This window comes from Sinohyriopsis cumingii, unplaced genomic scaffold (genome assembly GCF_028554795.1).
Source record: "Sinohyriopsis cumingii isolate HCF-2022 unplaced genomic scaffold, ASM2855479v2 utg000624l, whole genome shotgun sequence".
In the NCBI taxonomy this organism is placed as follows: domain Eukaryota; kingdom Metazoa; phylum Mollusca; class Bivalvia; order Unionida; family Unionidae; genus Sinohyriopsis; species Sinohyriopsis cumingii.
In genome coordinates this window covers 3689959-3762047 of record NW_028315919.1, presented here as the reverse complement: position 1 = coordinate 3762047, position 72089 = coordinate 3689959, and the positions used below count along the sequence as shown (strand labels likewise).

Genomic DNA, 72089 nt, shown 5'->3' with positions numbered 1-72089 from the left:
ATTTCAATGATTTTGTTTTGTTTGGTAACAGCCAGCTCTCATTGTTGTCAGAAGAAAAATTTAATCAGTTGAAAATAAAGTTTTTAGCTGTAAACTGCAGAAATTGACATTATTTTTAAATGGGTGTCTGGAGCCCATTTACATTGTCATTGCTGTCTGTTTTCAGCAATTGGGACCTTTAAAAGTTCACTGCATTGCCATCTGGTATGTCATTTTATTTGGATCTGTATAGAACTTTGTTCCTTCCTATTTCTAGAAAATTTTGTCCCAGTTTTTCTTCAAGCCACTCGTTGAGCTTTAAATTTGGATATGGCTACATTTTGGGTTGCTGGACATGGATGTGATGTAAATTAATTTTTGTTGGACTTTATCAGGGATAGTATGCTGCAAGAGATGTAATTTGACCTCACCAATTGTAGTGAGGCCTGACCTCACCAATTATTGTACAACTTGACCTCACCAATTGTAGTGAGGCCTGACCTCACCAATTATTGTACAACTTGACCTCACCAATTGTAGTGAGGCCTGACCTCACCAATTATTGTACAACTTGACCTCACCAATTGTAGTGAGGCCTGACCTCACCAATTATTGTACAACTTGACCTCTCCTAATAGAGTAAGACCTGACCACACCTTATAGAGAAATGTCTGAACTCACCTAGTAGAGTAAGGCTTGATATATACAATAAGGTTTGACCTCACCTAGGCTTGACCTCATCTATATAATAAGTTTTGACCTCACCTAATAGAGTAAGGCTTGACCTCACCTAATATAATAAGTTTTGACCTCACCTAATAGAGTAAGGCTTGACCTCACCTAATAGAGTAAGGCTTGACCTCACCTAATATAATAAGGTTTGACCTCACCTAATAGAGTAAGGCTTGACCTCACCTAATAGAGTAAGGCTTGACCTCGCCTAATATAATAAGGTATGACCTCACCTAATATAGTAAGGCTTGACCTCACCTAATAAAATAAGGTTTGACCCCACCTAATATAGTAAGGCTTGACCTCACCTAATATAGTAAGGCTTGACCTCGCCTATAGTTCAAGTCACACTGGTCATGTAGGCATTCAGCACCGACTATTTCAGTAATGGGTGTCATTTTTTATAATCTGATTCTGCAAACCTTTAAGTGGCAAGTATTCACTTATTTGGATTCTTGTACATCCATATTCCTTTGGAAGGTCATTATTTAGACACCCCCATAGGTGCATATGGCAAAATCAATGTTAAAGTACATAGACATTTTTGAATGAAAAGAACCTAAAGGTGTGATCTAGTACAATCCTACAATCCTGATTGAATGTCACACGCTTTGATGTCACAATGAAAGCTATGCATATTGATAAACAAATTCTAACTACCCTCGATTGTGATGATTCCACTTGACATGCTCTTATTTTTATCCAAGTTTAGTATATGGTCACTATTGTAAAAGTCCGAAGTGTTAGATAATTTTCATCTGGAAGGTTTTTGGTGACAGGTTAAGACACAGAGCATTCAACCATCAGAATTGAATAGACTTTGGTTAAAGAAAATTAGTGCTAAATTTTAAATGAACAATTTATATTTAATTTAAATTGAGTAAATGTGCACACATGGTCTATGTGACTGTTACCATAATAGAGTAAGGCTTGACCTTACCTAATATAGTAAAGATTCCTATTCTAGATACTCTATATCTCATTTGGACATCGAGTTATACCTCAGAATTAGGTCATACAATAAATACAGACAGGCTGTAAGTTAAGATGCTCATATCATAAACTTATAATAGAGACTGGTTGGCATAAGAACATGACAACATATCAACAAGTATATCCGTTGAGTGATAGTGACCTAATTGAAGATGAATACTTTTCGGGTATGTGATGATTTGAGACTTTTACAAAGTCAGTGTGTCATGCATACATGTTATGAAAAGTTTTACTAATTACTACAGTTCAAAGTCCCACACATTCTTTGTAATCATGGAATATTTATGTATCAAGCATTTATTAGAATGGAATCTTTGTTATTAAAATATAAGTGCATTGTAAGGATGTAGACCATGATATCATGCAGTATTTGTTCATATGTCAAAGTTTGCTATAAAATTTAGGATAAATTATGTATATATACTATGAATTCTGGACCAATGCCTTTGAATAAGTAAATAAGCATATTTGTCATTGGCGCTTTTTTCAACCCTTAAGGACACAGAAAATAATTCACTGCTTTGCCATTTGGTACATCATTTTATATGGATCTTTCTGTTGATCTTTTCCTGTGTTTCCTCCTGTTTTGACGGTATTTTATCCCAGTATCATTTAAAGTTCATATATCATGCTAGACTTGGGCTAATTTTGCTAAAGATTTTATTAGGTTGGACAGATTTTTTGTACTAAAGTAGTGATCAAGGTAGAACACTACAGTGATACTGTATTTATATCTAAGATGACTTGTTTAATTTAATTTGTACATCTGATGTGTGTCATGCATGCTGGTTTTTTTAAAACATAAACATTCAGCAGCATCATAGAGTAACATCACATATGCCACAAGTCACATTAGTAACTTTACATAGCACAGTTCTCAGTTATGGCCCATAGTCAGTGATTATAATGACTAATGAAAAGTATCACTGATTTCAATTTTCATATTTAAATATGTAGACGAATGTTTTGTCCAAATGATTAAAAATATCATGAAGTAAATCTGCAATAGAGGTTAATAATCAACAAACAGAAATAAAATCACTGAGTCTTAAAATTTAAATCTTTAATTTATTACTATAAATTAATCCAAATGAAGCAGTGGAAAGTATTCTTATTGTTTGCTTGACACAAATCTCTAGAGTAAAAGTTTTGTTAAACTGTATAATTAAGGAGCCTGAAAACTGTTTCATTTACTATATACTTATACTGTGGGGTGATCATGTTGATGAAGGCCTTGAAAAGCATTGCTGATCAGCTCTATGTTTACTGTAATTGTTTGTTCCCTAAGGCTGATAAATTAATCCCAATTGTGAGTATTGGACGTTGATATGATTTATTTTCAAATCCAGCTATATGATATTTAAGACTACTAAGGTGATTTGTACTTATTAAAAGAAAGCAATTAAAATTATCTTTTGCGATAAGAAGCACAATGTTCAATGCATACAAGTACATTCATTGCTTTGCCAGCGATAATATTAATATCACATCCCAACAACTTTATTAAATGATCTCAGCAACTTTGACCTTTAGCCTCTTTTTGTGCCTACTGCTTTCAGTTAGATGTTTTATCTCATACATAAAAAAGATATAAACCAAAGTCAATAACAATATGTTTATCTAACTTATGAAAACATCAATAATTTTTACAAAACACTTTGAGAAATTCACCCTGTGACCTTCACCTTTTACTCTTTTTATTTGTAATCCGCAGGAATGCTCCATATTTTTGCTCATGAGTTTGGTGTACAATCTTATTTTGTCTGGTAGACATATGGTCTGATATTTTAAAAAGTTCTTATTGTAAACAAACAACAACTATGACGGGTTATACTGCCAGGCCAGATGAGTGAAATAGTTGTCATGCTTCATAAAATTTAACTTCAGCAAGCCAGTGTAGCAAACTTGATATTGCCTTGCCATGAATAACCCACCACCATTTCTGACTGATATTCTTACAAGGTTTTAAGTTTAAATAAAGCATATTTAATATAGATGTATAACATTATAGACATGCCTTGAAATCAACGTTGTGTGCTAAAATTACATATAGTTGCTTCTGATGGTTTCAGATATGCAGTTTGCCACCAACCATACAAATATAAAATTCTAGAAAGGGAAAACTAACTTTTTTAACCCCAAAACCAGATGGTGTATTGTTATAGAAGTTTTAAGACTAAAAAATATGAAGGTCTTTTTGAATTTGTCCATATATCACTTGTAAACATAATGGAATGAGATAATTTGCCTTCAACAAGATTCTAGTCGCCTATTTTCAAGAAGAGTTGTCTGTGTTTGAGGATTGCACATTAACACTGTTAGTTATGCTGCAGTTTATTAGATATAAGAACGTTTTTTGTTTTCATAAATTGTGTTAAAAAAGTATTTTGTATACTTCATTCAAATTTTAATTTCAGAGACAGAAAAATACCAACAGCTGATGAAGTTATTTTGTCATTACAAAATTTAACCTATAACTCTTTGCGTAATGGATGTTAATAAATTTGTCACAGCAAGAGATCAGTGCAAAACTCTTGCATACATTTAGAGCTAGGTTACCATAAACCACATGTCTGGTGTTTTTTGGGGGGTGATATTGGTACTCTGATAAAGTTTCAGGTTGACAGTTTACCAAGCGACTTCTGTCAAGTTTGCAGCATTTCCTTTTACTGTCAACAAATAGAATATGGAATATTGTGCTCTCTTACAAATTATTTCCAATAAGATACTATCTTCATACAAAAGTGCAACCATGAATAGATGTAGAAATTAATTTATTAATATGCTGATTATTTCATGACAATTCCGATGAGCATTGGCATCATGTTATGCAGTTTTGGCTGCATATTCATGGAATATAATATTATTTCATAATTTCTTTAAGATCTTCTGTTTACATTCACATCTTGCATGTATATACATTGTTATTAATTTTTTAAAAATTTATTATGTATTTTCAGGTAGTGGTTATCATAGTTATTTGCATTATTTCTGTACTGTTTGTGTACATGCTGTTTTTGTTGTGCCTGGATCCTCTCATCACACGCCGACCGACCCATTACCAAGAACACACAAATGAGGAGGTGAATTTGGTAACATTTAGTGGCTTGGGCAGCTGCTGCTTTAATATTACTGCCACAGTACTAATATGTATAACAATCAGTAGTAATTTATTGGAGAAAAAGATCAAAATAAAACAGGACATTTCATTGAAAGTGTTATTTAAAGGTGAATTTTGATTTTATTGAACTTTTTTATGAGAAATTTACAGATTGTAGTATGTAGATGACGTACTGTTCTATTTGAAATTTTGCAGACTACAATATAAGATTTTTATTATACACCTATAAATTATACATTTTTCAGCCATCTCATATTGACATATGCATCACCTACTAATATTTTCTGATTCGATATCACCAATGTTGGAAAGATTGTGGCTGCATTATGATGTTAAATGAATGTCCAGTAATCTTATTGGCATTGTTTCAAAGCATACTGAACTACCCGTCATGCAGATCACAGATAATTTTTTTAATTCACATCATTTGCTTGTAGTTTGTATGCTAAATTTAGTAAAGCTTTAGTGTGCTAAACTAAAAAAAATTAACATTCAACACTTGAGTTTGTGTGCCGCACAATTCATATCTGCAACTAGAAAAACAAGTGCTTTTTGAGCTTGAACAAATTAATGAACCTGAATTACCTTTCAGACATGAAAATTATGTTTTGTTTCAAAAATCTGACTCAGTGCTATGCTTGTTTGGAAAAATGTGTTCTTTACTGCCTTGACATCAGTGATAAACCTGCTGTGATGTGTTACTGAATCAGACTTCCTTTGTGGTCAGATGGGGTCAAATAGTTTACTGAATTAAACAGTTTAATTTACTACAACATATTTGGTCATCCCAATACCACTGTTCTCTTAAGTAGCTAATATGCCCAGCCAATAAATATGAAGGAAAGATGAATTTATGAAAAGGGTGGATGGTGGGGGTGGTTTACTTTAGAGTGAATCAAATCTTGTAAGCTTCGATTCAAGAGCAAGTTTGGTGTATAATAAAATGAGTGTAAATACTGGATATATTTCATCTTGTTTTACAAAAGAAGTTAGCCACTTGTTAAAATATCACATTTTTTGTGCCACATGATGAAATATATTTGGTATTAATGAAAAGAAAATATCCTCCAGTTAGTCTTTCAAGGTACCACATATACATATATACTCACTTATAAGTCCATGCAAACTGCATAGATCCAGATCTGCTGTTGCATAATGCACTGGCAGGTCTGGGTCTATAAAGTGTGTGAGGAGTAATCAGTAGAACAAACTTTGTTGAACCTGATCTGCCTGTGCATTATTCCACAACAAATCAGGGTCTATGCTAATTTCATTTGGACTCTTATAAACTCATGTATGTGTTGTATATTAGCAACATATTCTGTATAGTACAAGAAAGGTGTGTTGTCTCTCATGAGTTTACATTGTAAATTGAATGTAAATATCCCTGCCCATGTTGAAGTATAATTAATTGGGATTTCTATCTTTCCTTGTAAATTTATTGTAAATACCCCTGCCCTTGTGAAGTATAATTCATTGGGATTTTAGTCTTTCCTTGTAAATTGAATGGAATACCCCTGCCCGTGTTGAAATATAATTCATTGGGATTTTGATCTGCCATGTAAATTGAATGGAATACCCTTGCCCATGTTTAAGTTATTGGGTTTCAGTCTTTCTTTGTGAATTGAATGGACTACCTCTGCCCATGTTGAAGTATAATTATTTGGGATTTTGATCTTCCAAGTGAATTGAATGGAATACCCCTGCCCATGTTAAGTATAACTATTTGGGATTTGAATCTTTCCATGTGAATTGAATGGAATATCTCATCTTATATCTCAGCTTGCAAACGTTTAGTCTAGATATTTGGATTCTGATCTGCCTTTGCATAATGTGCCAGCAGTTTAGGGTCTGTTCTGTTTGTTCTTCTTTTTACTCCTAACAAATTGCATGAACCCATATCTGTCATTACATTGTTCAGTGGCAGATCTGGGACTATGCAGTTTGCCATTGGACTCGACTTATAAGCAAGTATAGATGGTACTCTATTTTGCATGGAAAGTCTACTTGTACTTGCCTGTCATTGTGTAAGAACATTTACAGTTGGCCAGATTTTTCCTTCTGGTACATTCCCCATCACATTTACGTTAAGAATTAAACTCATCTACCCCCTGAATCCAGCCCTCCAAGAAGACTAAAATCATGTTTTCCATCTATATCAGTAATTCTTGTATGTTACCTTCCCTTGCATCCACCAGTTGGTGCGTAATTTAATCTTTTGCTCCAATACATGCCACAAATATTGAAGGCCTTCCAAAATTTCTGTGATTGTCTTCATGGTTTTTAATCATCAATCTGTAATTTAGGTATTCTGATGTGTATTAAGGAATCTACATGGTATACATTATTTTCTTTATTATCAATATTTGTGTGAATTTTGATGCAGGTGTGGACATTATTATTCTTACCTTGTGCTCTAATGCATTATCGCTGATGCATGGTGTTGTTTATGTTTTTACACACATTGCATGTTTTCCTTCACTTGTTTGGTAATTGTGTTGCATTTGCAGCATATTAACATGTTTGGGATGTTAATTATTGTTGTTATTCTTGTAATTTCATTTAAACCATTCGACAGAATGTGCCAAATGCAAAATGTTTAAGGACACCAAGGACATGCATGATATGTTCCTTGCATGCACCAAATATGCATAGTCTGGAATATGCAGTGACTGCCCACTTTCATCAGAGTATATTTGGTCCACACTCATGTGTTAAGAACAAGGAGAAATGGGTCAAGTCTTGCACTTAGTGGTCTGACATATTTGAGTATCAGCCCCAAGATGTAACCATTTGCAGGTTGTTGGGTCACCTCACCCACCGAAAACGAGACATAGGATACCAACTGCTACTATAACTTCAGCTGATTTGGAAGAGCAAGGAGCTTTAGTTTTGGCGTCCTTACAACCTCATCCTTCTTGTCAGTCATTAGAGTTACAGATGCATCGCCTGGTGCAGGATGTGAAAACAGTTACTGAATATAAGTCTCATTATAAAATTTTGACCTGATGGGGGAGTTTTCCCATTTCTAGACAACCATTGTGCATGTCCAAGCATAGCGTTTGGTCATAAAATCCAGGCACATATGGTTTGTACTGGATCTTCATGTCCCATTCCATCATATGGTAATGACCTACAATGCCATCTTGGCTGCCACCTAGCCCATCCAGCCATCAAGTCAACTGTACTAAGTGCCCAATGCCCTTAGTTTGGTAACTTCAACAATCCTTCCCACATACAGGTCTATGGGGATCATTCGGACAGATCCATCCATTATATCACACCTTCAGCATAACTGTTACAAGAATCAACCATACCCCTATCCACATATTCAACACCTGTACAAATCTTTCATCTCACAAGCAGCTGTCCATACAGATCTGTCTTATGCATCTGGCCAGCCATGTGTTCACAACATTCACATTGCCACAGTACCATAACATATACAGGGATGACAGAAATGCATCTGGGCATGTTTTACATGGACATGAAAGTAGAGTCTGACATAGTGAGTGTTAGGATAAACTTAAATAATTAGCAATTTTTTTTTGTCATTATGTTTTTTTGGCTTGCTGAAAAATCAGGTAGGGGTTATGCCTGGGAGTCAACAATTTTCACATTGCTAAAGTCATCAACAGATCAGCACATTATTAAATGCCAAATGCTTTGACTGCCAACTTGTATTTGGTGCAACAAATTGCATAACTTCATGCAACATTACTCAAGCTGCCAAATGTCCTGACACTGAAGACAATGCCTTTTGGGGTAAAATTGAAGACGTGTTGAGACTGACAGTTCAGGTACTGCCCTTCCAGCTGTTACTTCAGTCTCCACAGTGGAGCAAGCCCAATCAGTCTCAACCCCAATGAAAGAAGATTGGAGACAAAGAGATATACACTGTTCAATCACAGAATCATTCTTGGTCCCAATCAGATGACAGAAGACAACAAGCAGCCACCCAATTTAGAGGACAACCATGCAGAAGGAGCCAGAAATTGGGTTTCTCATTCCAGAACCAACGAAATCACCATCACTCATGTCAGGGGAGCCGTTTGAAGGAAATAATTTCAGCCTTAAGTTGTAGAGAGAATATCACAAGCAAGAAGACTCTCCACTTTGAGGATTGTATGGGGAAGTGGTTTGTATTCAGGAACTGTTTCACAGAGTCAACAACTTTGTTCCTTTGAGTGCCTCATTTACACAACTAACTGAATTTTTTTATCTGGCTATTTGAGTTACCATCAAAGGTTACTGCTTCATGATATTTGACATGTTTAGACATTGTGGCAGAGGGAATGTTGATCATGATAAAGATCCCTTAGATCTTACTGGCCAATTTGACCTGAACAGACCAAAATCTTTCACCCAATTTCCAAAGTAGACTCTCTGTTGAGTTCTGATAAAGCTCAGTTTAGACAATTTAGAGCCATTGGCCAGAACATTGCTGAAGCTGCTATCATATGAAACATGTTTCTGATAGCTGTAGCTTTGGCATGCATGGTGAGCGAGTTACATGCACTCTCAATGGACCTAAACAACCAATTGTTAAGATCAGATGGTTCCATGGCCCTAATGACACATCCAGGTTGCCAGCAATGTACTTGTGAAGAAAAAAGCTGTTGGCTAGCTTACACTGTCAGCCTTCTCAAGTTTTATCTCAGGGGTTTAGCTTCATGGAGACAATGTTAAATCTGGTAGGTTCAGTAAATGTTAAGCAAATGACTACCACACCCAATTGAAGTCGGCTCACCCTACTCATAGGCATTTTTACTGTTTTTGCAGGATTTGCCTGGATAACTAATTGGTAAGAAGAGTTCATTAATTTCTTCTTAACCATAGTCATTCATGTATCCAGTCTTATTTCCCCTGATTTCCCCCTGGCAAATTTCCTAAATAAATGACCTGTGTGTAATGGTCACCTGCTTTCTGTGGTCAGCAGCCAGATGTTTCCTAAACATTGTATTCTCCTTGCCTAAACCAGGCACTGGAGCATATCACCTGTGACTACTTCACGTGTATAAATTAAACTTTTGCTTGATGAGCAAGGCATTGTGTAGATAAAGACATATGACTTGATGTGTAAAATCACTGAGAAAGACGGAAAATTGGGAGGAATGGAGGAAGATGGTTGTTTGGTCTTATGCGGTGCCCAATGGTCTACCAGACTGCAGGACTGATGATGATGATGATGTGTAAACATTTAATTTCTTGCATGTACTTGCCATACTCCAATCACACTGTAAGTCTGACTCAAAGGTGTCAGCATGTTGAGTTTGAAAGTGAGGTGGATTTTGTCCATATTTTTGTCAATAAATTCATTTGTTGGTTTGTGGGAAAAAGTAGCTGTGTTATCACGGCCGGAACAGAAGTCACTTTTTGCCCATGTGATAGGTATAATTTGATATCTTCATCTATTTATGGGTGAATTAAAGCTGTCTTAAGATGAAAAGGTTAATCTTTAAAAACAGATAAGAGTTATATCCCTTGTCATACTGGTCAGGGGTCATTCAGTATTTAAAACTCATCAGTGAAGGCAGGTGAAGGTTCATTTCATTTGTCACAAAAATGGCCATATACTGCTTCATTTGCTTCCCTATTCATCACATCCTGTCTTATAAGCCAACTGTCTTTCAATCTTCATGAATTGGGCAACTGTTATATATGGATATTGTTTGAGAAGCCTGAACAGCTGTTTCCAAGCTTAATTTATACAAACAGGCCTTCCAAAGAGTCAGTCATCTGTTTTGGATTCATATGTTTAGCTGTAAAGAGTAGTGAAATTATGTTTTGTCATGGCATATAAAATAAACTAAGATAAATGTTTATTTTAAGTTGGTGATGATTTAATTTATAGGATGGACATAGAACAATTTCAGATCTATGCAACTGATGTTGATCTGCCATCAAATATGGTAGCAGTTACTAAATAAAATAAAATTTTTACAGTTTTATCTCAGAAATGTGCTAAACAGAATTTGACCAACTTTGACACAAAGCATCTTCTCATAAGGACCCTGCAGTATTGAACAAAAAATGTTGATATGCCATGAAATATGACTGAAGATGTAAAAAAAAGAGAAACCTTGAAACAGTTGTTTTCATGATGTATGTAATCAACAATCAACAGCATTGGAATTTATTTAAAAAGAGAACATCCTACTGACCAGGAATTCTTGACCAGTTGCTCATGCATTTGGTGGTTATGCAGATGTCAGTCATATGAGTTATCTCAAGGAACTATTTTGGAATTTAGATAGAAAAAGAATAAATTATGTTGTATTTTCTGAAAACAGTTAAATTTTAGAATTTGAAAAAAACTATAATTTTTAATAGTTAGTATTTTAATTAAACAACTGGCATTTTCAGTAGAAATGACCTTGGAACTAGCTAAATCACACCTATAGGCTTTGTTATACACAGAAAGCCAAGAGGCATAACTCGATAAACATTTAATTTTGTTCAAGCTCCAAAGCAGCTTTATTTTGAATGCAAGTAACATTCTTCACTGATAAGCAATTTCCAGGAAAATCACTGAAGAAAAAATATTAATGAGTTTCTTGTGTACTGGTTGGAGAAATTTTTGTAGAGATGTCTATAAACTGTGTGAATTAATATCATTAGAGTCAAAATATCTCTAAAGACCACAAAGCTAACTTAAGCAGTCACCTTTTGGAGTTGAAGTAAATGGCCTTAAACAGAATGTGAAAATTGCAAGCAAAGAATGAACAGCATAGATTTCTTTTTGTAACAAAAATGGTGTGAGACAGCTTGCAACCTATAACAGCAAAATCTGTTTTGATACTACCTCTTCTGCCAACAAAATGTTGTTTCTTAAAACAGGTGGTCTTGCATTAGAGGCTATCACACCATATGAAAAATTTGATAGATGCATTAAAGATATTGTCTTTAACGCAGATGGCCCTCGAAAACCATGGTGATTCATGTTTTACTGTATGTTGTAATGACAGTACATCATCTTAAAGAGGAGAGAAAAGTCAAATATTGCAGATCAAATTTTAGGGGAATAATATCTTCTTGCCAGTTCTTGTAAAATATTTTGCATCATCATTAACCAATCTGTGACAAGATTGCCACACTTGTCCATTTTTCCCAGTACACACTGATCTTCACTGATGGTGATTCATGTTTTACTATATGTTGTAATGACAGTACATCATATTAAAGAGGAGAGAAAAGTCAAATATTGCAGATCAAATTTTAGGGGAATAATATCTTCTTGCCAGTTCTTGTAAAACATTTTGCATCATCAATAACCAATCTGTGACAAGATTGCCACACTTGTCCATTTTTCCCAGTACACACTGATCTTCATTGATCCATCATAAATGACAAATCTGTGACAAAAGTGCCACATTTGCTCCTTTTTCTAAGTACACACCAACATTCAGTGCTTCATTATCAGTGACCAGTCTGAGACAAGAGTACCACACCCAACCCTCCACTCCAATACACACAGATTACACAGATGGCAACACCAGCCCCTCCACCCAGCACACCAATAATACAGATGGCAACACCACCCCCGCCACCCCAGTGCATACCAATAGTACAGATGGCAACCCCAGCCCCTCCTCTCCAGTACACACCAATAATACAGATGGTAAGACCAGCCCCTCCTCCCCTGTGCACACCAATAATACAGATGGCAACACCAGCCCCTCCTTCCCTATGCACACCAATGGTACAGATGGCAACACCTCCCTCTCCTCCCCAACACATTAACAATACAGATGGCAACACCAGCCCCTTCTCTCCAAAACACCAATAATACAGATGGCAACACCAGACCCTCATCCCCAGTATACAGTGATTCTCATTGTTCCATCAGCAGTGACCTATCTGTGACAATAGTGCCACACCTGCCCCTTCTCCCCAGTATGCACCAAGCTTCTGTGTTCCATCATCAGTGACAAATCGGTGACAAAATGACACATTCACTCCTTCTCCCAAGCATTCACTACTCTTCATTGTTCCATCATCAGTGACCAATCTTTGACAATTGCCACATTCATGCCTTCTGATCTTCATTGCTCCATATCATGGATGATAAATCTGTGACAAGTTCCACACCTGCCCCTCCTCCCTGGTACACAGCAGTCATACAGATGTCTCTGTCTGCCTGTGGAAGATAAACATTCCAGCAGCATGCAGGCAGAGTCTTGGGTACTGCAAGACACACACCTTTGCCTGCTAATGATCCTAAGTCATATTAGTATTCTATCCAGTTCTTTCATATCTCAGATTTGCCTATTTATCGATCATTATTTGCTCAACTTGGTAAATGAAATTAACTGCCATGAAAAGTTATATTATGAACATAAGAAAGCATTAATTTTTTTAACCAGCTGGATAATATGATTTTAAAACGATATGAATCTAATTGATATCATGGACTTGTAATAACAGATCAGTGAAGTCTCACGTCAAGAATATTTTGGAAGAAAAGCAAAATTGTCATTATGCTTTTAAAGATGAAGTCCTAAATAATGCCTCTTTAAGTGTAAATAAGCTGGTTTATATCCATGTTATTCACTGCTTACATACCTTGGCATTACAGGACCCTTGTCTTAAGCAGGTCATGGAATCCATTTACTGTATGTTACATACTGAGGCAGTCTGCAAGTTTTATAACAAATGACTATTAGTTGTAACAAAGAATGCACATCTAAAACTAAATGGCCTTGGCCTCCTTACTATCCAGTAATGATGTAATCAGAACTTCTGTACAGTGCTATTCAGTTTTGATGTAATCAGAACTTCTGTATAGTGCTATTCAGTTTTGATGTAATCAGAACTTCTGTACAGTGCTATTCAGTTTTGATGTAATCAGAACTGCTGTACAATGCTATTCAGTTTTGATGTAATCAGAACTTCTGGACAATGCTATTCAGTTTTGATGTAATCAGAACTTCTGTACAATGCTATTCAGAATTACTTGGAGTATAGCACTGACAAGTCCATCCAGAAAACTAAGAGATAAACCATTGCCAGACTATTCAGAGAGTGTGAAAGTTTAACTTTCTATAAAGAAGCATAACAAAACAACTCTAACTCTTATACTGTGCAAAACATCTTGACACATTAAGTTTTTGTACAAATGTTCTTATAGTGGAACCATCTTAGTGAGATTTTTGTCTACACACTGACTGTGGAGGACTTCAGTGATGCCCACACAATGTTTTGTTGAAGTAGCCATAGCACTCCACCAAAGTTCTCATCCCACCATTTGGCTGTAATTAAAAACTACAAATATGGATACTGATGAAACTTATTCAAAATATTTGTGAATTATATACCCTACACTTCTCCATGTAGATCACCACATATTACATATCCTTGTATCGAAACTCTTTCAACTTTTGGATAAAAGGTTGCTTAGTTAAATTTAATCATGAATAATTTACAAATAATTTTGGGGCAGCATCGTTCTTATACTTAAATTTTTGTTTGAAATTATGTATCTTTAAATTGTTTCAGGATGACCAGTCTGTAACAAGAATACCACTTTCTGGTGGACGTCAGCGTTCGATCATCAATCGTGTCACAGATGAACAGAAGAAGTGGAAGGGCGTTGTTCAAGAGCAAAGAAGGAACATTTATGACAAACATTCCATGCTAAACTAGACTTTATTCACATGCTTTTGCTCTCCAGTCTATTAACTGGATTATCAAAACCTCTTTTGACAGTTATCCAACAAAATATTTTTATGTTATTACCCCTTATGGTATTTGAACTTTGCCCTTCAATGGCATTATATTGAAAAGGGCTTCAGCATCTGATGGACACGTTTCTGGTTTGCATTAACATGAGTGATGACTTTCTTCACAGGACATTTATATCAGTATGTATTTCAGCAGTGTTACATAAAACATCTGAACAAGAAAGTAGATCACAATGGCCTTGGTATTCAGACTATTGTCAGTAATATTAATCCAACCACTACATTTAAAAACTGGATTAAACAGCAGTTGAATTTACAAAATTTCACTTTTTCTCACATGAAAATACCCATTCTTGTCATGTTATAGTAGTTGCCAAGTCCAACACAAAATGACATTGTAAGCAGTTGAATACAGTAACATATTCTAGACTGAACTCAGGACCCTAATTTCAGAATAAAAAAGAACAGATATAAATAATTCATAGGTTTTCTGATAGCAGATTTAGATCACTGTGCACCAACCCTTTCTTTGACTCATGATTAAAAAGCCTTTCATAAATTAATGAAATTGTCAACTTCATTACAAACTGTGGCCAGCAGGATGTATCAGGAAAGATGTTGGAAGTCTAAAAGCAACCAAGATATATAAAATCATATATCAGTCTCAGTTATTGATCTCTTTGGCTGTCAAAATATTTCACAATCATCAAGAGTGTGAAAAGTGTTCTTCTGGATGCATTTATAAATCATTCCATACATGAGAGAAATGAGGTATAAAGTTGTTTGCTTGTAACTTTGTAGTGTATTTGCTTGTAAATGATTCTGTTATGTTGGAGTAATGATGTTTTTCTTGTGATTGTGTGTGCATGTATTATTTTAGATGAGATTTAGTGATAAAGGTAAAGAAAAAAACCTCTAATTTGACCAATGCCATGGTGTTGATGGTCTTATGTGCAATATATTGCCAATGCTTATGGTTATACACCTTAAATCAGTGTTCTCAAAAGTCAGTAGCCAGTGAAATTCCCTGTTTATTATGTTGTCTGCTTGTTTTTCTTCAAATTTTATATTTTAAGTTTGACAGTTATTTTCCGCAGTCAGTTTGAGATATATGGACACCTATTCAGTATCTTCTAAACATGCAGCTGATAGGTGGGTCATTTATCTTTGTAACATTTAGTTTTGAGGAACTTCTTGCATTTAATTTCATGAGATTTATCATAATGAAAACAATAAGAATAATAATTATGAATCACAAAAGTAAATAACTGTTATAAACATTATTGACAGATATTGTCAACTTGCATTAGAAGGGCATATTGAGTAGTACTTTATGGATGTATGAACCTGGTTTCATGCATCATAGGACACAGTTTTAATGAGACCAAGTACTTGTGGGAATGGCTTGGTAAAAATTTGCAATAAATATGGTTTAAATGGCGTCTCACCATTTAATCACAGAGAGGCACAGGCACTGGCATTTTCAGTCATTTATAAATAATGTGATAGTTATCTGTATATAATTAAATTATTTAACTGGATTTATTTATTTGTATATATTCAGCTGTATAACTATGTAGACTTGAGTTGAATCATATTCTATAATGTACATTTTCAATTTATTTTCTGTAAGATCTGTTGTGGTATTATTGTCACTGATATGATTGCTTTCCTTAGCTATATTGTCTGTGTTTGTGTGTCTTTGTCTTAGAAAGAGAGAGATCAGCAGGAAAATTGTAATTTGGCTTAAAAAACATTTAAAAAATGTTGCCATACATGAAAATTGAACTATAATACAGTACAATTTTCATGTATGGACTTTACACATTTTACACATTTGCAAGTTTATATAAAGGTCTGGTGCAGTTGGAGCATATGAAATGTTTATATATGAACTTGTTTATTGTACCCATGACAATGCTTACATCATGCATTGTTGGTTGTGTAACATGGTTTATTCATTGTGCATCCATCAATATTTACTTTTTCAACTTCTCAAAAGCCACTAGACTAGTTTTAACCAAATTTGGTGAGAGGCATTCTTGCATGAAGGTCTTTGAAGTTCATCCAGTCCATAAACAATGGATACTGTACAAAAATTAAAAACAAACCTTTAAAGCTTGTCTACAAAAATGGCTCAGCAGAATTTGATCAGATTTTGACATGAAGCATCTTGGCACAAAGACCTTTCCAGTTGATTGACTATCAAAGTTGTCCACTGCTTCTGAAAATAAGGAATCCTTTCAGCAACAACTTTTCAAGAACTGTGGAACAGAATTTGACTAAATTGGACAGGAAGCACATTCCATACAGATCTTTCAATTTGTTTCAAACAATGCTAATCTACCATTAAAAATAACATCCAAGATTAAACTAGAAAAACCTTTCAATCGCTTTTCAAAAATTGCTGAACAGAACTTGAATAAAATGTGACAGAAAACGTAAAACAAAAAATGCTGTTCTCCTATCCAATATGGTCTTATCCCCAGCATTTATGATGCAGATTTGCATTCCAATATGGCTCTAAGTCCTAAACAAATAAAAACTTATAAACAACTTTATGTCAAAAACTGCTCATGACAGCTTGTTCATATTTTGCAGAAAAAGCATCCTGGTTTAAAGACCATTAAAGTTTGTGCAAATGAGAATGATCTGTTATCAAATATATTAGAAGATATTAGAGAAGTTTTGAACAACTTTTTCACAATGAACAGACTTTGATGACATTTTGACAGAAAGCACCCTGCTATCCCAAATACCCATGCAAACAGCATTGTTGCCTCTGACCTTCTCCAGTATGTAAAAAAAAAAACAACAGTTAACAGAAAAGTGTTGGTATTAGACCATATAATAGCCAGGTTTTAAAATGTAAGCCATTCAGATATGACTTTCAAAACTGAAATATGTTTTTTGGTTTTCATTTTTATGAAGGATGTACAGTTTAGATCTGTCCCTAGCATTAAAAGGCCATATTTAATGAAAATATCAAATTTATTCTCATATTATAAAATATTTTAAGATATTTGAAAACTTTTCCCATTTAAGCTCTCCTTTCATGCTATATCAATTATCAAAAACATTAGTTAGGAAGTAAAATCATGTCATGTTTAATGTCTTCAGTTTGTTCATTGCATAACAAGTCTGAAATGACCTTTGTGCTTGGGACAGCTCAAATATGACTTCAAGTTAGATTTTAGGGATCTTGTCATACAAATGCTTGTGACAAGGAAAGAAACAATTAAAGAACAAAACAACAGGTGAACCTTGGCTTGTATGACCTTGGTATAAACTGAGATAAGTGTTTCATATGTTTAAGAAAAAAACAGCACCTAGCCACAAGCATTATGGACACAGATCTGCTGTCATGTATGTCTGTGCTGTTTGCTAATAAACTATGTGATGGCAGATCGTGGTTTATGCTTTAAGCAAATTAAATCCAGTTTTGTTTTTGACCCCATTTATGGAAACTTGACTTAATTATTACTTTGTCACTTGTTTGATTGTATATCTAGCCACACTCAAAATCAACCTCAGTGTTAAAGTTTATTTTAAATCTTATTTTCATTACTTTCATGGCTTCTTGCTGTTGTGTACTTGTATATTTCTAAATGTACTCTTAAAGAGTGTATATGTCTGTAGTAAAATAAAAGTCATAAAATACATTTATTGAAACTTTTTTGAGTTCAATTTTACCATAACTTGATGATTTTGTCAGTTCTTAATATTGCTAATTGAGTAAAGTACATTCAGTACTCTGTATGATAACTGTCAATAGCCATTGACCGGTATATTTTTCTTACAAAGTGATGAAGGATGAATACCTGATATATACAGATTATCTGATATCACATTTAGCTGTGAATATTTTCCATGTGGGATGCTGATTTTCATGAATTTGTTTGGTTGCTATTATAAAATGTCTTTGGCATTAATGCCATTTCTGTCTAATGCTACAAACCAATTAGAAAATGTCCTTGGTGTTATTGCCATTTCATCTAATGATACAAACGTATCATGAAATGTCTTTGTTGTTGTTGTTGTGGGGTTTACGCCATTTTTCAGCACACGATAGGCTATACATGGCGGCCAGTATTAATGGTGGAGGAAGAACCGGAAAGAACCAATGACCCACTAAAAGCTACTGGCAAGCTTTCTCACATACTCACATTGGCTGAATCTGAGACTTGAACCGGCACAGAGGTGAGATGACAGTAATCCATAACAGAGTGCTTTAGACCACTCAGTCACTTGGTGAAATGTCTTTGGTGTTATTGCCATTTCCTCTAATGGTACAAACTTATCATGAAATGTCCTTGGTGTTAATACCATTTCTGTTGAATGGCACTGAGTTAAAGAAGCAGCAACAAATTCATTTTTGATACAACTTATGCTACAAGTCAAAACTAAATGAATTCATGGTAACTTAGGAGAAAAGGGATGAGGAACATGTGTCATAATCATCATACTCATCAAATAATCAACAATAAACCTGCTGTGATGCATTGCTGAATCAGACTTTTATTGTTTTTAGATAGTGTCAAATAGTTTATAAAATGTCACAAATGTAATTTACAGTGACAGATTAGGTCAACCCAATCCTACCACTTTCTTAAATCACATATATTTATATGATCAGCCTAGGGGGAGGGGTGAGGATGTTGTGCTGTAGAGTAAGTTTAATCTTCTAAACTTCTCTTCTGGAGCAAGTTTGATGTTGAATAAAAAGATAATTTCTTTCCCTATTTTAATTCCAGATATATTCCATCTTGTGATACCAAAAACAATATATTTTAAGTTGTGGCTTTGCCACTTGTTAAAATATCACGTTTTTTTTTTAAATATCAAATAATGAAATCTATAAGATATTAATGTAGGAAAAGAAAATATCTTCTATCTACTGTTGAAGAGGTTTGGAACATAAAGAGTAGGTTCTGAAGAAATGTGATCTTTTTGTCTTGTATCTGTGTTATCACTATATTACATACTCAAAATTTGTCCCATAAGAGGTAACTCAGCAATATTTTCCCATACATAATCATCAAGCAGTATACATCACCTGTGGGCATTTGCATCACAATTTTATGATGATGTAGGACATTTAACATTATGATGTCATCCAGCTCACCCATTGTATTAAGAGGAGCATACATTACAGGGACAAAAGAGAAAGTACATGATCACCTATTTTACTCATGGAATTTGGTCTCAAAATTTTGTTGTTGTTTTTCTATGAACCCCTTTTTCTGCAATCGTTTCAAATATTTATGTATTGTAGATGACAATAATCCTGTAATTTTAGATATTTTTCTACCACTAAAATCTTTCTCTGCTGATTTAATCATCAACTTGTAACTGCTTGTCCATTCCTTTCAATAAGGCACCATACATTACTTATATATCGCTAGGAAGGTCTGAAAATAATGCTTGTCCATTCCTTTCAATAAGGCACCATACATTACTTATATATCACTAAGAAGGTCTGAAAATAACAATGCTTGTCCATCCCTTTCAATAAGGCACCATACGTTACTTACATATCGCTAGGAAGGTCTGAAAAGAACAATGCTTGTCCATTCCTTTCAATAAGGCACCATACATTACTTATATATCACTAGGAAGGTCTGAAAATAACAATGCTTGTCCATTCCTTTCAATAAGGCACCATACATTACTTATATATCACTAGGAAGGTCTGAAAATAACAATGAGTACAAACTTACAATTTCAAGTTTCACTTGATATTTTAACTACTGTACACAAATAAAATTCAGCATACCAAATTATTCTTCCTGTAGTGATCTGTGATGTGGTATTTCACTAAATGACGTAGACTTTAATACTTTAATGGCTACTGACTTTTGATCGGTAATATTTACATGTTAACTATAATGGTCCTGGCAGGGCCATCACATGTTTGAGCTGGATGATTCAGCATGTAATTATGCTTGTCATAAATGAAACTACACTGTGTACAAGTTTGGTAGAGAATAAAAAGAGCATATTTATATGAATATTTGTTAACTTTTCTTAAAAGTAATATAAATATGAGATCAGATAAATGATGCAAATGAAAAAATGTGTATGTTAAACTGATTATTTCATGTGTACTGTTGAAATCTCAAATGCACATGCTGCTTGGCTGACTCAGATGTATACAGGTATCAAAAATAAACATGTTACTTGGACATGGCTGACTAACATGTACTGTCTGATATTTCAGATGGACATGTTGCTTGGCTGAGTCATATGTGTACAGGTATCTCCATTGGACTTGTTACTTGGACAGGCTGACTTGCATGTGCACTGTCTGATATCTCTGATGAACATGTTACTTGAACATGGCTGACTCACATTTGTAGTGTAATATCTCAAATGTACGTGTTGACATGGTTGACTTGCATGTGTACTGTCTCATATCTCAGATGGAAATGTTACTTGGACATGGCTGACTCCTATTTGCAGTATGATATCTCAAATGGACGTGTTACTTGGACACGGTTGACTTGCATGTGTACTGTCTGATATTTCAGATGGACATGTTACTTGGACATGGTTGACTAACGTGTACTCTCTGATATTTCAGATGGACATACTTGGCTGAATCACAATTGTACAGGTATCTCAAATGGACATGTTACTTGGACATGGCTGACTTACATGTGTACTGTCTGATATCTCAGATGGACATGTTACTTGGACATGGTTGACTAACGTGTACTGTCTGATATTTCAGATGGACATGTTACTTGGACATGGCTGATTCATAGTAATATCTCAAATGGATATGTTACGTGGACATAGCTGACTTGCAAGCTGTTTTGCAACATGACAAAACTTGCCCACCTAATATATCAAGCAGTAGATAGATACAATCACCCACCAGTATCTATCTCACTTTTTTTTTTAAATTAGGAAAAAATAAATATCAGTGACTCACTGCATCTCGTGGATAAGACAGACAGACAGCCAGCCATAAATGGCAGGGCAGATATTAATATACAGTTTACAAATGAAATCCAGATTTATCAATAAACAAATCAAGGTTTGATAGATGATAAAAAAACAGAAGAAATATCAATTCATGTGCTGTTTCATCTGTTTGTGAATTATAAACAAAATGACATTCATTGAAAGTATATAAAGTAAATTATTTATTTCTTGAATTATTAATAATTGAAATATTACATGTATAAATAAACATGTACTATGAAAACAAAGTTGCTATAATATTGTGCTGTAAAATAATGTTCAAAATGATGCATAAAGGTGTTCTTGTACAAGTCCAGTTCAGTTGCAAACAGAGACCCTAATCTGATGTCACATAACAATCAGGGTACAGACTTCTTTATGCTACTTATTACTCCTAACTGTCTAGACCCAGATTTGATGGCATAAAATGTACCATCAGACCTAGGTCTGTGCAGTTTTAAGGTGGACTCCACTTGTAAGGCAATACATACAATATTTTGACCATTGTATCAACAAAAAAACCTTTTGTTCATTAAATCATCACTTTCTCATTTAGAAAATCCCACTCAAATAAAACATGTTGCAAAAGTTAGGTAATAAATGGAGAAATTTTAATTTTTAAACTTGTATGATAAATGTAAGTCTTAATTACAAGCCGAGTGGTCTAAAGCGCTCTTCGTTACAGATCACTACCATCTCACCTCTGTCTGCGTGGGTTCGAGTCTTGGATTCAGCTAATATGGATGTGTGAGAAAGCTTGCCAGTAGCTTCCCGTGGGTCGGTGGTTCTTTCCGGGGTTTTCCCAGGTTCTTTCTCCACCATTAATACTGACCGCCATGTATAGCCTATTGTGTGCTGAAAAATGGCATTAAACCCAACAACAACAACAACAACAGCTTAATTACAATCATTCTTACAGTTTTGTTAGTGTACTTCATACAAAATAAAGTTTTTTTTACATAAAACTAACTGAGCATGATTTGTATGCATGGATGCATGGTACACATTATCAGACTAAACTTTACCAAAACAAAACCTATCATTACTGTCTAGCTCTGTCATTTGAAGGCATGGGAGTATTTTAGTGTTGCATTGCTTCTTTTTTTAGACGACTACCCACTAAAATGCAACTACTTTTCTAACCTAATAAAGAAGACAGTACTTTTCACATGTTGGCATGAAAAAGTTTTCTGTAAAATTGCTTTATTGTGTGAAAGATTGTAGATCTAAATTATAAACAAAACTATCAGGAATTTTCAAACTAATTTAGATATCTCTGATATAAGTATCTTGCTGGCGCTTTGATAAATGGATACTCTTCAAAATTATCATTTGAAATATAAAGATAATGCAACTCTACTACACACACTTACAAAAACATAGTTAAGAAATATATCCCATATGTATTGGCAAGTCCATCAACATACACGGGTATAATTCATGCACATGAGTGCAACATGCCCAGAGACCACAAATAAGGAATATAGCCATCATCCATTAAAGTCTGACATTGTTCTGGCTGATGCGTGTAAGCAAACACTAAGACGTATATGACAATGGGTTCATCCATCATTAAGTCTATGCAGTATAAAAAGAGGTCATGGATATGCTTGCTTATGCGACTTCAGGGACCGGCCATTTGTGTAATTTTTATTTTTCAGTTCCTCAAATGACTTGAAAGATTGTCTTGCTCTGAGAGAAAACTAAACCTATTGTTTATATTCATTATATTAGCTGAAACCCAAAACAGTATCTTGAAGGAAACAAATTATCATGGCTACAAAGAGAATCCCAAGTTACCCACTTTCCACTCCTCAAACATTGAATTGGTAGGTACATAAAGACGTATACATGGACATCACCAGACAATACACAATACATGTGTGTGTGTGTGTGTGTGTATATATATATATATATATATATATATATATATATATATATATATATATATTGTACACACATCCTAAATATAGATTTACAGATCACATTTAAGAGCACACTCATCCATATAATATTTTTCAGTTGCCATAATGGTCCACATTGACTATCCAATTGCTTTATACGAACACTTTCAAGCCATATTTTTTAATATATATACACTTAAGTTATAACAATTCACATTGCAAACAAAAATAATACTAAGTTACTATGTAAGTAATAAACGAATTTGGGGAGCTGTGGATAACTGTGTTCATTCACATAGAACTTTCCATATCAACCCCTGGACAATCCTATTCCCATTCCAAAAGTTCAGTGCAAATTAACATCAAGTTACAAAGTATAACATAGAGCAATTTCCATCCCACTCGTGGTAAATGATTCAGCATCAATAATTGGACATCTCTGGAGTCATTGTCATGTCTAAATGTATATTGTCAAAATTGACAAAAAGTACTTTTTTTAAAAATAAAAAAAAAATTAAAAATGAGATAAAAATTGAAACTTATTTAATATTTGTTATCAGGATGTTCATTTCTAAATTGATTCCTCTCTTCTGTCAGAAAGCTGTACAGCACGTCATGCTGATACATTTTTTTAACTTTAAGGTCAATATTGTTTGCTGACCTTAAAATGGCTTGTTCAGCAAAATTACAGTTTCTTTTAACAAAAATAATCAAGAAATGGAGATGCCATCTATATTCTTTATTTGTCTAACTATGTTAGTTAATCAGTGTAATGAATTTGGGGAACTGGCAACTAACCTATGCTTACATACTGAAGATAACTATATAACTGGCAACTAACCTATGCTTACATACTGAAGATAACTATATAACTGGCAACTAACCTATGCTTACATACTGAAGATAACTATATAACTGGCAACTAACCTATGCTTACATACTGAAGATAACTATATAACTGGCAACGATTTATTAACAAATAGAGATAAACAGTTTTAGTAATATTAGTATTATGTATAATACACGCTTATTAGAAGAAAAGAAAATAAATTACAAAAAAAAAAAAAAAAAAAAAAAAAAAAAATTACAAAGATAAATGTAATCAACATATATACTAGTATAATCATTATAGCTGTTAAAGTGGTTATCAGAACTCAATTTATTTAATAAAAATATGATAAAAATATGGTGTGCATTACGGTTACTATCAAATATTTTATAAATAATTAATCAAGTATTTTATAAATAATTAATCATATTATATTGATAATTAATTAAAAATTCAATTTCATTTTTTAAAGAATTAGTAAACTTATTTTTATGTTATTAGATTATACTTTTACCAATTAAGATTTTCTGCAAAGTAAAATAATATGAAATATTCATATCTAATTGTAAACAGGGGACATAATTCAGAAAAAATAAAAAAAAAAATAAAAAAATAAAAAAAAAAAAAAAAATTAATAAAAAATTACTAAATGTCATATAGTGTTTTAGAATTTAGACCTTTTGGATATACCGTGTTAAGACGGTGAATCCAATAGGTTTCCTTTAGTAGACGTTCCATTTCAGAATCAGCTTTAACAATAGGTTGGAAGGAGAAATCTTGCAATGTATGGGAATTTTTGTTAAAATGTGCGGCAACATGAGATGAAAATGGTTGATCGATATAATTTTTTATATCTGATCTATGTTGGTTCATACGTTTAGATATTTGTTGACTGGTTTATCCAACATATATAACTGGCAACTAACCTATGCTTACGTACTGAAGATAACTATAAGCTTGTTTGGAATAGCTTGTTTAATTAAAAATTAAATCTCTGGTTATAGCATCTGTATACGGAGGCTCTGCACAACAAATGTTCATTTGATATTAATATTGTAAGGTTACAATGTGTACATGACATTTATTATGTGAATGTAGCCAGGGAAACTAAAATTCATTGTTGGTTTGAAAACAAAACCAATTTTTGCTTAGAAAAAATATCAAATTTTGAGACAGTTCTCCTCACATTCCCCATCCATTCTAGTAGTTTGCCCCAAACATCATAAATCAGATTAATCTGTACTCGTGATTAAACTTTCAGTGACTAACTTTACTCCTCTTTTATTACAAGGTGAAAAAAATTACAAGACAAAGGAGAGTGTCTAAGTGATTTGGATTTTTGCTGTGGCTCAAACCCCGGCCAAGTCATACAAAAGACATAAAATTGGTACTAACAGCTTCCTCGCTAGGCGTTCAGCATTAAGAGGTTAGTGTTAGGACTGGTCGGCCTGGTTTCAGGATAATGTGACTATGTGAGACATCATGCTGCATGTCTGCGGCATGATGGCCCAGTGCTAGACATCACTATAAACTGCCACACAGCAGACATCGTAGCGATATGACTGATTTTTTTTAAAAAGCAATGTTAAAAATCCAAATCACATGCACTCTCAATCACCGGACCTTCTTGAGTGCTGTTTGACCCTATTCCAAATGTAAATGTAAAGTTTACTATATTTTAAACCATATCCAAGTGAAACCATCATTGTATTCATCATAAATAATTAAGTAATATTAAACTAGTTTTATTTGTTTAGACATTTGACTTTGATAGTGAACAAAAGCCTTCTAGCCTGTCATTTATGTATTAGAAATATCTCAAATTTTCATGACATTCCAAGAATACTTTTGAGAAATTTTGTTGTAACCAAATTCAAGAACTTTTAGGTGAGATGAAAAGCAAGGCCCAAGTAAACCAAATGTTTTCACCTACAGAACAATGGGGGTCTGGCCCAGTTTAGCTCCATTGTTGAAATAATGAACATGCCTACAACAATCTACGGTAATTCAAGTTCTGTTGATATAAAGTTGATTGAGCAGCAAAAGAGGTTTTAGAAAATAGAATTTCCATAAAAAATGTATAATGCTGCTGATGATAATGAAGGCAGTGGTGGTGGTGGTGGCAGTGGTGATTGTGATGATGATGACAGGGATTTATGAGAAGAAAGGTGCATTTAGGATGCAACACAAATGGGAAAATATATTTATCAAGAGTTTTCAGAACAAAAGTCTCAAATTGATTGAAATTGGTGTTGTTCATTTATCCTAGGCCGTGAATTACTGGATTTTCCAACTCAAATAATTTGTATTATTCCCTGGGGTGGAATACCAGTAATTCTTGTTCACTGCCCCATCAATATACATTGATAACATTATGGCCAAGAAATTTGAGTTAATTTTAGACACCCACTTTTTCTAGTGACAAGTATGGCTGCCTCCCATGATGACAAACCTGGATCAAATCCTACATTGTATATGTACTTTTTTTCTTCCTTTCTTTTTTGTGCTGTTTTATACTGAAAAGTAAAGATAATGCTCTTGCTACTCTTATTTTCTGTGCAAATATACGCAAAACACAGCAAAACTAAAATGGCAAACTGCCGACATTGTATGTTGCGAGGAATTCAGTAAAAAAATATCTGCTAATTTAGTCTGTTTTAATATTGATAGCCAATATGTTTAAGTATAAAATAAAAAGAAAATTTCCTTTCTCTGAGTGGATAACATATTTCTTAATGTGGGTGAAAAACTCTAGCATTTGCTCTCGTGGTTTTTTTAGTTTTTCACCCACTTGATGAAATATATCCAATATTCACTCATTTCAAGCACACATCCTCCTGTGAAAGTTGGAGGCAAATCTGTGTAAATTTGGTTGGATTGTTTTGAGATAATTATTCATCAAGAATGCATACAACAAAGTCTAGTAAATATGAACAATTTAAAAGACAATGAAAACAACTTTTCATTTTCAGTACAGTATTGCAATATATAGCACTTTGACAGAAATGTATTGATGTATTACACTTTAATAAACAAGACCTAATTTATATATGCAAAAAACAAATTGGTACTGGATGAGACAGTAAATAAGAAAATTGCCGCCTTCTGGTGGTGAACACATGCGCTATTTTCTGAACATCATGCATTCAGACTACATGTGCACACAGGGTGACATAATATTTCACAAGATTACATAGCAGTTGAATGTCACTGTTTTTTAATATGTCTTTGCTAAAAGGATATACAAGCATTACTTGAGCATGTGAGAATACAATATGATTTCAAATGCTATTTTGATGTCTCTTCAGTTTTCTTACTCCAAGTACTACATTTTTCTGCTAAAAAAAACAACACATTTACTTATCAATGACATATCTTTTCTCTATGTCCACCCAGCCATTGCCCTCCCTTCACTTGTCCATATTTTCCTTATCATTGAAAAAGTCTATTGATTAAATTCTGAAGAAAAGAATTGTTTCTCATCACTTGCCCGTTGTTTTTGTTTGTTTTTGAATGATTTTATCGATATAATTTATATTGGTACTTTATCTCGTGAATTAAAATGTCTCCTTTTTGTTGAATACACTGTCCATTGCTTATCTGTGTTGTTATTTATACAATTTAAAGTTGGTCAACTGTTGTCTCGGTTAAATAAAATGTATATTAGAAAACAAGTGTCATATAAAATAAAGTAGATCCATTTAATTTCAGTTGAAACGAATGTACGAGGATTTATAATTCCCAGAAATAATATATTAACATTGCTTGAAGTGGCAGCTAATATTTTTTATAATGAATCCTTACATAGCCAAGATCAAGTGAATAATTATATAATATTCTGAGCAATCAATTTGGCCAATGACATGAATACCTTTTCCATCTGTCTACCATAGTATCTGTTTATTCAGCAGTCCCTTCCTATTGTCTGTCCATTTTAATGTTTTAAATTAACCAACAATCTAAATATTGGATAGAAAACAAACTCTGTATAAGAACATTTGCTGTTTATTTGATATCCTTTTGATTCATACCAGTATACATTTTAATTTCTGAAACCTTGTTTTCTTAAACTTGTACGTTTTCTTGACACAGTTCAAACTTCATCAAGACTTTTCTTGACACAGTTCAAACTTCATCAAGACTTTTCTTGACACAGTTCAAACTTCATCAAGACTTTTCTTGACACAGTTCAAACTTCATCAAGACTTTTCTTGACACAGTTCAAACTTCATCAAGACTTTTCTGATATTACCCATTCTTTGGAACATTCAGTGTCATATAATAAACAATTATTGACTTTTGGTTTACACTGACACAAATTTATTGACCTATGACAAAATTACAAATACAAGAAAAACAAATTATATACTGCTATACCTCAGCTTGTGGCCTCGGTGAATAGTTTTTCTTAACTTGATATATCCAATGATAACTGCATACAAGTAAATGATGTTATAATACAGTTGTCACATATTTTGGGACAGTAGACCAAATTTTCAAAATATCTTCCGTAAGACCAAAGTTTAATACTAAACTAAATCAGGGTTGGACTGGAACACTGGGATACCGGACAATTTAGAGTGCCACTGTGTCAATCAAACAAATTATTCTCATGCTAATGATCATGAGCAAATTTTAGAATATTCAATATATAAGTGATTCAAAGAATCTCCAGAAACTGTTAAAAGATAACTCAAGGGTCAATGGAGTTTGTCAGCAGTTGATATTATATACATGTACATGTAAATTTCCATTGAATAAAATGTACAATGAAGCTGTGTGGAAAAATCTTGAAGGGGACCATATAGAAGTGTCCTTATATGCAGTTGGTGTGTCTATGTGTGTGTGTGTGATTGTGTGTGTGTGTGTGTGTGTGTGTGTGTGTGTGTGTACATACATACATAGACACATATGAATTAGCAGTGATTTAATGCGAAACTTTAACTCAGTTATGAAGATTTTTCATGGGACCTCAATGACATGGTCTTTATTACATGTGGTCTTTATTACAAGTGGTCTTTATTGTAGAAATACGGTCAAACTGTCTAATGATGCAACCACTTGTTTTAAAAAGAGAAAGTGGCTTTGAAGACACCTGGTTGTTGAGTAGATGTTTGTCTTTATGAAGAAATTTATTTAAGGGATCTGGGAAAAAAATGTCCATCAAAAACAAGGGATTGCATAATACAGATGACCCTCAAGGCAGACTGGACTGTACAGTTACTTTGCATGGATTCATGTATACAAAACAAGGTTTTTACACAATTGGTCCTTATCTATTTGTGGTGGGCATAGCAGGTTTTACTGTATATATTATTACATATCTTTATTTACTGTAATAGGCAACCTGTGGAGAACAATATGGCAATATAATGCTGAAACATAACTGTCTGCAACACAATTGTAATATTATGTCATTAATGATACCAGTACATTGTACTGTACATTTAAAGTCAATTATGATCAGCAGCATATAATGCAGGCCTTAAAAATTAAATTTTGACAATATAACAATAAGAAGAATGCATGTTAAATATAAACTATAAACTTATCACATTAGTGCTCTAAAAAATCAGACTAAAGCAAACTTTCTCAATGCAACCCTCTATGAGGATGTACCTTAAATCTCTCATGAGAAGTTTCATTTCTCATTGATACTCCCATCCCCCATTGTTAGAAACTTGCAGCAAATTACAATCATAGAAGAAACAATGCAATGATAAAACCTCCCATCCACTCACCCAAACCCCCATATGCAAACTTCATTATGTGTACCCCTGGCTTATCATAGAAGTAGGTCTTGTTGGTAAACACTCATTCCAGAAATTGCTGCTAAAATATCAACAAAAAAAGCAGGTAACACACACACACACACACACAGAGCTGTTGTAAGCTAAAAGGTGAATACACCAGAAGTGGCTTCCTCTTGTTGGGTACAATTTATCACAGAAAAAAGAAAACACAACAAAGTGTGTCCATAGACAATCCATGAAATTAGCCTTATTTATGTTCATTTAAAACAGTTTCTGCACAGTCAGCAATAGTCTGATATTAAAAAATGTGATTATTTCTAAAATACCACTTATACTTGTTTATATGTTGATTAAATCTTCAAACAATGTAGACCCTGGTCTGCCATCACATTACATGCCAGAAGATGAGGTTCTTTATAGTTTGTTCTACTGATTTCTGATAACAAATGAAATAGACCCTAATTTGCTGCCACATTTCATGATGGCATATCTAGGTCTGTTCAGTTTATAGTTGGTCTTGACTTATAAGCAAGTACATACATTGAATTCGCATCTATGTTGTAAGCATAGTACTGAATGTAGAAATTATTTCTCAATGCTTGAATCTGATCTCTTAACCCTATGAAAAGAATACAGCATGTGAAATTGATAAACACTGGCAGTTTATTTCACTCTTACAGAGTATTCCAAAGTGGATCAACTTCAGTTTTACTAGTATTGGAACAGAACCCAACTTCCAGTTTTACTCCTGTCACTAGCATCAGAACCGACCCCAACTTCCAGTTTTACTCCTGTCACTAGCATCAGACCTGAACCCAACTTCCAGTTTTACTCCTGTCACTAGCATCAGACCTGAACCCAACTTCCAGTTTTACTCCTCTCACTAGCATCAGACCTGACCCCAACTTCCAGTTTTACTCCTGTCACTAGCATCAGAACCGACCCCAGCTTCCAGTTTTACTCCTGTTACTAACATCAGAACTGACCTCGACTTTACTCAGACTTCCAGTTTTACTCCTGTTACTAGTATTGGACCTGACCCCAACTTCCAGTTTTACTCTTGTTACTAGTATCAAACCTGACCCAAACTTCCAGTTTTACTCCTGTTACTAGTATTGGACCTGACCCCAACTTCCAGTTTTACTCCTGTTACTAGCATCACAATTGACCCCAACTTCCAGTTTTACTCCTGTTACTAGTATTGGACCTGACCTCAACTTTCAGTTTTACACCTGTTACTAGCATCACAGCTGACCCCAACTTCCAGTTTTACTCCTGTTACTAGCATCAGAACTGACCCCAACTTCCAGTTTTACTCCTGTTACTAGCATCACAATTGACCCCAACTTCCAGTTTTACTCCTGTTACTAGTATTGGACCTGACCTCAACTTTCAGTTTTACACCTGTTACTAGCATCACAGCTGACCCCAACTTCCAGTTTTACTCCTGGTACTAGCATCGGAACTGACCTCGACTTTACCACAACTTCCAGTTTTACTCCTGTTTCTAGCATCAAACTGACCCCAACTTCCAGTTTTACTCACGTTACTAGCATCAGAACTGACCCCAACTTCCAGTTTTACTCATGTTACTAGCATCAGAACTGACCCCAACTTCCAGGTTTACTCACGTTACTAGCATCAGAACTGGCCCCAACTTCCAGTTTTACTCATGTTACTAGCATCACACTGACCCCAACTTCCAGTTTTACTCGTGTTACTAGCATCACACTGACCCCAACTTCCAGTTTTACTACTGTTACTAGCATCAGAACTGAACCAAACTTCCAGTTTTACTCCTGATACTAGCATCAGAACTGACGCTAACTTCCAGTTTTACTCCTGATACTAGTATTGGACCTGACCCCAACTTCCAGTTTTACTCTTGTTACTAGTATCAGATCTGACCTCAACCTCCAGTTTTACTCCTGTTACTAGTATCAGAACTGACCCCAACTTCCAGTTTTACTCATGTTACTAGCATCACACTGACCCCAACTTCCAGTTTTACTCCTGTTACTAGCATCAGAACTGAACCAAACTTCCAGTTTTACTCCTGTTACTAGCATCACAGCTGACCCCAACTTCCAGTTTAACTCCTGTTACTAGCATCAGAACTGACCCCAACTTCCAGTTTAACTCCTGTTACTAGCATCAGAACTGACCCCAACTTCCAGTTTAACTCCTGTTACTAGCATCAGAACTGACCCTAACTTCCAGTTTTACTCCTGATACTAGTATTGGACCTGACCCCAACTTCCAGTTTTACTCCTGTTACTAGCATCACAGCTGACCCCAACTTCCAGTTTAACTCCTGTTACTAGCATCAGAACTGACCCCAACTTCCAGTTTAACTCCTGTTACTAGCATCAGAACTGACCCCAACTTCCAGTTTAACTCCTGTTACTAGCATCAGAACTGACCCTAACTTCCAGTTTTACTCCTGATACTAGTATTGGACCTGACCCCAACTTCCATTTTTACTCCTATTACTAGTATTGGACCTGACCCCAACTTCCAGTTTTACTCCTGTTACTAGAGTCAAACCTAACCCGAACTTCCAGTTTTACTCCTGTTACTAGTATCAGATCTGACCTCAACCTCCAGTTTTACTCCTGTTACTAGTATCAGAACTGACCCCAATTTCCAGTTTTACTCCTGTTACTAGAGTCAGACCTAAACCCAACTTCCAGTGTTACTCCTTTTACTAGCATCAGACATGACCCCAGCTGTAGTAAACCACCTCTCATCTAGTGTGTTATGTGCCTCTAAATGATGGATTTGCTTCTGAAGCTCAGTCATATTTTAGAACTTTGACCAAAAATGTTAAGTAAATCAATTAAACTTAATCAAAACCAATTAAACTTAAGACAACATCAATTAAAATTAAATTATTACTATGCAAAGCTAATTTTGAGCTTCAGCAAAATATTGTATTTTAAGATGAAACACATTTTACTTTAAATTAAGTAAAGCTAAATTAGCTAAAACATGATAGCTACAACATAATATAATAGTTTAACAGTGTTGTAAAAATTCAAGTTTCAGTACAATGGACATTTAGTATGAATAATATTCAGTTTTTGTTTAAACTAAAATTCTGTTTAAGAGCAGAAATGCATACTACTACTACTACTACTACTACTAATAATAATAATATAATAATGCATATTCTTTATGCTGATATCATTATTTTGGATGGATTATGTGGTTGGTGCAAAAAGACCCAGCATACAGTGATCCTTCTATCAAAACAAAACCCAATTTCAAATCCCAAAATGTATCATTACTAAGAAGAATGGGATCCTTTGCATTTTCAAAAATCCAACTTTCTCAAGCACATAAAATTCATCCTAAAATTCATAAACTTCAATGACAAGTAAAAGTTTGCAACTAAAAGAGATATTACTCTTCAAATTTTAATTATTTTAATTTGATTGTCTTAAAAAGCCATATTTTGTTTCCTTTCTAGTGATGTGAATTGTTTGGCTCAAAACATGAAAATTATTATTATTCCCTATGCCATTAAAATAGACCTATTTTAATAAGAAAAACATTACTATTGTCTATGCCACTAATACAGACCTATTTGAATTAAAAACCATTACTTTTCTCTATGCCATTAAAAACAGACCTATTTGAATAAAAAAAACAATTACTATTCTCTATGCCATTAAAACAGACCTATTTGAATAAATACCATTACTATTGTCTATGCCATTAAAACAGACTTATTTGAATAAACACCATTACTATTGTCTATGCCATTATAAACAGACCTATTCGAATAAAAAACATTACTACTGTCTATGCCATTAAAAATTAAGAATTTACTGGTATATATTTACATTAATATTTTGCAAGAGTTGGTATGCTTTTGTTTTAATGGTATAGATTTACATTGATAACAACTTGTAACAGTTTCAATGCTTTTGTTTTAATGGAAAGAATGAAAATTATCAAATTAATTGGCATTATGACTTATTATTAACAACTGTACATAACAAATATTTGAATGTAATTAAATTTCATTCATTTAGGTTTTTTGTGATGATAAATTTTGATTGTGATGATAAATTTTGAAACTACCTGTCACAATTTTAGTATAAACTTTTAGTTTGAATGTAGCTTTGCAATTCTGGTCACTATTTTGTGTTAACAAAACTGTCTGTTTTAATTAGAAATGGAATTGTAAATGTCAATCATATAACTCAGTACAGAATTTAGTCCAAACCAAAATGTCAGTTTTGCTGATATGCTGCTGATAAACAGCTTAGGCTGTAATAATGATGTTCTACTGTAACCAGACATCTGCAAATTAGCTGTACTTCCACTTAAATTTTAATCAATTCACTGCATTTAGACTGATGCTCTACTGACATGCAGCAAAATCCTACACATATGCTGAGAAAAATTGAGAAAGTTTACACATTTACATTTTTCACAAATGATAATGTAAATACGGCCAATACATTTTATAAAGTCTTGAATGGATTTTATTTTCAAAAATCTATCATTTATACTGCAGAATGTAATTCAGTTTCTAAATTTCAAAATGTGTAAGGATTGACCTTTAATTTTGTTAAGTTCAATGAAGCATGAATTAAATTAATGCTTAGCAAAATGTATGATGAGTGAAAATATTTGCCATATGTTTTTGAAAATATTAAAAATTGGTCTAATCATTAAAATATTACTTGGAGCAAAATAATGAGGAATGTCGGATCTCTCTCTGTCTCTGTCACTCACTCTCTCATTATGAAAATATTTTACAAGCCATATGTTTAGCTTTATATTTTCAGAAATATTTAATGCTGAACTAAACAATAAGGGATTGTCATTTTCAGCATTTATTTTACACTGCACACTGGACCTGCAATTCCCAATACATTGCCGTTGTGACTGATGTATAGACACATTAGTTTGCAATTTATTATACCCCTGATTCTCTGCGACTGGTCTGAAAACTAGCAATAGAAGGCAGGGCCAAAAGTGCCTCACCAATCAGATTGCTGGAAATTGTAATGAAAAAAATAATAATTATTATTCATGTATTTAGAAAGAATGTGATCATAAACCCTTATAATTGTTTACTGAGTAAGCAAAGATGATAAATCAATACAAATATTGAGATTGATATACAAATTTGCTTAATAGTTTGTTGTTCAGCATTTTTTTTAGAATACTAGATTTACTATAGGCATTTAAACTAAATGAAGTATAAACATACATATATGTCTCAAATAATGCTTTGATTTCATTAACATTCCACCTATAATGAAATCAAACATCTGTCACCTTCACTGTCCATTTCAATAGCTACAGTCTCAGTGCAATTCATTCCTTCTTTCAATGATAGATGTATCTGATTCTAGTTTAATAAGTCATTACATCCAGGGTTACATTGGTCAAGGTCAAGTATTGTATTCAGAGCAACCACATAAAAGGTCAAGGTAATAAATCTACTCCATGTAGATATCTTCAGTTGGATGCGTGAAGGCCATGTATTCTTGGTAAAATCTCTTAAATGCTAGCCTGAAAAGGAAAATAGGTAAGAAAAATTTATTTAATACAGTTGAAACAACTAGAAAGATCTAATATGGAACAAAACTGAAAATACATCAAGCAGAATAAAGATTTCTGGAAGAACTAAATAATGAAGTCATATCAACAGCCAAGTTCATCTTTAAACAATTTACTTGAAGTTCGGTGAAGTTAAGTCAGAATTATATAATTGCAGAATTTAAATGTATACACCAACTAATACTGGAAAGTATGAAAAAGTATATTTGTTATTTGTACAGTTCAATTCATTGTTTAACTGAGATGTGAAATATGATTTTGTCTGATGTAAAGCAGAGGCCATTATATGTGTGTTTTACAGATCAATAAAACAATGTATTGAATGAAACAAAAACTAGTAAATTATTTTTATTGTTTTCATAACGTGAACTGTAAAATCCTACAAGAGCACAAATGTTTTTGTCACTGCATGAAAACCAATATATTGTGCTGCTGTTGAGTCATGTGGCCTGTTCAGCCAATCAAAATTCAGAATAATTTGTATGAAGGTAATAAAAGATGCAATAGCTAACACAGAGTCTCCTTATTATACCCACTCATTTTCTAGTTAGGGGAGGGGGGTCCTCTTCATGTGGGGGTGGGTGGGGTGAAAAGGTGATAACTGTATGCACCCCAAGTCAGTGAAGGTTTTAGTTAGCATAGTTAATTTGATCAGACAGCATCTTGGTTTTTGTAAGAGTTTGAAATTAATCTCCCAGTTACTTTCTGTGTCCTGCCTTCCTGGTTTGCAAACAGTTGTAATACAATATAATGGGTAGATTGCCTAATAAAACCTGTTCATTGCTTGTTTAGGAGTTAAAATGTTCTACAAACTTCCCACGTCAGGATATTCATTTGAATGAGGTAACTGTAGAAGTCTTCAAGAAATCACACACACACACACACACAATTGATGTATGCTGCATGCAGTTTTGGTATTGCTCTGAGAATCTGATGTTATCTATTCCAACTTACCCAACAGCCTCACTGACAGAACGTGTGGATTTTTCTCCTAGGAAGACATGACAGGCATATCGATATTCATGGGGATGCTTTGTTATAAAACCAAAATACCTGAAAAATAACAAACGTTGTTTACAGTATTTCTCTACTGAGAACAACTGGGGAGCAGAGTAACAATTATGTCAAAAAAAGTGTGTGTGTGTGTGTGTGTGTGTGTGTGTTCGTGCTTATTATCAGACAAAATTATTCTTAAAATTTCATAAAACATGGAGGTGGGATTATCATCAAACATAGACTTCTCATCAGATAAATATGGTAAAATCATGGCTTTCATTTATAAATTTTCCTTGTACAATGATAATATGACTAATATATGAACATTAAACTCAAGTTTTTTATAAAAAAATAAAAGCCTGCTATTCAGTAATGCTCCATTTAATTTTCAGGTTTGTATCTAGACTATTAGTCTGTCCTAAAATATCATGCCTTTTCATTCCTACTTAATGATTTTATACAAAACACCTAAGTAGAACTCTAAAATCAACCTCATTCTATACCAAAATGACTGATACAGTTTCAAAAGAATAAATCCCATTCTCATCCTTGTGTTTATTTATAAAGGAAATTTTTTATTGACAAATCACATCTTCAAATAATTTATGTACTTTGGGGAAATTAAGACGACTATATATACCTTTCATTTCTTGGGTGGTATCCACAAAATGAAATATTTTTCAAAGCAAAGAAGTGGGTGAATGCATTAGAGTTCTCATGCTGAAACAGACAAAAATCATTTATAATGTAAATATATGACATTATGCCATTAACTTAATGGAAGCTTTTTTTCATGATTTTTCTTACGAATTTAAGATGCATTTTTGGTGAGTTCATTTTTGTCCTGAACAATTTAATATACATAATAATGACAAAACAACTAATAAACCTTACAATTTTGCACAACAAATTCTAAAATACCTTTTATTTCCAATACACTGTACAATCAATAAGTCTTAAGTACCCTGGGGATCAATGCTAGACTGAGTTGCAAACTCTTTTTTTCCTTGTTTTGTCTCTGTCCAAAAGCATTACAGATAACATGGATATTTGCAACCAAAAAAAGACATTTGTGAGTGCAGGTTGTGCCAAAGATATGTTAACTGTATATTCTGTCTTATCCTGTTGTTTTTATCTCAAATTAAAAAGTAATTTAATTTCATCTCATTATTTTGCTTAATTTTGGGGTCCTTTGCATCACCATAAAGAAATGGCAAGCCTAACATTCCAATTCTAATGTTATTCACCAACTGTATCATGTAAAACCAGATGATCATGGAACAAATTAATCTTTGTCTAAGGTATGTAAATTGTAAATGTGCATAGAAGGAATTCATACACAAAACAAAAAATAATTTGCATAAATAATTATGTCAAGAATTCTATGTTAAAAAAGGAAACATATACCAACAGAGGATACAAATTATTAAATGTTAAAATTCAAGAAATATATGAATATATTTTACCAAAATTTACTCAAGCAATTAATGAAACCTAATGGAAATCTAACAATAAAAATCCAAAACAAACGTAGGATTTCAAATTACTCACTGTGTCTTTACTTTTATCAAACATGTGGATGCCAAACTGGTTAATTTCTAATGTGCACATGGGTGGTGGTGATGAATTTAGTGTTGATTTCCTTGCCAAAGCCACCTGAAAAGAAAGAAAGTGATCAATAGAGATATAAAAAAACCTTCTTTGTAAAGTGTAATAAGAGGCTAAGTAAACAAGTCTTTCACAGCATCCTTATAAAGTTAAAGTAAGAAAGTGATCAACAGAGATAAAAAATAAACCTTCTTTTAACTTCTTTTAAAGTGTAATAAGACAGACTAAGTAAACAAGTCTTTCACAGTATCCTTATACAGTTAATAATAGATGCTATCAATTTTTCACAAATGTAACTGATTTAAAGCCACGATGAATTTCATGTTAGAAAGCAAACTTAATACAGGAATTATCAAATTATACATCATTATATGCAACTGTCATGGTAATTAGATGTTGTTAGTGCACTAAAATAATCCACAAGATAAAACCGTATATACCCTGTTAATAGCTTGGCACAGAATCTCGTCGCCTTTGTGATAATTAACCTCTATAGATCCCAGGAACTTCAGAGTAAATTTGGAAGTTTCATCTTCTTCTGTAATGGAAAATAACCAGAATCAACCATTCGAAAATAAATCGTTTCTGGCACCTGTGGACACATACTGGTAACCAATTTTTAAATCTGTCCAGTTAAATTCACGGACAGTTGGATAAGTTGTTTTCGACTAAACAGACCGGCGATAGGTTTATGCACTAACAACGAAGATGTTATCTCTGTTAATTAACGTGCAGCGAGGTGTTTACGTACCGATACCTATGGCATACCGACCAGTAATATCGCTGGCGAATGTGTGAAGCATAATACGAATTAGAGGCGCACTGGAAGTTTGTTGAGGATTTAGGTCTATTGTCAGTTGCCTAGTAGACCAACAAGTAGATCTCCATATTTTATTTGCCAGTTCAGCTACCAGAAATATCAGGGGGAAAAAAGATCCACGTGTTTTGTCTATTGCCGAGATTACTGCCACTATGTCATATGCAAATTCAAACCGTCATAACTTCGACATTATTTTTTAAAATATAAAACCATGTTTCATCAAAAGTTCAAAACACACTAAGAAATAAACTCTAATTTATATGAGTACATTAAATACTCTTATCTTAAATGAGTTGCTATGCTAATGAGTAGGCGTGGTTATCTTGCTCATTTGATTGATCATGCAGGCGTACTCACACACAGGCACGAACTTTGAACTATAAAGGAAGGTACTTTTCAAAATAAGTACCAAAATAATGCCGATATAAAACATCAATTTCTGAAGAAGAAAAGAAACACCAAAATAACAAACCGTTTGGAACGACAAGGTTCAACGTTTAATTCATGATCTTTTTAATATTTACTGACATTTTCACCTTTTTTTAATTGAAATGCATGTAAAATATTTTAAATAAAAGAGCCGGCTGATGTCATTTGCATTAGTTATTATTATTAAACATAATAATAATAATAATAATAATAATAATAATGATGATGTCACAGATACCCAAGTGGCTATATGAACATATTCCAAGTATTCAAAGTTTTAACAAATTCGATTTGGAAATGTGCTCTTCAGAGTGGCAGCAACATCAGCAAGTCAAATGCAAGATAATCTCATAAAATACGCGGACCTTGCTCATTATGAAATCCAAGATATTGATGATATAAGCTTATAATTTAATTTTTAATTTACCAATCCGTACACTAGATTATATAGGTAAATGTCGATTTTACGAACCGGATGCAATTGCAGACAGCTATAGTTATAATATACAATACAGTGAGGCTTTAATTTGAAATAAAACAACAACAAAACAAACGGCAATGTATATCTTTGATCAAAAATCACAAGTTTCATTGAATATATGAAAAATAACTTATAGGAGATTCTATTTTTGGATGGACTGAAAACGGGCGTAAAGAGAGAAAAAGCCGACAATCTAGGGATTTGATTAAACGTACAAAAGACTTTGTAATACGCAAACTGCTCTTTGCAATATAAATGTTGTTTATTTGAGAAATTTTTAATGAAATTGTATTTTTCGATTTCGATTTTAGTTTTGGGAATGAAATTGTTGTATTCATCTTCATTGTTATCATTCCTTTGAATTAAGGCTATTACCCATTTATAAGGCTTGTTAAAATGAAAGAACATAAATGTACTTTTGCCTTTCATTTGTGTATCACTATTATTCTCTCTCTCTCTCTCCCTCTCTCTCTCTCACACACACACACACACACATACACACACACACACACACACACACACACACACACACACAACTGTTGTGCTAGTCTGGCATCCATAACTAGTTCAATTATCAAAAATTAATTGTACTGTAATTTCATAGGGAAAGATAGGTGACAGGAGATTTAATAATTGCTAAATTCAGGGACAATAAACAAAAAGTACAAACCTTCATCTTCCTCAAGAAACTGAAGATCTGTGGCATACATTGATGGGAAAATACCTCTTTGATTTGTCTTCAGATTTATACCTAAAAAAAGTATGACAGACACTGAATATCATAACATTCGATAAACGTCAGCAAATTGCCTAGAATGTAGAAATGATCGGTGGTAAAAGGCTGACCATTTTTTTCTTTAAGTAACCAGATTTAGTTTAATTTCTACTTACGGGAAGTGTTAGTGCACAATATTAAGTATCCGAATTATATTTTAATACGATTAATAAACACACACACGCCCCCCCCCCAAAAAAAAAAAAATCACAAAAAACAACAAATATCACTTGTTTCGTTCAGAGTTTACGAGAAAAGGAATAAAGAGCAAATAACATTTACTGTCTCAGCATTTTGCAGCTAATGTTTACGTTGTAAGACAATAATCGCATATAATGAAACATCATTATGAAAGTTTCTTGCTTTGTAATGATACATAAAGAAAAAAATATGTTCATTCTGTTCATTAGAAACCTCGACCACTCAGGTGGCCTAGAGGTTAGAGCGTCCGCCTCGGAAGCGGGAGGTCGTGGGTTCGAACCCCGGCCGAGTCATACCAAAGACTAACAGCTGCCACAATAGGCGATCAGCATTTACAGGTTAGGGTTAGGACTCGTCGGCCTGGTGTCAGAATAATGTGACTGGGTGGGACATCATGCTACATGTCTGCGGCTTGATGTCCAAGTGCTTAGCACATACATCACTATAAACTGCCACAATGCAGACATCGTAGCGATATGACTGAAAAATTGTTAACGCTCCATTAAAATTCCTAATCTCTCTCTCTCTCTCTCTCTCTCTCTCTCTCACACACACACACACACACACACACACACATTAGAAAACTCAATGAAATCATCAAACCCGCTAAACTAATACGATATAGCAGATTCGAATAGCAGGTATTGTTAATCCTTACCATCACACCACAAGTCGTCTCCCATTTTCTCCACATGGATTGGGTCCCCTATTTCAATAGCCATTTCATCCTTATGGCGAGGTACAAACCTGTGCATGCCCCTGTGGGTAACAGGTAGATTCTTGTAATTGGTTGATGGATTCGAGAACAGAGATTTTCTTCTGGAACCTTGAAAAAATCAATCAGTAGTATATTTTTTAGTCTTTCATAGCAAAGATTTCAAAAAATGCACCCAGTTGCAAGCAACATGTAGAACAGGTTAGATCATTTTTCAGGTTGACCTAAAATTATTTTATTCTTGATTATGTGGACTTAACCTCTGACAGTATGACCGTTTCTACTCTATCGGAACGCGTAAAATGGCAAACCCGTAAGCAAAGTGATGATGACTCGTGATGGAGACACTTGTTAATTGATGACGCGTGAAAAAAATATTCTGACAGTTTCATTCAGTAAGATTTCCCTAAAATCTTGTTCCTGTAAAAATAATTTTCTCCACCCTCAAACCCCATTCTTTCTAGGGTTATCTGCATTTCTAAGTTTATAATGAAAGAGAGAGATAACTTTTATTACTTGTGACCAAAACATGGCACATAAGGACTAACTTCTGACTTTCTACACAGATGGCCAAAACACAATTGCGATCCCATATATTTAAGGGATTTTTTCGGTATTTGTATACCATAGACAAAATATGTTAAATTTAATTTTTCTCTTGAGACAAGACATGGTTAGGACTACCAACGTAACAGAGAAAATAAAAGCAGACATATCTTCACTGCTTCACTCAGGGTTGTCAGTCAGTAACCATGTACATTTAACCATGTATATGGTCCTTTTAACGGAAATCTCAAAACGTGACAACTTTTACTAATACCGACTGAATATAATCAAATAGTTTGAAGCAATATTCTTGCTTTGATTTCTAGAAAAAAGTAAATAACTTATATCCATTATATTTGTTGAAACAAAGAAATGATCCTGAGGTAAAAAAGAAAAAAAATATCAAGGTTCGAAAGAGAAAAGCATATACACCCCCAACATACAGAAAACTAAATAGTCGGCCACTAGAGAGGCGACGCCTAAAAGAGAGCACACTAGATAACGATTACACCCATTATTTTTGTAAAGTAGAATGCCTAACTCTAAACGCGCACAGGTCAAGACATAAACCACAGTCAATCAAGACAAACAAGGCTCAACTTGGCCCAAATAGTGCAAGATTCTCAATTATAAAAATCGTGTAAAGGTGCAAATAAAATATACTTTTGGTTTTATATTTGTTACGACGACCACATATTTCGGGGTTTTAATTTATTGCGTATAACAAAATATACGACCCAACATAATTGTCCAATATCGCTCCTTTGATTAGGTGGTGTTCAATTTCCCACTGATCAACTTGCTATTTGCTGGAACAATCTGATTAAAAAGTGCACTTGGAAACTGACAGTAGGGATCAAACGCAGGAAGTGGCCGAAAGTGACTGTTGACAATAGGTAGCCGTCGGGGAGCCACACTCATCATTTAGTTCGTATTAATTAGCATTAATGGTAAAAGCACTGCTTTGCATAACTAGAAATATACATACTGTCTCCGTCTGAGCTGTCCCGCCTCTCTCTACGTGATGAAGTCGACAATGATCTCTCCTTTCCGCCAACCACCGAGTCCTCTTGGAGGTAGACATTGTCCGAATTTATAAAGGTACGGGTATTTTTCGACACAGTGTTAAATTTAAGTCCCTTTAAGTCTTCTATATATTTTCTACTGAATTTCGGGTATATTTTAGGTACTGTCCTCGAATTAGGAAGGAATACTTCGTCTGATTCGTCCTCGTCACTGACAATTTCTTTCTTAAACAACGCCTCCTGTAATTCGTCTGCTAGACATTTTTCATTGACAGCAGTGACACCTATAGGTTGAGATGGCGGTAGTGGCGCTGAAAATGACAAAGAAAACGTCAACAACTACCATAATGTATCGAGATTATGAGAGTTTAAACGGATGATAGAAAATAAGGTGCAATAAAATCATTGTAATTTATAAATTCTTTAGAGAGGACGAAAAACTCGTATTTAAGCTTATAGTACACCTTCCTGTTCCTGGAAAGGTTAGTATTTCAAACATTTCAGGTAAACTGACTCGTAACAAAATAGACAGCATTGACATTTCAGGAAAACAAAACAACAAATAAAACATTTGACAGAATCACCTTGAAATGAAATTATTACAGTGAGTAATGTTGCACATGTACCTAATTTCTTTTTTCTAGGTATTTCTGGAAGCTTCCTAGGTCGCCTTGGTAACTTGTGTACACAGACAACACTGGCACCTTTAACAGGATGACTCTTTGCACTTGTAACAGTAGGTTCCTTGTCACTATAGACCGAGGAACGTCTTCTCTGAGCACTCTCGGACGATTCTTCAGACGAATCGGAACTGTGCGAGGTTTCCTAGTACAAAAATAAAAAATAAATTGTGATAACTTACGCAAATGATATACCAAAGCTTGGGTCAAATACGCATCAAGATACACAGTGATAGCCCCATCCGCATACTATATGCAATAGCCTTCAGAAAGTGACATGCTAAAACTCTGGTCAAATACGCATCAAGATACACAGTGATAGCCCCATCCGCCCTACTATATTCAATAGCCTTCAGAAAGTGACATGCTACAACTCTGGTCAAATACGCATCAAGATACATAGTGATAGCCCCATACGCAAAGTATATGCAATAGCCATCAGAAAGTGACATGCCATAAGTCGGGTCAAATGCGCATCAAGATACAAAGTGACAGCCCCGTAGACAAGTTATATGCAATAGCCACCAGAAAGTGACATGCCATAACTCGGGTCAAATACGCACCAAGATACATTGTTATAGTGTTATGTATATTTAATATGTTTTGTTGGCTTTCTCTGTGATTTATGTTATGCATATCCGTATTTTGTAACTGACTTTTGTCCAAAATCAAGTTAATGGTCTACCTGACTAATGACTTCTATTTAGTAAATTACATCATACCTAGCTATAATTTCTTTATGATTATATACTAAATATTTAGAACTTTATTATTGGAGGTAAACAAAATGTATTGGTATGTGAGTGTATGACATTAGTGTTTCACTTGGAAATTTCTGCTCTTGTTGACAACGTTTATTGTTTTATAAAGGAAATTGAACTACGTCCTGGCTGTATTAATGTGTTTTAAATTTTTATATTATTATTGCTTACTTCAAATTTACTCAATGCTACCTTAACATCCGAAGTGGTATAAGTCTTATTGTTGTGTTCAGTTTTTAATTTGGGTGGATTTATTTACTCAACTTATTATTCACTGGAGTTTCAAGGTGCTCAATAAAATATTCGTACTAAATCATTATTTTCGAATTTTTGTTCATTCATTCAAGGGCTTTTTGATTATATTATTGTGTTACATCAAGACTGTTAAAGTTTCTTTTGAGTCCGACAACCCTACGGTGGCCTAGTGGTTAGAGGGTCCGCCTTGGATGCGGGAGGTCGTGGGTTCGATCCCCGGCCGAATTATACGAAAGACTTACAAAAATGGTACTAACAGCTGCCTCGCTTGGCGCTCAGTATTAAGAGGTTAGTGTTTGGACTGGTCGGCCTGGTGTCAGGATCATGTGACTGGGTGGGACATCGTGCTATATGTCTGCGGCATGATGCCCCAGTGCTAGACATCACTATAAACTGCCACATTGCAGACATCGTAGCGATTTGACTGAAAAATTATTTAAAGTTACGTTAAAAATCCAAATCACATCACATCACACATCACAAGACTGTTAACACATCGCCACATTCCATGCCGAAGGCACATTAGTACATTCGAGACTACATGCACATCAGCACATTCATTATTAGAATTCATTTGGAACACCACTAGAATTCATTTGGGACTTGTAGTAGAACTTTTATAACTATCTGGGATTTATTCACAATAATGTAAGTTCTTTTTAAATTTTCACACTGCATTATATGGACATAAATTATCTGTAGAATTTTACAAAATATGTTGGTTTTCGCTCTTTTCTGTTACTTAGTTTAAGACCATAGAGTCGAAACAATAGCAGCTACACAAACTGCATTTAATAACTATCAGAAAAATGACATGTCAAACTCAACATCAAAATGAGTATATACAATTCCAGTGTAAACTTCATTCACACGGAGCATATTGCACAGTTGTACGTTTATTATATAATGTTCCTGGTCAGAGTCTCTAACGTCACTATGCAGACGGCTGAGGTTCAACCGGAACATTATCGACCCTTTCCATAGAATGTTCGGAAAAGTCTTCGGCGTCTCTTTTCGGACCCGCACGGAAAGAGACGAATATGTTCTGAATGGCATTAGGCACACTGGACCACCTCTTCTATTTCCGCAGATCCAAATATGCTTGGATGTACGTAGCCACAGTAATTTAAAGAAGAAAAAAAAAATCATACATTTTTGTTCGCCGGAAATTTCTTTGCAAAAAGCAAACATCATTCGAAACATCATCATCTCTTTCCAATGCGACTCTCTGAAAGAAACTAGGAGGCCATCAAAGTAATATTCTCAGACTAATTTGTTTATGGCTGAATAACATATGGCCTACTGAAAGGAGAACAGAGTTGTAAAACATGATTGGTAATGAAAATAACTTTTGACAACGTTTCAACAATCAATTAAATACATGTTTATTTAATTTTAATGTTATTCATGGAACTTTTTATATTGAACAAAAACACATGAGCTTGAGGGCAGTTCAAAAACGCCATTATATTTCAAGCATGCAATGGAAAAGGCCGAGTACGTTCAAGTTGAAGAAACCGCAATATATTATGACCACATTGGCCATTTCTATGATTGGACTGACAATATGATTGACTGAGATGTTGCGAATGAAAAAAATATTTCGATAAATGCACACTTTCTCGGTCAATCTTTGCTTTGTAAATAGCCGAGGTTTTCTGAATGTTAGTTAAAGGCATATATTCGGGTGTGATCAGTGCGACTGATCTCGAAGTTGTGAATGCATTGGAAGGAGACGAGAATGTTCCAGTTGGAATAATGTCGTCATCCTCAATCAGAATGTCCTGAGCCTTTTCTGTCACATGCAAGGAAAATTATCATAGTTGTCATGATATTGAAAGTCACCGACAGAATGATGTTAGAGATTTCGACTGTTATGTGACAAACATTTGCATGAGTTGAGTGTTTCTGATAAAGAGCACAGTTGCATGTTAACATAATATGTTCACTGCATGGATCGTTCATATATAAACAGTTTTATCAGACCAAACATATAACTATTTTTGCAAACAAGAATTTAGATTACAAAAACAAAATCCGAAGGAAAATCCACCACGTCATACCAAGAATGGCCTTATCAGGTAACATTATCTAAGTAACTGATTCTTTCACAATAAATTTCAATGGCCGGATTTTTTTACGATGATAAATGTCATTTGTCCTGGATTACATCGATCGCGATTTGGGACAATTCAGACTGTTCTCTCACTTGGCAATAATCTAAAAATAAAACAAGAAAAATAAAATTAAAAATAGAGGAAAATTGCTATTCAGATAATGATTTACGAGCAAATTCTAGCAATTTAATTAAATCAATTGTATTACGATTTAACTGTCCCTTTTCAAGCGTTATATTGAAGAGTGAGTGAATATATAATAGAATGAGTTCTAAATATTGCAATTGGTTTTGTATGCTGCTTCTTAGGCACACGGCGCAAAATTTGAACCAAACAAAACACGATATATATATAAAGAATACAAATCAAATGGCGAATAACAATCCTTTTCAGGTGCACTGGATCCAGCAAGGAATCACGTGTGTCAGGGATTGATTAAGATAAATGCAATACACTGGCAGCGAACAGTGTGAAACTAGTATCTAACTACCCTGAGCACTTACGACTCTTTAATTAAAGAAATGAACTGCGTTAAACTGACAACGAACAGTGCGATATATATATATATATATATATATATATATATATATATATATATATATATATATATATACGAATGAAATCATTTGCTGAAGTGTGTTAGTATTGATCCATTATTTGGTTGCCATGTAACAATCACATTCTGGTCTCGTTTCAGGTTCTGTAGGCACGTCTGATTAGACAAAATCTAATAATGTTGGAGAAATTTATAAATGGACTTAGATATAATATTTACAGGGGATTATGAGTAGGTATAGATGAATACAGGACCAATAAAAAGGGCAGGAATAGCAACAGTTTATCTTTGAGAAAGTGATAGTAGTTGCTTCGTTTTATGCATGAGCATTAACAGTTATCTTATTTATTGCCTAAATTCTCCAATTTTGTTAAATCCAGTTACACGAATACTATCATCTATTAATAGACATATGGATATTTGTCAAAATAAATGCATTTTAATGAAATAATCATGATTTGTAGCGAGGTGACGTTTCCTGGATAAACCACAGGAAACCTCTGATTTAATTCTCGGAAGGTAGTAGAGTTAATAATGATAGTCTGGGTTGCATTTTAGTTGTTCCAAAAATGAGAGAATTACTAAAATATGCACAAAATAATAAAACGAAACCTTTTAATAACTTTCTGCAAAATAATATTTAAAAGGTCTCAAACAAAGAATGGAATCTCTAGACAATACCACCATCATACGAAAGAGGAAAACGAAAGCACAAAACGCTTCTTACCTGTTCAGTATTTATATTATTATTTAATATATTTTTATAATGATTTATATCCTCAAGAACCCCTGACAGATGCTGCTGATTAATTTGGTTGTTAATTTTTTCCATATGTTTCTCCTTGTTTTCCAGTTTTGCATATGTCTCAGAAATTCTTTCTGCTCTGATAACAGTTCCTGTAGTGAGGGGTTTGCAGACGACATTATTGTTGTTATAGGTTTTGGCTTCAGTAAGGCAGCTGAGAATGAATTGTTCACGCTCCCGTTCGATATCCAGGTCGTCATCTTCGGAACATGTGTCTGGACTAATATCATGAACCAGTCTGAAAAAGAGAAGAAGAAGAAAAAAAGAAAATATTAACTATATGTCTCCTCGATGAATGGGACAATTGTATATTTGTTTGCTTCGTGTTTGTTCACGTGTTTATATCACTGTTAAGTTTTCTGACTCTTTTCTTCTATTTTTCTGCTACTATGAGCTCTTTTTGATTCTCAAACCTTGGATAATCACTACTTTAGCGAAAATTGTTTGACTTGATCTGCCGATACAAGTAAATTTTTCTTCCCTTAGAATATTAATTAACAGGAATAATTAAATTATGAGAAAAATGCCAACTAATACTGAGTCAATAGTGATGGACTTATTGCAACATATACATACATATAATCCAAAATAGTCTTATATCAGGATATCTTTGCACCAATTTCGTTGTTGCAAATGCAATTTATCTTGACTCGAAAACAGAACTAATATGAAAACACCGTAAATCCATGAAGGCAGTCCAAGGTCACTTGTTAAACTGCATAGTTTAATACCAATCACAAGTTATTTTCTCTTAGAACCTCGTCGGGTGTGATTTTACATATCGCAAACTCGCCACTTAATAATGACGAACTGATAGTAATATGTAAACATACGCACTGACGCAAAGACGTGACTGTATTTAGTGGTGATACAATAGTTATTGCACCCATTCTTTTCTTGCTAATGTAATTTGTATTGACGCGAAACTATAACGTATGTAATTTGTATCTGACACGAAAAAAGAACGACTCTAAAAATACCGTAACAGTGGTCCAAAAGGACACTTTACACTGTACCTTAACTACTCAAAAGTAGTCCAAAAGAACTCTTTACACAGCACTTCCACATGTGAAGCGCACGAGTATCTTTACGTCTGTACTTCGTATATCTGAGAATTGCGGTGTTATTGCTAACTAGCCAATATTCAGTTTAACGCGCAGGGGAGACCCCCGTTTACAGCGAACACACATATTATGAAGAAGAAAAAACACCAGGACTTAAGTTCGCTTTTAAATTAGACAATTTGCATTATTAGTAAATCGATAAGGAACTTGGTTGTTGTTGTAGGGTTTAACGCCATTTTTCAGCACACGATAGGCTATACATGGCAGCCAGTATTAATGGTAGAAGAAGAACCCGGGAAAACCCCGGAAAGAACCACCGACCCACGAGAAGCTACTGGCAAGCTTTCTCACATACCCACATTGGCTGAATCTGAGACTGGAACCTATGCTACAGAGGTGAGCTGGCAGTGATCCGTAACAGAGAGCGCTTTAGACCACTCGGCCACTCGGGGCCCCCGATAAGGAAATTGGAAGAAAAGTTACAAAATAAAGTTACTTTAAATTTTCATTATATTATTACGTACATCATCCTTTAGCTTAAAATATTTTCAACCACCAGATGTATCTTCAGATATTAACAGGACAATATACGCAAAATTTCGACAGAAACAATACATTTAACAGTGTAAATTCAATTGTCAAAAAAAACAAAAAAACAAAAAAACAATTCACTCTTCGATCATCCGTCCGTATATCCACAAGAATGTTGAATGTAGTCTACAGCAGACAAAATCGCCCATTTGATCAGAATGGATACCATCCAACCTGTCTACTAGTAGGTTCTAATGGTATGTCTTCTGTAAACCATCGTACATTCTTGTTTAAGGTTAGTATATCTATAACAACCTCCCAAAAAAGGTTCATTTCAAAACATTGCTTATCCTATCATATTTTGACCCACCCACCCCAAAAAGAAATATATCAACAGCCAAAAACACACCAGTTTGTGATAAGCACAAATGTAAGGGCTTATTGGAAGTTATCACATCACCTGGGATAAACCTTAGACAATGAGAATAAAATGAATGCGCGTGGAATACGCTCAAACTAAGCAATGAATACATTTCCAAACGCGTGAATAACTGCTTGCTAAAGATAATAGATGTATTTACAAAACTCTGATGCAAATTGTGCTGACGTAGCTATTCTTTAACTATTGTTTAAAACAAATAAATTTAAGCCTCTCATCCATCCCACCCGCTAAGAGCTCTTCTCTGTGAAGTATTTCCAAAAAGGAGTAAAAGAAAGTTATCCTCTCAATCGTCGTTACAATCAGTTACTGGTGTAGAATAAGCTAAAGATTGAAGACATTCTTGCATACCTCAATCACATTGCGTCAAAGTAACTATAAAGAGTAATATAGAAATATTGTTTTTTCCCCTCCTACACGATCAGGTTATAAAAAAGTTCACCATCATGACAAATGCCATTAGGACAGAAATGCTAAGGGCAGACCTAAAAAAAAATGACACAGTTTCATTGAATTATCATAAAGGTCATCAAAGGAAACGCACAGAAAAGGGGGGAAATATTGATCAGTGACCTTGACATTAAAAATAAAACATTGACTATGATAAGCAAAGTGCTATCAGACTGAGAGTAAAGGTGTGCCATACTTCAGTATTATACTTCGAACAGCGTTTATGATATAATGCAGAAACAAAGACACCTTAACATATTAAGCCATTACCTTGACCTTTGAAAGACTTTTAACGTGCACTGCAAAACGTCGTCTATTGACAATATATAAGTATATCGAGCGCAATGCATTTATCGTTAATAGTTCTTAAGTCAGAAATCATAAGAGCCGATGAGACTGAAACCTAAATAATTTATATGTAACCTTGAGCTTGAAGATAAGCCCCCAGTGTCATAAGCGACAGACCTTTCTGAGAAACTGTAAAGTTATGTCAAATTTCATCCCTTCGTCTCAAATGATTCTAAACGTATGGAATGCAAAAGAAAACTGTACTAGAAAACAATATACGTCTAATACTACGATACTGAGCTTGAGGATAAGGCCCCTAATATTGTACACTACACGCATGAATACAATCTACATCTAACACCATGACACTGATCTTGAAGATAATGCCCCTACTATTGTACACTACACACATGAAAACAATCTACATCTAACACCATGACACTGATCTTGAAGATAATGCCCCTACTATTGTAAACTACACGCATGAATACAATCTACATCTAACACCATGACACTGATCCTGAAGATAAGGCCCCAACTATTGTAAACTACACACATGAAAACATTTGCATCTAATACCATGACATTGATCTTGAAGATAAGGCCCCTACTATTGTAAACTACACACATGAAAACAATCTGCATCTAATACCATGACACTGATATTGAAGATAAGGCCCTTAATACTGTACACTACACACATGAAAACAATCTATATCTAATACCACGACACTGATATTAAAGATAAGGCCCCTAACATTGTAACAGAACACATGAAAACAATCTACATCTAACATCATGGCACTGATCTTGAAGATAAGGCCCCCAATATTGTACACAACACACATGAAAACAATCTACATCTAACACCATGACACTGATCTTGAAGATAAGGCCCCTAATATTGTACACAACACACATGAAAACAAACTACATCTAACATCATGGCACTGATCTTGAAGATAAGGCCCCTAATATTGTACACAACACACATGAAAACAATCTACATCTAACACCATGGCACTGATCTTGAAGATAAGGCCCCTAATACTGTACACAACACACATGAAAACAATCTACATTTAACACCATGACACTGATCTTGAAGATAAGGCCCCTAATATTGTACATAACACACATGAAAACAATCTACATCTAACACCATGACACTGATCTTGAAGATAAGGCCCCTAATATTGTACACAACACACATGAAAACAATCTACATCTAACACCATGGCACTGATCTTGAAGATAAGGCCCCTAATATTGTACACAATACACATGAAAACAATCTACATCTAACACCATGGCACTGATCTTGAAGATAAGGCCCCCAATATTGTACACAACACACATGAAAACAATCTACATCTAACACCATGACACTGATCTTGAAGACAAGGCCCCTAATATTGTACACAACACACATGAAAACAATCTACATCTAACATCATGGCACTGATCTTGAAGATAAGGCCCCTAATATTGTACACAACACACATGAAAACAATCTACCTCTAACACCATGACACTGATCTTGAAGATAAGGCCCCAAATATTTTTCACTACACACATGAAAACCATCAACATCTAATACCATAGCACTGATATTGAAGATAATGCCCCATATAATGTACACAAACCACATGAAAATACATGTGTATACGAAACTGCATCCCTTAAACTCAAACAGCTTTAAATTTAAAATGAAAAAGTGTCATGGAAAACATCTTACATTATCTGGATTTTCAAAGATATGTCCCACAATGTTGTACGCGACACACATTCTAGTGATGATGTAAATGTATGCAAAGTTTATCTCTTGGTCTCGAACGAATTTAAATATATCGAGCCAAAGTGACAGTGCGATGAAACATAAAATATTGAACCTTGGTCTTTACCTTGAAGACAGTACCCCGAATGTGATAACGAACACACCTTCCTGTTATGCTGTACAACAACAGTATCTTGACCTTGAAGATATGTCGCATAATGAATTATACAACACCCTTCAAGCGGTGTTGTATATGCATGCAATATTCCGTTCCTTAACTTTAAAATGATTAAAATTGTCGAGCGGAAGGGAAAGTGGGACAGAAAAGTACAATAATGAACACTGGCCTTCACCCTGAAGCTAGAATTCCTAATGTATTACGCGACACACTCTTCCACCACTAATTTATAAGTATTCCAAATGTAATCCCTAAATCTCAAACGGAGAGGAAAGGTAAATGTTATGGAGAAAGTAAAATACTGATATGTGCCTTTGACCATGAAGGTCACAACCTCCAAATCTGGTACGCAAAATACTCTCTAGTAATGTACCAACTATATAGTTTTATTCCTCAAGCTTAAACGACTTTAAAATGCTAGAGTGAAGGGTAACGTGTGATGGAAAATGCAGTATGCGAAAAACTTTCTGGTCACTATGAGCAAAGTATACCAAGTTTTATCCCTTAATTTGAAACGGCCTTAAAAAAAAATATAGAGCGGAATGGATAGTTTTTGTAAACGTAAAATATTGACCTAAATTTGACAAAGATGATAGGACACCCAACGTGGTAAGTGATACAGCTTCTAGTGATGGCGTATTATACGTACGTGCATCTCTTAATATCTAACGGGTTTAATCTTGCAGAGTAGAAAGAAAACAGGATGGACGAAAGCGTGGATTATATGTCCCCAGCCTTTCATCTAAAAGGCAGGAGAAAAGCAGTGTAGTTTTGCAGAAGTAATTGATTTTTCAGATAACACTGTGACTGTAGAGTTCCGTGAGCTGCAACATTTCCATAAAAGAACAAAATGGCAAACTTTTAGTTGAACTCAGGGCCGGATTAAGGCAAGGGGCACAGGGAGCAGCCTCACACCAGCTGGGGGGACCCATGGTTGACGCCGATAAAATTACATTCGTTCAAATAAACCGCATGTACGTCAAAACCGTCTGGTACTGAGCCTAATATAAAACTGTAACAGTTATACACATATCAAGGACAGTTTCAGTGCTGCTTTCAGGTTGTATTTGTAGATTTATAAGGTACCCGCCAATCTTAAGTGTAACATGCCCCCAAAAAGCTTAATCCGACCCTGGCTTGGCGGGCATTAACCGCATGCTGGGTACTTTCTGCCCATAATTTGAACGTTTCAGACGTAGTCATTCTATCACAAAATCTTGGGTTATCTTTGCTGACTATACGAATGCTCGCTTCAGAATGAATAAAACGAATTAAATAAATAGATATATTCGTGCTTTGCAGTGTTGCGACAATATGGCGACAGGCGACACACTGCTCGACATTTCCTCCACGCGAGTTACCAACATTGTAAAGCGTTCATCATATGACGAAAATGCACCCAACGCGTCCGGTTTTACTTCTTGAATTTTCGGGAAACAAATGTGACATGACATAAAATAACTAGGTTTTAGGTCGGTCACAAATTGTTCTAAAGCGACACATGGACACATGCTCTACCGTTTACATTGCCACCCCTCGAGCTCATTATTGATGGGAGAGCCACGAAATCATGTCATGTCCTGGGGTGGATTAAAGAATATCGTTTTAGGCTGTGTGGGTAAACAAATAGGCGAGAGGAACATGGGATGGAACGCCGGGTGGGGGTCAGGGACTAAACCTCCCCCTCTTCCCACCCCACTCCTGTATTAAGCATATCCATGTCATGATTTCAGCCAAGGAACTATAAAGAAAATTTACTCTACTACATGTTCCGGTTCTTTTTCCCTCGCCCAATGCCGTTTTCTCAGTGTTTGATATGTATGCTACAGATTGCAACTACTGAAGTAGGAATACACAAACCTAGTTTAAGTTAAGGTCTCACTGGATAGTTTCGTATTTTGACCCCCCCCCCCCAATTTTTAAGGTAGAAGGCATGAACCTAATTATCACAAGCCTATCATTTATAAATTCACACAGAAGCTAAATCTGTAATGTGGTTTAGATTTACTTTGAGTTAGGCTTGGAAATGGGTTGGCTTGTTGGTCATCATCATCATCATCATCATCAGTCTCATGACCTAGTGTGGTCGTTGAGGCACTGTGCTGCTGAACATCTGACCAGTTTCCTCCACTTGTCTCGATCATGTGCCAATGTCTGTGTCTCCGCAAAACTTTTCCTGGTCCATTCTGTGATGTTGTCAGTCCAATTTTTTCTCTGTCTACCTCTCTTTCTGCCACCTTGGACGCTGCCCTGTACGACTGTTGTGGATAGACTGTTGGCTCTAGTGACATGGCCATACTATTTCAGCTTTCTCTTTTTGACGGTGGTGAGGAGGTTCTCATATTGGCCTACTTCGCGCCTGATGGTGTTATGCACTTCTTCATTTGTGATGTGGTCCATGTAAGAGATGCCAAGGATGGTTCTGTAGCATCTCATTTCAAGTGACTGGATTCTTCGTTGTAATTCTGCTGTCAGGGTCCATGCCTCATATGAGTACAAAAAGACTGAGATGACTGGAGCTCGCAATAGTCTGATTTTAGTTTTCAGACAGATATTCTTGTCTCTCCAGATGGGTCTTAGCTTTGACATAGCTGCCATTGTTTGTGCTGCTCTTGACAAAATTTCTGCTCTTGATCCCTCTTCAGTGATTATGGAACCAAGATATTTTAACTGGCTCACTGTTTCCAGTTCATGTCCTCTGACTTTAATCTTGGCTGAGATTTGTTTGCCACTATTTGTGATCAGTTTTGTCTTCTTAGCGCTTATCTCCATGTCAAATCTGGAAGATGTTTCATCCAGGTTCTTCACTAAGGTGGCTAGCCCGTCTTCACTGCCTGCCAGCCCATCAATGTCGTCTGCAAAGCGGAGGTTGGTGATATTACGCCCTCCAATGCTGACTGTCCCACAGTGGTTTTCCAGGGCTTCGCTCATGATGCGCTCTAAGCAGATGTTGAAAAGCGTGGGTGACAGGAGACAGCCTTGACACACTCCCACTGTTGTCTGGAACCAGTCCCCCACAGAACCTTGGGCAATTACTGCACTGGTAGCCTTGGTGTACAGCTGCTTGATGGTACTGTTTAACTTTTGACCCATGTTATACTTCTTCATTGTGGCCCACAATGCCTCATGCCACACTCTATCAAAGGCCTTTTTGAAATCTATGAACAAATGATAGATGTCTTGTCCATGTTGCGAGTACTTTTCGCACAGAACCCTGAGATTGAATATTTGTTCTGTTGTGCTTCTTCCACTCCGGAACCCGGCCTGTTCTTCAGCGATTATTTCTTCTGCTTGTGGTTTCAGTCTGTTCAAGATGATCTTCAGCATTACCTTACTAGCATGGCTGATCAAACTGATAGTTCTGTAATTTTGGCACAGCTGGAGATTGCCTTTTTTGGGAAGTGTTATAATCAGTGACTGAGTCCACTGTGTTGGCCATTCACCTGTCTGCCAGATCTTGTTGCAGATTTTTGTTAGTAGCTCTTTCACTGATTCTCCCCCATTCTTGATAAGTTCAGCTGGGATGTTGTCTGCTCCAGCTGCCTTCCCATTCTTCAGTGCTCTTATTGCTGACTCCACCTCTTCTTTGAGAATGGGGAAGTCATCATCATTTGAGGAGTTTGGAACTTCAAGCACCTCTGGGTCTCCTGTGGACTGATGGTTGTAGAGTTCTTTGCAATACTCAGTCCATCTTTCTGCAATGTCACTTGCTTCTGTGAGGCATTTTCCATTTTTGTCTTGGATGGTACTAATTCTTGGTTGTTTCTGTCTGGTGAGGTCTTTCACAATTTGGAATGCCTTTTTGCTGTTATTCTTTATCAGACTGTTCTCCATTTCTGTGCACTTTTGTCCAATCAAATTTTCTTTTGCTTTGCTCAAGTTTTTTCTGATATTCTTGTTTATTTCTCGGTACTCTATTGCCCCTGCTGTGTGTCTGGTGTTTTTGAGTTCTCTTCGGGCATCACACAACTTCAGAATCTCTTCTGTAACCCAGGGTTTTTTCTTCGGGCGATGGAGGCCAATGATGTCCATAGCAGATGCTGTCATGACTGTGTTGAAGGTGTATGTCATCTCATTGACATCACCATCCATCACAAGGAGTGGAGCAAATTTTCCTCCAATTGTGGCTTGGAATGACTTGCAGAATGTTAGGGTCCTTCAGTTGTTCAAGGTTGAATTTGAGCCTGATGTTCTTTGGCTTGGTAATTTTCTTCAGCCTCACTCGGAAGTTCATAATCACGAGGTCGTGATCACTCCCAACATCAGCACCTGGGAATGTCCTTGTTTTTGCTCTGTTGATGCCAGATCGGTAACGGTTTTGAACCAGTATGTAGTCGATCTGGTTGTGATGGGTTCCATTTGGTGTCATGTCCAGCATCGTGAAGCTTTATGTTGTCCCAGGGTGTTGGCTAGTACCAAGTTGTTGTAGCTTGCGAACTCGAGCAGCCGTCTCCCTCTTTCATTGGTAAGCTCATTGCAAGAAGGTCCACAATGTACTTCCCAGTCTTTTAGAGCATCTTTGCCAACTTTGGCATTCCATTCTCCTTGGACGATGAGGATGTCTCTTTTACTGACCATGTTTAGAATACCCAGTAGTTTGTTGTAAAACTCCTCTATTTCTTCATCATCAAGATCAGTAGTTGGAGCATAGACTTGGATAATTGTGATGTTAAAGGGAGATGCTTTCAGACGAATGGAAAGGATTCTGCTAGATATGGGGCAGCATTCAATCACAGATCCCTTGATAGCTTTGTTTACAAGGAAGCCTACTCTATTTATGGACTTGTCACACTCTCCACTATTGTATAATATATGCCCATCTTCGGTTTGGTGTTCTCCTAGGGATTTCCATCTAACTTCACAGAATCCCAGAATGTGCCATGTGTAGTGTTCCAGCTCATGTGTCAACTCTTGGAGTCTTCCAATTTGCGCCAGAGTTCTAATGTTCCAGGTGGCGATGGCAATGTTGTCTCTCGCTCTGATTTTATGCAGAGTACCAGTAGCACACTTGTCACCTCCGTGCTGGTGGACAACGGCAGGCGCGGTCCTTGTTGACCCGGGCGACGACCGATCCGGTATTGTAAGCTCAGATTTGTCCAGCATTATCAGTGTGTCTTGGGCAAAAGTCGTCTGGCGGAGCCCATCCCTCTCCAGACCAAGGAGTTGCCAGAAGGGGATGTAGTACATCGTCCAGCTGCCTTAGGGTCTCCACTCGGGATTTTCTTATAGGGTTTACTCCCTTAGCCTTTGGCTAACCATAGCCGACCTGCAAGGCAGCAGGAGACTCGTGGATGGGCGGGTGCGTCCATTTCCCGAGCAGATAAAGCATCTGCCACTGCCCATAAGCATCTGCCACTGCCCACTGGCTTGTTGGTGACTAGAGGTAAATATCTAAAAATCTAGATGGTTGAGGGGTGATGAAAAGTATGCTAACTTGTTATAGTACTAGTGAACTTGATTCATGCACAAGGCACATACTGATTCTTTTAGCTGCCTTGTCACAAGAAAATATTGAAAATAGCTCTTTCCTGTCAAAAATGAATGTAAAAAGAGAGGGGTTGGTGGCAGTGTTGGTTGAATATAAAAGCCACCAGTTGCATTAGGAATTAACCTGATTGCCGTAGTCAAAATCTCACATGTATGCTTTCTACAAAAATCATTAGCTTGTTTTTATTTGTATCTTCAATGTAAAATTATTCTCATTTTTCTGCAATAGGTCATTGTTGGATGAAAATTCACCAGATAAACTGTCCAGTGAGACCTAAAGACGCGACTTGTACCAATTGAAGAAAATAACAAAACGCTGCTGCTGAGGAACCAACCACTTAACTGTGGAGTTAGGGGAGACATGTGTATTTGTTTATTAAATAAGATCTCCATGTTCTAAAGTAATTTTAAAAAGATTGTTCCTCTGATACATAATAAAATTAGGCCAGAATATACCCATTATATTAGCTGACCCACCCATCCAAAAATGTCCCGGCTTAAAAGAAAATGCCTGACCCCCCTCCCCATTATATGGTCGGTCCCTCACACAAGCAAACGTATCTTTGAGATCATCATTTATAATAAGCAAATATAGGTCTTATCAACAACCACTTTTTCCAAGTCCAGTAAACAAGCACATTTTGCTGATACACCTCAATTAAGTAGCCAACTATCGCAAAAGGCATGTTTGTTTTTTTAAGTTCAGATTTGTATATCATATTGTCCAATGCGTTATTTGCAACGTGAAGCTTCTTAGGACACCCTCTCTCCCTCTATCCACATATACATGACTATCTACCGTATATACTCGTTTGATAAGTCAAACTGAAAAAACAAATACACTGATCTGTCGTAGCATTCTACGCTTGCAGAGGCCTGTGTGTTGTTTGTTCTACTGATTACTCCTAACAAACTGTACATACTTAGATCTGCCGGCGCATAATGCGCCGATAGATCTGGGTCTATGCATTTTGCAGTTGGACTGGATTTATAAGTGAGTATAGACCTATCAATGTACATAGTATATATCTATCTATCTATCTATCTAGTGCATATGATTAACGTTGTTGTGGTGGGGCGGAGGGGGGGGGGTAGTGCAAGTGCATCTATGAATTCGAAACAAGCAGAGCACCTGTTTGGGATAATGATGAAGCCTACAACACTATAACTTAATACTATGTAACGAAAATCACTAAAACTAGAATCCATTTAGCATTACTCTTTTTCAACCAATTTAGTGGTTTCCATACATTACGCTAGCATTGGTTCTATATATAATATTACCGACTTAATGAGTAAACTGATTTGACTGAAACAAGCATGCATACAGTATACTCGAAAACACAACAATATCATAGGCATGTGAGTATAACAGATCATGCCCATAAAAAGGATATGTAATGTAATAATGAGATAGTTCGCCAATCCCTTAAGAGTCTTACCTAAACGCCAGTTCCGGACAGATCGGCCGTTGAATTTGAATCATCTCCTTCAGTTCCCTTTCAATTTAAATCATAATTGGTCATAATCCTAATTACATGAATATGTATCATGGTAAGATAATATTTTCATCCAGATCAAACCATATCTTATTGTAAAACCCTGTCTTGGCAGCCATTTTCTTCCTGTATCTTCTGATCCGATCCCATGATTATCATAAATAATGCGCTTGGCAATGGGTAGGCCATCATTACGTCTGATGCAAGCAATGACGTATGTCCAAACCTACACAAAATACATGTAACTAAATAAGCATTCACCTAAGATATATTAGCTGAGCCTGTTCACGAAAATATGTCCAATATTGATTAATGCTACCACTGAGGCAACAATCGACAGAATTCATTCAGCGACTGTAGGCAGTGTAAAACGTATATAAGTCTCAGATTCTGCCAATTGTGCATTTGGGTTACAGAAAACAAACAGACGACATTTTCAATGATCGATGCCACTTGATCAATATATTTCTCCCACTGAAAACACACTGTACATGCTAATAAGAGACTGTGACTTCATTGCTGCGAATAAAGTATGAATGAACATAGCGTATCTTAGCTGATTTGGAGAGTCGACTGGTAGATAATTCCAAGTTACGAGTTTATTAATTAATCGCTGACTACTAATATTCCACTTTTTGGGATTGAGATTATGCCTTACCAGAACTTTCTCAAGACTACTATGGCGAAGACTGCAAGATTGGCAGCTAAGTCGAAAGATCAAGTTTTGTCAAGCTTTCACAACACAGCTGAATTTGACCATTCAAGGAGGGGGTGTGTTTCTGATTTTGATTATATTGCTATTCTGTTGTATTACTCCAAGCCTCTGAATTTGTAGAATACCAAGAGCTTGTAATCTGGGTGGGGACAAAAATAGGGGCAAATCATCGGTGCATTTGTTTGATTTTAAAATAACGATTGCAGTACTGTTTTCCTCGTCTATTTATAGTTTCTAAAATTATAAAATATCTAAGAAAACTGCAATAGAATAACGCTAACTAAAAGTAAAAACAAAGTAGATTTGAAGTCTTGTTTTTCAAAATTTATCATTCATATGGTAACTAAGAGAGCGTTTATTTCTCGAAGAGGTCAGTGAATGCAGCGTTTGTATTAATAGTAAATACGTCAACGCTGTGTGAAAACTCTCACAAATCAAGCCCATTTGGCTCTTTTGAATAAAAACAAATTTGTCTTTAATTTTCGTTTTTATTTCTGTTGTTTAAATGATCATTGGAAAATACAGGAATCGTTTGTGGAACAATGCTGAATTTGGTGTAGTCAAATTCTAGAGTTTTCTTTGCTTGCGTATCAAAAAGGGGGAGAATTTTTATAATTCTTTACAAGGAAATAAATAACAACAAATAAACGGGTTTAGCACTTATTTAGCATTCGTTATAACTATGAATGAGAGAGAGAGAGAGAGAGAGAGAGAGAGAGAGAGAGAGAGAAATATTCTATCAGAGGACACCATTTCAGAAAGCACAGCTGCTGAAAAGAGGATGAGCTTGTCTGCCTGAAACAATTTTATTTTACAATGAGACAGTCTAGTGTAATTATAATGATGTTGTTTAATTGACTAACGGGGGCCAAAGTAACTCAGGTAGTGGAGCGTGTGACTCTTGATGGAAGGGTCGCGGGTTCACCAGCCCAGCTCGGCTGCTTCAGTGCGTCATTGGGAATGGCACTTGTCTCCCATCTTCTCGGCATGATATAGGAAATAACGTGTTCGAAGTAGCTTTAAAACCAGCAAAAAGTAACTGATTATGACCACTTCTTTTCTACAAATTTATATTCAATGCACTATCATTTCACTGTAGCGTTTTTCTCTGCTGTTCTGAGTCACATTTACCTTCCTACAGCAGCAACGCTGCGATTATGTGCAATGTTTCTGAAACTTACAAAATTAAATAAATAGCATTTAGAATTGCCTTCTGTTGACCTGTGTAGATTTATATTCCAGTCAGTATAGAATGCAATAAACAATGTTCCTATGCAGCAAAGAGTTATAAAAAAAACTAACGTTATTTTAAACATGCTGTGATCAGTCGTGAGCTTTGATAATCCTGATCCTTTGAAACGTAACGTGCACAACAGGTGCGCCCCGACTTTGGCTTGGGATTGTAAGTTCTATATTTGATAAAGTTGCCACAGCAATGTTCAGTCCGAATCGGTAATAAGTGAAACCGAAATTAGATCATTCTCGACAGGTATTTTCTTTTCACATTTTCCTAGTAATAATGTCTGATGAATTTAAGCTGGCGTTGGGGGTTGACAAACGCCATTCATCATTTAAAAAACGCATACAGTATTGCCATTTTCTGTTGAATATCGTAAATGAACGCGGATTTCTACTGAGTCTGATATGGTATGGGCGAATATTTTTATACGTACAAAATGTTCAAAGTTAAACGTGGTGACCGTGACCTCGTATTTATGCTTAATAATTAGTTGTTAGGCTTTGTTTGTGTGTCGCATGGATTCTTTTAGATGGATAGGTTGCCTTAGATAACAAGACATTTTTTTATAGCTGAGTACTTAGGAATCGATAAAATGTTTATTGTATAACAAGTAAATTTTATATTTTATTTCTTGCTGACAAGGCTTAAGCATTATCGACGAACTAGGATCGCCAGAACACATGTTTCGTACTACCAAGAGTGTGCTGTTAATCGGCAGTTTGAACAGTCTCGAACAGTCAATTGTTCCTAAGCATGCTAATTCACCGATGCGATATTTATACAAAACTGCATCCGTATTTTGTGCCTAGACGGCAGGAAGAACGAGTATGGAAAAGGCCAGGGATACGCTGGCACCGTCATCGACTTAGCACAAAACACGTTTTATACTTACTGCATACTCCCATTTTTACTCATTCTAAATATTTTAGCTCTGCTATATAAATTAAATTCAAAATGAATTGGGATTTATACAATTTCGATTGATTGCCTCTAAAAATATCTATGCATGGATGTCATAGAAGACACACAAGTAATTGGAATCTGGGTGTGTGCTACGGAAATACGGATCGAACATCTGTATCGAACTGAAACGCATCATTTAGATTGATAATATACGCTTATGAAACATTTGGATTATTCAGCGTTCTAGCTAACTGAAACAAAGACAAAGTTAGATATATATTTAAGTCGAACGTGGATTTATATCGAAACTAAGAGGTTAACATCCGTTACTAACAACGCGTCACTTCACGTTTTTCCTAAAAAAAAGGACATATTTGTACTTTTATAAGCATTGCGCTTGTTGCATATATTTTTATATCAACATGTATTTCGTGTATGAAAGAGAAGAAAAAGAGAAATACATACGAACATGTGATACCATTAACACACACACACACACATATATATATATATATATATATATATATATATATATATATATATATATATATATATATATATATATATATATAATATCAATGAAGTTGGTGTAAAATAAGTGTCATTGATATGGTCAGAGATTCCACATTTTAGACCAATTGAAACCACGACACGTTTGAAATGAATCTAGGAAACCATCCAGCTACAGTTTTGTTAACAATGTTTAACAGATGCAGTCCAAATATTAGTCTCCATGAATTATGCATGGCAATTGATGGTAAAATAATACATTTATCATTCCATTTTGCTTTAGGAAAAGTAACAAAGTTTCGGTGTAAGTAAACGTTTGGACGGTATGAGTCAAGTTAAAAGTCTAGGTAACATTTTCACTTTGTTTTACCTGTTACGCACTCGACGTGCTTAAAATCGCCAGAAATGTTTGTAAATCCCGGTATAATTTATTAGTGTATTTTTATCCATTTCATACATATATAGCCTGTGTCGGTTATAAACAGAAGAAAGCGGTTGCATTCAACTAGTTACATCAGAAGCAAAATCGTCATATTTGTTATCAGTCATATCTTAATATACGTATTTGTAAGTATGGTCACCGTACATATATGCGTTTTTAAATATAAAATAAGAGCATATTTACTTAATGGTCGCTCACCTCTCCAATCTTTTTTATGCAACTCGTTGTGCAGAGATTACTGAGTTTTCTGTTGCTAATAATACTGAAATCATGGAATTAAAAAAATTTAAATAGACTACTGTAAGTCCCTCAAAAAAACGGAGCGAAAAAAAATCCCACAAATCTATGCCAAAACTATTTCCTCATTTAACTGCCAAGTAATGAAATCATCGCTGATATCCTCTAGAAACTTATCACTTTCCTCTTAAGTTTAGCTTAACGTGTTCACAAACTACATTTAATGGCAGTACAAAATTCTGCATCACGACCTTTGACTTTGATCTGTATATTATGGATATAGGGTCACTGAACTTCAGAAAATTTTAAGCTATACCCACATGCTAAGTTTGGTTCAACCTACCACAAATATATCTGAGTAAAATAGAAGATATTGGAGTTGTATCATTTAGTGTAGATAATGTCCACAAGCCGGGTTGAATCAAGAAAATCCATTCATAAATGCTATCGCGCTTACATGCCAGTACAACTAAATTCCTCGCCAAGATTGTTGAACTTAATCAAAACAATATTAGAGTACTAACTATCAAATTGTTAACTGAAATGAAACGAATTGCAAAGAGTCAAGTCAGTGCCACCATTCATGCAAGAGGAGTAGCGGTAACAAGGATTTAGTCTAGGAAAAACTACATATGGCAAGAAATAAGTAGTTTTAAAAATGGTAACATTTTTCAATTGAGACATTTTCATTTAGGAACATCTACTTACAGTGAAAGTGTTTTCGTGAAAATATACGAACATCCATTTTAGTTCAGTAATGTTAACGAAAATCACATGACCCCATGGGCGGCCATTTTGGATGCCTAATTCTTGATGGCATGTTGGACGCCACCATTTTACTTATAAACAAAACAAAGGATAATAACAAGTATTTTGTTGAAAACTCAATGTCAGTATGACCATCCATAATAGAGGAGTAGCAAAAACAAGATTTTCATGTCCGCCGTGGCAGTCATGGTGGATATCAAGCGCGGTACCATTTTCATTTAGAACTAACAAGAAAACCTCCCGTCAACCTGACCATACTTTCATGAATAGTACATATCAAATTTTTGAAGATGGATGACTTTACGGTCATATTATACAGCCAATATGCACTATTCAGGACCATCTGGACCAGCGGATACATGTTTTTTTTTTTTTTAAATAAAGTTTTGAGGCAGTCTTCCTGATAGGAACAATGGTAACAAACTTATGTGGGCGGAACCTAGACAAGGGACGAAAGGTCATTGCTTGCATTTTTCTGATTTGTGACCAGTGCAGCTAATATAAAATTAGTAATAAACTTATGTCAATCGAAAAACATGATTTTAGATAGAAGTTGATTTTAAAATTATAGAAATAAATACTATAAAGTTAGTTTGTTTTGGTGTTTTTAAGGTTATTTAGTGCCTCAACAAATGGAATAAAGTAGCCGAGCATGGCAGATATATATAGGATTCGAACCCGTGCCATTTCGGTTACAAGTCTGTCACTCTAACCAATGAGCCAGTGCCATTCCACGGGCTTTAAACTTTAACGGTCAAAGGTAAAATTCGTAGTGATCAGTTGTAGGTCAAAGGTAAAGGTCACAATGTCATTGATGCAATATCCAGTCAAACACGAGCATGTAATCAGTCATGCCCTTTGTTAATATTGTCAGTGGTTCATATACATTGTCGTAAGAGAAAGTTTCAGTTTAAATGTAGCTGCTAAGAAAGTAAGAACAACACTGAAGATTTAAAGATTTTATGAAAAAAATGTACACGCTAACAAAACCCAAAAATCGTCTGATATAGAATTCCATACCAATGTTGATGCTACGTACATGATTTTCCCGAAAATCTTCTTTAAAACCTGCAAAGAGAGTTCGACGAAGGTATACAAAACTACTATAAAAGTAACCCTGGATCTGAACGCATGAGTATGATGCCCAGGCGTCGTTACTTGCGGTATAGGTTCGATTCTTGCTTGAAAAGAATTATAAAACTCTAACTGTTACTTGCATTGGTTGCTGTTGTTGTTGCTGTTGTTGATCATTTTGAAGTTTAAGCCATTTTTTCAGCGCATGATATACATGGCGGTCATTATAAATGGTGAAGGAAGAACCCGGGAAATCCCCGGTAAGAACCACCGACCCACGATAGCTACTGGCAAGCTTTCATATATTGGCCGGGCCCGAGACTCGAACCCACGCAGAAAGAGGTAAGATGGCAGAGATTGGTGATGTTACTGTTATAGTGTCATTCTACAAATGAATAATTCATCTTTTATGTATTCAAACAACAAAATTTTAATTCATATTTTCATTACTTAATATGAAAATGAAACAAATTATATTTAACTTTTGTCATTTTACTCACTGCTCGTGAGCTAGTTTAATAAACAATTAAAAGCGCTAAAGCCCATGCTAACAGGTGAAAAATCGATATCAACGATCTTAAACGTTGCAATACAGTATACGAGTAGACTTTTTAAATAATAAAATCAGTTTGCCCTTTTCCTCTCTTTCTTTTATGTTATATCCTTCTTATGTCATTTCCGATTATTTAACAGAAGACATAGACAAATCTAGTTCCCATTGCTTTACGCTATTTCTCCTTTTCAAGCATGTAACCCAAAAGTCTATCCAAAAGGCTGACCATGTATTGTTTTATCATTGTGTATAACATTATATAGTGTATTCGAGCTGATTATACTGAGGAAGTTAGCAGAACACATGATTATTTGTTAGAGAGTGACAAATATTTCCCAGCTGACATCGAACCCGTGTCGCGAGTAATACTACCAGAATCCCAACACTGAAATTATTTGGACAAATGCCAATATTTTCTTAATTTTTTATGCAGTAACGGCCCAAGGGTGTGCGGGGCCCAAGGCAGCAAGCGATAAGCGAGGCTTCAAGAAAAAAAGAAGGAAACAAAAAAGGATTGCGGAGTAGATTTTCTACCAGTACTAAAAGCGCGGGGTCCAATGCGGCTGCCTCGTTCGCCAGGCCAGGCTTGTTATTATGAAAAATAAACCAGTGGTATTTCTTCTTTTCTTACTGTCCTTGGACCATCATTTTTAATATTAGATAGACAGATAGATAGCTCGAATATAGATAACAAACATGGTAGACCGACCGGTGGATAAAAGAATCAAGTTCTATCATTCGTTCCAAACAGGAATCGATACCAAGCGTAAAAAAGCGTTCGGCTACTCACGGCACGCGATCGATTACAGTATGAAGCAAATTCAGAACTCACTAACCTGTTTTAATCTGATTGTTCTCTCTCTCTCTCTCTCTCTCTCTCTCTCTCTCATACACACATATCCTTCCTGAGACATCGCGGGTGTTTTGGCATCGCGGTATTCGAAGTTTTCGGTGTTTTTCTGGATAGGGCCACCTATCACGTGCTCATCTTGTGTATACTAGATGACCATTATGACGGGGATTACCGCCATACTTATATGCATGTATTTTCTATATTTCCTTGATGCATTATTGTAAATGACTGCTTGCAAGTGCTACTTTCACAATTCTATCCAGATATATTGTATTCTTCATTGATGCAAACTGTACGTGGCAGTTTGCAAGTGCTACTTTCCTTCTGTATTATTGTAAATGGCTGCTTGCAAGTACTACATTCATAATTCCATCCATGTATATTGTATTCTTCATTGATGCAAACTGTAAAGGGCTAGTTGCAAGTGCTTAGATCTACTTTCCTTCTGCGTCATTGTATCTTGCTTTTTTCCAAACGCTGAATTTATTCCGTAGTTTGTCGTATGGTAAATGATATGTCAGTTATTACAAGTTTTTAATATTCTATTTATAAACTTGCTTGGTCTACTGTAGGATATGAGTCAAATTGTGGATCATGTTAATATTCCATAAGTTTCAGTAGCTTTCACAATTGACAGGTGTTGACACTAAAACTTGTACACAATTTATTACTTTTCGTCGGAACACCTGAAGTTGTTTAAACAGTCTGCGGTCGACAGGAACTTTCATGCACACGTATATGGATCCATTCCCATCGACAATCCCGGTGCCGCTCTACCGTCAGGGGTGGCTACAGATCTCTTGCGTTAATTCTCTCAAATACATTTTTGTTTCTTGGAAAGCATTCGTGGCAGAACGAGGGCCATGGAAGTAATATCCATTTTTAAGTTGATTTTACTTTGTTGCAGCATATACATAAAGTTAGGACAAAAATATGCTGCCGTTTTTATTATTTTGGGGTATTATCGCGATATCAGAGTAACTCCCCTTACATAACATGGAGGCTATTGAGCGTCTGTTTATCAATCGTTTCCCGCTATCATCTGATTTAAGATGGAAATTAAACGCATTTTTACAAAGAGCAACGAACAAGAAATGGACAAATATAATATCTTGATGGTATTTTCTTTATTTACTTATTCACCGATCGCATATTTTAAGACACACGGTACCCAAACTTCACAAGTTCCGGTGTTTTCTCAAAACCAATCATTTCTATCTTGGCATTATGGGATTTGTATCTGCATGCAAAACGTTCTTGCCTCCGAAATTGAAGAGCTTGTCAACATGCCAATGTACAAACTTCACCAGTTCCAGTATTTTCTCAAAACCGATCACTTCTCTCTTGGCTTTTAGGGATTGCGGTTTGCATGCGTGATTTACTTGCCTCCGAAATTTACATAGCTGTGCACCCCCTTATAATGCTTTTCAGTATTTTCAGGGATATTTTCAGTATTTCATGTCACCTTTCAGTATTCTTCACAAGTGTACACCAATAGTAACATACAACATTACCGACGCGTCTTTATTACATCTTGCGACCAAACTGACCAGACAAAAATGATCCACACTGCAAAAATGATGCAAAATATTTAATATTTACAATATCTGAAACATATAACAGTTAAAAACAATGTAATAATGATCATCAGTGTTGAGCTTAGATGCTGAAGGTTACAGCAAAGCAGTGTCAAGTTCAGTGCTACATGTATGCTGGAATGAGGTCACTGATTGTCTTATTCATTTCATAGTAAGCGCTTTTTAACATCCGTAGTTGTTCAACTGAGTGCTGGCATTGGGATTCAAATGGATGACCAGGTTTCGATTTAATAAGCAACAATGCTACTAGAGTGTCGTCTCCCAAGCTTAACTGGCTTGAAGCAGCTGTTCCGTTTTTGTTTTTTTTTAGTGCCGTTTTGATGATATTTGTGCTTGTTGCCTGTTTTCATCTTCGTTATTGTGTTCATTACGTATTGGCTGTTAAATTCGTATGTGTTTCTTCATCTCCTTGTTTTGGAAACGAGAACAATTAGATTTTTTCTCAGCTGTCTTGCTCCACTTTTTTGAATAAACCGCCATTACGTGTTACTCGCCAGTCAACCCGTTTATGCTACGATGGACCCTCATTAATTGCTTTAAATGATCACTCCTTGGCTCTCCATTCTACATTGTACTCTAGACTAAACGAATTGGGACTACATTCATCATTACCTAAATGCAAACAGAAGAGAAAAAAGAAACGTTGCTTCAAAGCTGGCCGGCGTAGAACAGGAAGAAGAATCCCAGTTACCTCCCTTATTTCGGCTCAACAATTTTTTAAAAATTCGACCGTTAATTTAGATAACCTAATTCAAATCCCTATTAATTCGTCAACCTTTGTGTCACCTATCCAAGAAATACCTCTACGCATTGCATTATTCAATGCCCAGTCAGTAGGACTACCGGAAAAGCGCACAGAAATAGTAAATTTTATCAACGACCAAAATGTTGACATATTTTTCCTGACAGAGACATGGCTAAAAACATCAGGCGATGAACCCAAGTGTGCGGATCTAACACCCAGTGGTTACTCCATCAAGTCGTTCCCCCGTAATTCTCGCGGAGGTGGAATTGCTGTTATCTCAAAGAACTCCATGATAAAACGTCTTAACTACACCACAACATTCAGTTTCGACCACACATCGTTTGAACTAGTCCAAACCACACTCGCACTGCAGCAAAGGTCAGTCCATTTTTTCTGCCTATACCGCCCTCCTCCTAGTAGAAAAAACAAGCTGGCTGACTCTCTCTTTTTGGAGCAATTTCCGAATCTCCTGGACTATGGAAATTCGATAGGTGGCAACCTGATTATTCTTGGAGATTTCAACTTTCACTTTGACTGTCCCGAAAACTCAGCTACATCAAAACTCATAGATTCTATTAATGTTTTCAACCTCAAACGGTCAGTTAACCAACCCACCTATAAACATGGTCACATTTTAGACTGGATTCTTCATAGACCTGATGATCACCTCTGCATTATATGCCATCTGGACGTATCAGTCCCTAACCCTCCACCTTTATCTGCTACTAAGAGAAACCTCGGTATGATAAATAGAACCAAACTAACGCACGACATCCAAGCTAACCTAACAACTTGCTTACCTCCTACCGCAGAACAACTCGATAACTGTCTGCGTTCATTGCTTGACAAAAATACCCCAGCTACCAAGTGCAGAGTATCAATTCAAAAGTGTTCTCCATGGTATAGCAGTGTTAGGGACCAGCTTCGCACTGCAAAAAGAGACCGCCGTAAAGCTGAGGGGCTCTGGCTTTCCACCAGACTCACTATTCATAAGCAAATCTATGAAGTCGCTAAGAAGAATGTCACAAATATAGTCCATGCAGCGAAATCAGCCCACTACACTACTAAGATCATGAAAAGTTCCAGCTGCAAAGAGCTCTTCGAGATTACTAACAAGCTAATGTCAAGGAACAAATCAACACCACTTCCAACTACCTTCTATCCAGTCGTCCTTCCGGACATGTTTACAAATTTCTTCCGTGACAAAGTCCAAACCATTAGAGATAAGCTTGACACCACAATTTCAATTGACTCTTCGGCACCATACAGCTGGGATACAGAATTTGAGCGTCAACCATTAGCAGCATTTGAACCTGTCTCTATGGATTTCGTACGTACAATCGTGATGAAGAGTGCACCAAAGTCATATGAACTCGATCCAATTCCAACATCACTGCTGCTTGAGTGCTTAGATCCAGTATTGCCTTCACTAACTGATGTTATTAATACCTCTCTCTCATCCGGGGAATTCCCATCATTTTTCAAAACTGCCATTGTAAAGCCTCTGCTGAAGAAACCAACACTAGACCATAACGATTGAAAGAACTACCGCCCAGTTTCTAATCTTCCATTCATATAAAAAATCTTAGAAAAGGTTGTTCTATGCTAACTTGTATCGCATCTAAATTCAAAGTCTTTTTAGCATTGTACAATTTGCATATCGCCCTTGCCACAGTACTGAAACTACTCTTCTAAAAGTAGTTAATGTCATTCTCTCTGCGTTGGATAGCGGAAAGATTACAGTCCTCACCCTCCTTGACTTGTCTGCAGCATTTAACACAACAGACCATGATATATTACTTCGCCGTCTCCAGCATGTATTTGGCATTCATGATACAACCTTACTGTGGTTCGAGTCCAACAGGACACAAATTGTATCTGCAAATGGAATACACTCCAGCCCAGTTGATCTATGTTGTGGTGTTCCACAGGGGTCTGTTCTTGGACCTGTTCTCTTCATTTTGTACACTCAGTCGCTCTCAAGTGTCATAGATCATCATCCAGTGTCTCACCAATTGTACGCTGATGACACCCAAATATACAAATCTAGCCACCCAACTGAAGTTGATGCTACCATCTAAGGTGTAGAGAGGTGCATTTCTGATGTGAAATCATGGATGAAATGGAACAAGCTGCAGATGAATGATGATAAAAATGAGGCCATTCTAATCACAACACAGATACTTTCTCATTCACATCCTTTACCTCAAACAATAAATATTAGCAACGCCAACATTAAATTCACACAATCAGTACGAAACCTAGGTGTTACTCTGGACAGTACTCTCACATTGCACCAACATGTCATGAACATATGCAAGGCTGCATATCTTGAGCTGAGTCGCATCAGCTCAATTCGCAAATATATTTCAGTTGATGCTACTCCAAAAACTTCAAAAAGTTCAAAACACAGCTGCTCGGA

At 35.4% G+C, this 72089-nt stretch overlaps 2 protein-coding genes across 2 annotated transcripts in view; one reads left to right on the top strand and one right to left on the bottom strand.

Annotated features, from left to right (window-relative positions):
- Positions 1–18170, top strand: part of LOC149773629 (uncharacterized protein CG1161-like) — a gene marked incomplete at its 5' end in the record, with an annotated part of 18452 nt that extends 282 nt beyond the window's left edge. The window contains 2 exons of the mRNA XM_089946286.1: positions 4665–4787; positions 14324–18170. Of these exons, the coding sequence (XP_089802412.1) occupies positions 4665–4787; positions 14324–14470 (270 nt within the window). The remainder of the gene's footprint in view (positions 1–4664; positions 4788–14323) is intronic.
- Positions 18171–28199: 10029 nt separating this feature from the next.
- On the bottom strand, positions 28200–60322 carry LOC149773628 (uncharacterized). Its single transcript, XM_089946302.1, has 11 exons — positions 59973–60322; positions 48239–48554; positions 43769–43967; positions 43106–43453; positions 41515–41682; positions 40551–40631; positions 38591–38688; positions 38094–38198; positions 37183–37262; positions 36501–36599; positions 28200–35498 (listed from the first exon to the last, which is right to left on the bottom strand). The coding sequence occupies exons 1-11, from the start codon at positions 60014–60016 to the stop codon at positions 35426–35428; spliced, it is 1611 nt and encodes a 536-aa protein (XP_089802428.1). The 5' UTR covers positions 60017–60322; the 3' UTR covers positions 28200–35425.
- Between the last annotated feature and the right edge of the window lie 11767 nt (positions 60323–72089).

Excerpts from the sequence above, each read along its gene's own strand:
- LOC149773628 (XM_089946302.1), bottom strand. The coding sequence starts at position 60,016 with ATGATTCAAATTCAACGGCCGATCTGTCCGGAACTGGCGTTTAG. Across the intron at positions 37,263-38,093 it reads TTGATAAAAGTAAAGACACA|CATGAGAACTCTAATGCATT; the intron begins GTGAGTAATTTG and ends TGTCTGTTTCAG. Across the intron at positions 36,600-37,182 it reads TACCACCCAAGAAATGAAAG|GTATTTTGGTTTTATAACAA; the intron begins GTATATATAGTC and ends GTTATTTTTCAG.